General features: G+C 38.2%; 3 protein-coding genes and 2 non-coding genes across 5 annotated transcripts; 2 read left to right on the top strand and 3 right to left on the bottom strand.

Annotated features, from left to right (window-relative positions):
• The first annotated feature begins 12,304 nt into the window (after positions 1-12,304).
• On the top strand, positions 12,305-12,411 carry LOC141603364 (small nucleolar RNA R71). Its single transcript, XR_012525245.1, has one exon. It is a non-coding gene; the product is annotated as a small nucleolar RNA R71 (small nucleolar RNA).
• Positions 12,412-25,929: 13,518 nt separating this feature from the next.
• On the bottom strand, positions 25,930-27,153 carry LOC141600555 (aspartic proteinase nepenthesin-1-like). The gene has a single exon (XM_074420799.1). The coding sequence runs from the start codon at positions 27,151-27,153 to the stop codon at positions 25,930-25,932; it is 1,224 nt and encodes a 407-aa protein (XP_074276900.1).
• A 1,252-nt stretch (positions 27,154-28,405) lies between these two features.
• Positions 28,406-29,800, bottom strand: LOC141600554 (aspartic proteinase nepenthesin-1-like). Its single transcript, XM_074420798.1, has one exon. It carries the CDS (start codon positions 29,798-29,800, stop codon positions 28,406-28,408), a length of 1,395 nt encoding a protein of 464 aa, XP_074276899.1.
• A 2,635-nt stretch (positions 29,801-32,435) lies between these two features.
• LOC141602399 (aspartic proteinase nepenthesin-1-like) lies at positions 32,436-55,135 on the bottom strand. The gene is made up of 2 exons (XM_074422696.1): positions 53,335-55,135; positions 32,436-34,036 (listed from the first exon to the last, which is right to left on the bottom strand). The coding sequence occupies exon 1, from the start codon at positions 54,957-54,959 to the stop codon at positions 53,568-53,570; it is 1,392 nt and encodes a 463-aa protein (XP_074278797.1). The 5' UTR covers positions 54,960-55,135; the 3' UTR covers positions 32,436-34,036; positions 53,335-53,567.
• Positions 46,715-46,821, top strand: LOC141603193 (small nucleolar RNA R71). Its single transcript, XR_012525085.1, has one exon. It is a non-coding gene; the product is annotated as a small nucleolar RNA R71 (small nucleolar RNA).
• Positions 55,136-64,378: the final 9,243 nt, after the last annotated feature.

The raw sequence follows: 64,378 nt of genomic DNA, 5'->3' as shown, positions 1-64,378 counted from the left end.
TGGCCGTGGTACTCACAGTACTGGCTCGTGTCACCGTCACTCCTCGGCCTGGGAGGCCTTTCCCACTTCTGACCCTCGTTCTTGCTCAGGGCGAAGACCTCGGCGGCAGATACGACCAGGGGGGTGTGATCATTGTACCGCTTTTGGTAGTACGGTCCCGAACTCCCCCCGGCGCCCGCCGAGTTCTGTTTCCTGGCGGACCTGTCAGACCGTGACCTATTATTGTCACGGCGTCTTTCATCCGGGTTGTCTTCCCGGCGGTTCTTAGTCTCTGAGTGCCCGGCCTCGCTGGGGCCTACCCAGGTTTTGTGGTAGTCCTCTACCTTTATGGCTTGGTCGGCCATCTTCCTGGCGGAGTCTAAGTTCAGGCCTCCGCACTTGATGAGCTCATTTTTTAAGTCTCCTCTTGGGAGGCCTTTCATCGCGCGAAGGCGCAAACCCATTGCTCTCCACGAATCATGCGAACCTTGGTGTCGAACCTATTCACATAACTTCGGAGAGACTCGCCTCCCTCCCGCTGATAGTCGAGATCCGATGTCTCGACGGCCCTCCTCTTATCGCAAGAATAATACCGGGCCAAAAATATGTCCCTTAGGTCGCCGTAGCAGTATATCGACCCATTGGGTAGTCCCTTGTACCAGCTTTGTGCCATCCCATGCAGGGTCGTTGGGAAGACTCGGCACCAAACCTCATCAGGCTGTTCCCACACCGACATGTAAGACTCGAAAGCCTCGGCATGGTCGGTTGGGTCGCTTTCTCCTTTGTATGAGATGGGCGGCAACTTTAGCTTAGTCGGCACCGGGACCTCTAGGACGTAGGGGTTGAGGGGTTGTATGACCACGTGTCGAATGACACGCGGCGATCGGCTCCTCGCGTCCCTAGTCCGGCTCCTCTCCCCGTGGTGGGAAGGGCTTCTTCTCCGACTCTGGTGAGTCGGGCTTCTTATCCGACTCTGGTGAGTCGGACATCTTTCACTCCTCTGGGGCATGCCTCGTCGGTGCTGCGGCGACGCCGTCCTCCCGCGAGTGCGGGAAGGACTCAGGTCTACCACTAGCACTCTGGGCTCCCCCGGCGTCTTGACAGGGTCGGCCTCCTCCAGTGCTCCGTTCAAGTTTCTCAGAGTCACATTTTGGGCCCTCGTCTCCTGGACGGGTGCCGCCGCTCTTGTCGGTGTGACAGTGTGAGTCGGCGTGCTACCAATTAGGTCCAGGAGTAGCTTCAGTTTAGCTGCATCAACCACATGTCCCATGATGGTGACTTGGTCGGCGGGCAGCGGCGTATCTGGTATTATTGGCATCCCGTACTCCGGTTGAATCACTCGGCGGTGGGGGTTGCACAACCTGCACTGTGGACGGTATCATCTTGGCGACTCTGTTTCGTCGACCACAAATACTTCTTGTTGTTTCGACATCTTCTTAGCTTTTTGGGTGGGTTTTTGTGTGTTTTTTTTTTTTTTTTTTTTGGGAATGAATGTGACTAGCTTCTAGTATCGTCCCCACAGACGGCGCCAATTGTTCCGGGTGTAATTCTAGAGCAGTTATATGTTACCACCTGTGCTTGTAGAATGATGTCTTTGATTGAATCCTCCTTTCGGTCTCCTGAAACGATGAACAAACTGAGGGCTCGGCTTTGTACCGAGCGAACTCACTGATAGGTAGGAATTTGTCGTCACTTCCCAATCAAAAACAATTTATAAGAACCCAAATTAAGTAGTATAATTAGGGTGTCGAACACGAAGATGGCGGGGGTGTATACTTGGTTTGTTTAAGTCCTATTTTAGCCTAATAATGAAAGAGGTTTGATTTATGATAAACTAAGATGCAAATAAGGAATAAAATTAAACTAAATGCAATTGTAATTGATCAATATGAGAAAGACTAGAGCTTTCGGGTTCACTCGGGTCATTGGGCATGAAACAAGACAAATAAGGGGAATAGGTGATTCAATTAGTCAAGAAATTATGCCTAATGTCTTAGGGCACCTAGAATTCGTTAACCCACTTTCATGCGATTAACTAAAACCCGTCACACACATACACAAAGATCATCCAATAGTCTACACACCAAGATTGTTCATCCATTAGTATAGACACCAAGACAACTAAACATGTGAGAAAATACTCAAACTTTCATAGAAAGAATTCTACAAACACTTCATGCAAAGAAAGTGACAACCAATAAAACACCCTATTCCTTATAATTCTAACCCAAATTGCACCCATTATAGACCCGAGATCCCCCTAAGCCCTAGAGGAGAACTACTCACACATGTTTAAGGATGAAAAACTAACAATAAAATGGAACAAAATACAAACAAGTATGGTAAACATAATAAAGATAGAAACTTTGAATGAAAACATTAAGTAAAGAACATAAATGTAAACAAATGAAAATAAATGCAAACAAAAGGTGAGAATTGTACCAACAAAGAGAAAGAATAATCTTGGGCAATAATGGAAGAATGAATTTCTTCTAATCTTCAAATACAACCCAAAATACTAATAAGATACTAATGAGAAAGGAAGAACTTGATAAACAAAGGAAGATTTAAACTAATAACTAAAGAAAAGATTACAACTTTTTATTGAGTGAAAATGAGGGAAAATATTAGGGTTCTGAATATTTGAGAGGAGAGAATTAACTAGCCTAATTTTCTATTCTCCTTGGTAAGGTGTTCTAATGTAAGGTGTAGTCTCCTTTTTATACTAGTCTAATAATAATAATAATAATAATAATAATAATAATAATAATAATCTAATAGTAATACTAATCTCCCCCCAAATCCCCAAATGTGTCACACGACATACACAGCTAAAACCCCCCAAAAGACAATCCCAGCCTTCCAATTCCTTGTCTTCTTCCGCCAAAAGCCTCTTCCAAGATTGTACCCGACCGGGTAAAATTACACCCGACCGGGCATCACTTTCACCCGGCCGGGCATAATTAACTCCTTCGGCTGCACGATTCACCCGGTAGAGTCAATTAAATCCCCAACTTGATTTCTTCTTCCTTCTTCCTTAAAAGCATCGACTGCAATTCAACTCGGGTTTCGATGAAGCAATCGAGTCATGGCGACTCGATCTGGGATTATTTCTGGGCTGCTCGTGGTGATTCAATCGTGAAGAGGGTGGAGCTTAGTGAAGATGGTGGTAGAATCGAATCGAATCGGATTTTGATTGATGGTTGTGGCTGCGACATTGAAAGAGCAGCGGAGTCGGGTCAGTGCGGTGACGGCTCGATTGGCGAATGTGAGGCTGTTGTAATGGTTCAGGGCAGCCTTTGATTGATGGGACTTGATGACTCGAGCCATGGATGTAGTTGTGCAATTTGAGCAGCTCCGAAGCCGGGTTTTCGGGCTGTCGAGACGAGAGCAGGTGGTGAATGGTATTTGAGCAATTGATGATTGTAGTTATGGAGTATGATGGTGAATGTATGGTGTAGATGTATGGTGGGCAACGGTGGAAGTACTGCGGCTGTTGTTGTTAGCTGTGGACGGAGATGGAGAATTGAATTGGGTTGCTGTTTTGGTCGGGTAATGGTATTGGTGGACGATGGTAATGTATTGAATTGAATTGAGATGGTGGTGGTGATTGATTAATGGTGGTGAATTGGATGAATGGTAGGGATGATGATGGATGGTGCGAAATGGAGGTGAAGGAGCAGCTCCTCGTGGCTTCGATTGGTGGAAGTGTTGAACTGGACTCGGGTTTTGATACCGAGTTCAATGTGGAAGATGGGGATGATGGATGTATAAAGGATGGTTGTTGATTAATGGTGGATTTTGGGAGTTTGCCATTGTTAAAATGAATTATTGGACTTGTACCAAAATGAAGGGAAGCAGGTGTGGTGTGTCATGTTCACGTGTGAGTTCAACCAAAAATAGTCAACATGAATTTCTTCGTGTGACCGGGCTTATTTCTTTTTCTTTCATATGGCTCCGTCTCATTATTCCGTCTCACCTACAAATCATAATTAATAAAATAATTAATATAATAATAAGATAATAATACTAATAATATTAATATTATATAAAACCCGACTAAATATTAAATATAACTACGAGAACTAATTATTATAAATTAGTTAATAAATGAGCTTTAGTTCCATAAAAGCACACAAAATCGAGTCGAATAAAAGGTTAAAGTATGAGTAAAATGTCGCTAAAATATGAGTTATCAAATCTCCCCACACTTAAACCTTACTCGTCCTCGAGTAAGCTCATTAAAACTAAATCGAGACCCAAAATATAGAGGACTAGCTAATCTAATAATATCCGATGAGAGGCAATTAACGGGCCTTCTCCGTCCCTTCAACTCACACCAAAACACAATGAGGTATGCATTCCGGTGTAAGGCAAGTAGGGGCTTGCGGAAAAATGCGACACATCCAACATTAAGCACACAAATAAGCAATGGATGCATCTACAAAAAGTCAAACCGCTTTCCTCATCTAAGCGGCCGTTTTTCTTTCAAGAATCGAACAAAGAGAGTCATTAGTGGAGGATGCCGTCTCCGGGTCTTACCAAGGTATCGACTCCCTAATTCTAGCTCAAGTAGCCAACATTGACAACACGGGGTGCCTAAGAAACAAATTCTAGGCGGGAAAGAGGAAGTACTTCGCTATACTCCCAAGAATGACACGACACACGCAAGATTCGACTCCATATCAAACCCTTGACCAAAAGGAGACCAAAGACCGACTCTCACGGGTTTCACTAGTCACTCATTGAAGAACCGGGTGATTTTTGTGACAAAAAGTAACCAAAATCACTCTCCTAACTCGACTTGCGAAGCATGCCCGCAATATAATATGGTACTATATCCAATATCCGCAAGAGAAATGCCAAATGATGCACATACAAGTGACAATCGGGTTGTAATGGGGCTTGGGTTAGGTGAAAAGGGATCGGTGCAAACACCGTTTTATGACATGTGAGGCTATCGGATTGAGTAGTCGCCACATCTAACCAATTCACTAAACTCAACCAATGCAAATGAATTCCTTCACAAAATATGACAAGATTGTCATTTTCAAAAATTATTCAACTCTTCAAAACAAACTCAATTTGCAAATTACCAATCCTTTATTTGGCACAAAAATATACATTCTTTTCTTTTTGTTTTTCATTTCATTTTTCTCTTTTTCTATTTGTTTTTTCTTCTTCATTTTTTTTTCTTTTCTTTTCTCTTTGATTTTCTTTCTTGCATTTTTCACGACTTGTTCACCTCTTATTAAACAAAAGTAGCCAAAGTTGTATTTCACTCATGTGGCATTAAGATCATACACCTCAAGGAGAGTCAAAATTTCAACCCAAATATACTCCACAAAAGAACCACAATGACGAACTACTCAACCAAGGTGAGTTGTTTATGGGATGTAGTTAATTTGTTGGCAATAGAAATGATAAGGCTTAGGCTCAAAATGGGTTAAAAAAAGGAAACAATTGACTCAAGGGTAGAACAAAAGCTTATATGGCTATTGTGAGGTTACTTTATTTGAACAAAATTGTCTCAATATGCACACCGACACTTCTACGGTAAGGAATGAGCACCATACTTGTGCGTTTTGACATAACATACCACGTAAGGAGAACTACTCTCATGACCTAAACGGGACCGGTTTGATGGACCGGCCATATGGAGGCTCTATCCTCACATTTTAGTAGCTATATCGGACCTAGGTCAAGTCTCGGGCCTAATACGGTCTCACAAGGTGGTCGTTACTTGGTTGTTAAGCTAGACTTCCGGGTTTTTGCAAGCAAAAACCCTAACATGTGTCATCAAAAGGCACGAGCTATCAAGAGGGAAATGACACGGGCAAAACAATTATCATCATTGACGACATATACCCTCCACATTTAGACCATCCATGCAACTATTTACATACGAGATGCAACGTGTATGAAATGCAACTAAACATATGAACAAACTACGTGAATGCAAGAGTGAACACATATATACATGTCTAATCTAAATGCATACAAGTTCTAGTCCTAACAACACACCAACAACACACGCATATCCAAAGCGGTTCCCAAAGGGAACACCCACATCACATATCCCGTCCTCCTCCATGCTTATATATACAAAAAGAAAAGGAAGGATAAAGGAGAAAGAATTGGAAGAATTTTACCAAGCGTCTTCTCCGATGATTCATGTGTTGCCTATCAAAATGGTTAGGACAAATGCAATATATATAATATAAACAATGCAATTTTTTTGAAATTTTTCAATTTTTTCAATTTTTAGGCATTTTCTTAATTTTTCTTAAATTTACAAGAATATAATGATATGAACAAATATAGACAATATTCACAAAGTGGATATTTCCCTCCCCACACTTAAAATTTACATTGTCCTCAATGGAACAAAGTATAGGGAGAGAATAGGAAAAATAAACAACATATTTTTGGTGGTTTTTGAATTTTTCGAAATTAAAGAACATGTTTTTGGTTTTTTTTTTTAGGCCCTCCCCACACTTATTCATTTACATGGGAGGGCAAGTTGGAGAAATTAAAGAACTTGTTTTTGGGTTTTTGAATATTTTAAAAGAAATAACATGTTTTTGTTGTTTTTGATTTTTCAAATTTTTAGGGATTTTCAAATAAGTATGCAATGCATGATCTAGCCTATATGCAATATTGAAATACAATGCAAGCTATACTAGATGAATGCAATAACTAAATGTAACAATATATTACAAATTTGAAATCTAATGCAATCCTATATGAATGCAACTAAGTGAATTTCTAACTAAATGCATACAAAATTGAAATATGAATGAGGAAATTTGGATTTAGGGGGAAATCATACTTGTCATTTTGGATTGAAAGGGAGGGAGTGGAGCCCTCATTACTAGGCTCTACTCATACTCTTCATCGCCATCACCGTCTCCATCTCCATCATCCGTCCAAAATTCCTCATTTCCTACCTAGAATGCATGCTATATACAAATGGTGGTTCTTGAGGAACTCCACCAAACCGAGTTTCTTTCAAGAGTTTCAATTTGTCCTCTCCTCGGGGAGGGGTTCCCCGAGATAGAGCACTTCAATAGGACCTTTGTTATCACCGTCATAGTATCGCTTGACTCTTTGACCATTGACCCTAAAAGTTCCCCCTTCTTCACTCCAAAGTTCGAAAGCACCATAAGGAAATACTTTCATCACTTTAAAGGGTCCGGACCATCGTGATTTGAGCTTGCCTTAAAACACCTTGATTTTGGAGTTAAAAAGGAGAACAAGGTCTCCAACACTTACCTCTTTCTTCATGATCTTGGCATCATGCCATTTCTTCGTTTGATCCTTGTAGATTTTGGAGCTCTCATAAGCCTCCAATCTCAATTCCTCAAGCTCATTCATTTGGAGAAAGCGCACTTCTCCGGCGGCATCAAAGTCAAAATTCATCTCTTTAAGGGCCCACCAAGCTTTGTGCTCCAACTCCACCGGCAAATGGCAAGCTTTCCCGTACACAAGCTTATACGGGGTGGTGCCAAGGGGTGTCTTGAAGGCGGTTCTCAATGCCCATAAGACATCCGGGAGCTTTTGGGACCAATCTTTCCGGCTTTTGTTGGTGACTTTTTCCAAAATGGCTTTAATTTGGCGGTTAGAAACCTCCACTTGCCCACTAGTTTGAGGGTGGTAGGCAAGTGCGGTTTTGTGCCGCACTCCATGTGATTCAAGTAGAGCCTTGAAGGTGCTCTTGCGGAAATGAGATCCGCCATCACTTATGACTACTCTTGGTGTTCCGAACCTTGGGAAAATCGTGCCTTTGAAAAGCTTCATCACAACCTTGCTATCATTGGTGGGGGAGGCAACCGCTTCAATCCATTTGGATACATAGTCCACCGCAACCAAGATGTATTCATTTCCACAAGAGTTGGGAAAGGGTCCCATGAAGTCTATGCCCCAACAATCAAAAAGCTCAATCTCCAATATGTTAGTCAAGGGCATCTCACTTCTCTTCCCAATGTTCCCAACCCTTTGGCAAGCATCACAAGATTTAACCAAGTAGTGAATGTCTTTGAACATGGAGGGCCAATAAAACCCACCTTGGAGGATCTTGGCAATTGTTCTAGAAGTGGCCAAGTGTCCCCCATAGGCGGAATTGTGAACCCGGTCAACAATCTCTAAGCCCTCCTCTCTCGAAACACATCTCCGGAACATTCCATCCCCACACTTGCGAAACAAATGTGGGTCATTCCAAAAGTATCTCCTAGCATCATTTCTCAACTTCCGCCTTTCTCTTGGTTCCATTTCATCCGGTAAGAAACCACTCACAATGTAGTTTGCAAGATCCGCAAACCAAGGGGTCTTGGCGGTAACTTCCATGAGTCCATCATCCCGCAACCACTCATTGATGGGTCCACTCTTGTCTTGTATCCCATGGTCTTCAACGGTCAATCTAGATAAGTGGTCGAACAACATTTTCCGAACCTACCTTATCCTTAATCTCTAAATCAAATTCTTGAAGGAGAAGGACCCATCTCAAGAGCCGGGGCTTTGCATCTTTCTTCACCATCAATTGTCTCAAGGCGGTGTGATCGGAGTAAACCACCACCTTAGACCCAACAAGGTATTGCCGAAATTTCTCCACGGCATGAACAATTGCCAACATTTCCTTTTCGGTAGTAGCATATCCACATTGAGTTTGATCAAGAGTCTTGCTTGTGTAATATATCACATGATGCTTCTTATCCACAACTTGCCCAAGTACCGCACCAACCGCGAAGTCCGAAGCATCACACATTATCTCAAAGGGAAGATTCCAATCCGGAGACCGGATTATCGGTGCCGTGACCAATGCTCTCTTCAACCTATTAAAAGCTTCAAGACAAGAATCATCAAACACAAAGGGGGTATCCTTAAGGAGTAATGAGGTTAAGGGCTTTGCTATTTTTGAAAAATCTTTGATAAAACGCCGATAAAACCCGGCATGGCCTAGAAAACTTCTCACTCCCTTAACATTGGAAGGGGGTGACAAGTTCTCTATAACGGCAACCTTAGCACCATCAACCTCAATACCCCTACTAGAGACAATGTGACCGAGTACAACCCATTCCTCTACCATAAAATGGCATTTTTCCCAATTGAGGACGAGGTTGTGCTCCTCACATCTCTTCAACACACTAGTCAAGTTCTCTAGACCATGATCAAATGAGTCTCCATGGACACTAAAGTCGTCCATGAAGACTTCCATGCTTTTCTCTAGAAAGTCCGAAAAGATTGCCATCATGCACCTTTGAAAGGTACCGGGCGCATTACAAAGCCCGAATGGCATCCTACGGTAGGCATAAACTCCTATTGGACAAGTGAAGGTCGTCTTCTCTTGGTCATCCGGGTGGATGGGAATTTGGAAAAACCCGGAATAACCGTCTAAGAAGCAATAGTAAGCATGGCCGGCGAGCCTCTCTAGCATTTGGTCAATGAAGGGAATTGGGAAGTGGTCTTTTAGGGTGGCGGCATTGAGCTTGCGGTAGTCAATACACATGCGCCACCCGGTCACGGGTCTAGTAGGTAGGGTGGTGCCATCCTCTTGTTCAACCATTTGTACCCCCCTTTCTTTGGTACCACGTGGACCGGACTAACCCATTTGCTATCGGTAATTTGGTATATAATACCGGCCTCTAGGAGTTTCAACACTTCATTTTTCACCACCTCGGCCATCTTTGGGTTAATCCGCCTAAGACCGTCAACCTTGGGTTGACTCCCCTCTTCCAAAACTATTCTATGCATGCACAAACTCGGACTTAAGCCCTTGATGTCATCAATGCTATACCCAAGTGCTCCCCTATGAGTTTTCAAGATTTCCAAAAGCTTCTTTTCTTGGGACTCACTTAGGTTAGCATTAACGATCACCGGGTAGGCCTCTCCCTCACCAAGGAAAGCATACTTGAGTGAGGGAGGCAAGGGTTTGAGTTGTACCTTTGGAGGGAGAAAGCCCTCCACTTTCTTCAATAGTTCCTCATCAACTTCATGGTCCTCCTTCATTGCCTCATCATGCAAGGAGATTTGAAAAACCTCTTCCATCTCCGCTTCTTCACGGGCTACTTCATGTACCACCTCATCTACCAACTCAATGGTGCTCAACCTTTCCATCCTTGGTCCTTTCATCATATTTGGCAAGTTAAATTCGATTTTGTTGCCTTCAATTTGGAAGGTTAGCCGCCCATTCTTCACATCAATGAGTACTCCTCCGGTAGCCAAGAATGGCCTACCTAGGATGATGGGAGTATGGCTATCCTCCGGAATATCAAGGACAAAAAAATCGGTGGGAATTAAAAACTTTCCAACCTTGACGGGTACGTCCTCAAGCACCCCCATAGGGCGTTTGACGGACCTATCCGCCAATTGGAGAGTCATGGTAGTGGGAGCCAAGTTTTGAATGCCAATCCTTTTTGCAACTTTTAAAGGAATAACACTAACACTTGCTCCCAAGTCACAAAGAGCTCTTGATATAGGAACACCGCCAACTACACAAGGAATGGAAAAGCTCCCCGGGTCACCAAGTTTAGTGGGCAATTTGTTAAGGATATGAGCACTACATGCTTCTTCCATAGCCACTATTTCTTGGTCACCCAAGACTCTTTTCTTTGTCAAAATGTCTTTCAAAAATTTTGAGTAGGTTGGCATGTTCATTATCACCTCCGTAAAGGGTAGGGTAACCTCAAGTTTCTCAAGCATATCACAAAATTTGGCATACTTGAGGTTTTCCCTACTCTTTATGGCTCTTGAAGGGTAAGGAATTTTAGGAACAAGTTGGGAATTGGAAGATACCTTTGGGGGAGCCGAACTCTTTGTTACCTTTTTAGAATGTGGCAAAGGTGCTTCTTCAATAACTTCTTCCTCATAAGGGAGATCTTCCACAAATCCATCAACATCCTTGTCCACTTGAATTCCTCTTCTAGACAAATCTTCACAAGCTTTCTTTCCTTTCTTGTCTTCATTAGCTTTACCCGAAGCCTCAATGGGTGAGATTTCCTCTTCATCATCCATTTCTACCTCATTCCCCTTGGGATCTTCATCAACTTCCAACTCAAGGTCTTTGTAAGGGTCCTCAAGCTCTAAACCACTCCTTAGCACTACCGCATGAGCATGGTGGCTATTTGAGGCATCTTTGGAGCTTTGTCCTTGAGCCAACAAACCACCGGGCGGCCTTTGAGGGTTAGCCATAGCATGAGAAGCCATCCTAGATTCCATTTCCCTCATGTCCTTAAGAAATGTGGCTCTCAAGTTTGCTTGTTCTTGTTGAGTAGCTTTTGCAAAATTAGCTATCTCTTGGCTATGTTGAAGTTGCATGTTCTTAATCATCTTCAAAAGCTCCACTTGAGAGAGCTCACCTTGGGGTTCTTGATGAGGTTGGTTGGCTATGGGTAAAGGGAACCCATAGTCATATCTAGCATTGGGACCTTGGTTGTTGTTTTGCCCCACTTGGAAGTTACCTCTCGGACCATAGTTGTTGAAGTTTGATCCTTGACCTTGTTCTTGAGACCCTTGAACATACCCTTGCCCAAATCCTTGATTTGCTTGGTTTACTTGATTCCCTTGGTAAAACCCTTGGTTGCTTTGGTTTCCACCAAACTCTTGGTACCCTTGTTGTTGGTTGCCATAGTTTTGGGGTTGATTGTTGCTTGACCATTGGTTTTGATTTCCAAAATTATTTCTCGGGTTTGGGAGAATTCCCCTTGGTTGAGCAAAACCGGGTGGATTGGTTTGGGTTTGTGGTTGGAGATGTTGGGGGTTTTGAACATTGGTGCTTTTGTAACTAAAGTTGGGGTGGTTCCTTAACCCGGGGTGGTAGAAATTGGTATTTGGATTGTAGGTGTTTGGGTTGTTGTAAGGAGGCCTTGGTGGCCTAGGATTGTTGTTGTAGCTTTGAAAAGCGTTCACCTCTTGAGCATTCTCTTCATAGGCATCATTGTAATTGTTGCCACACAAGTCATATGTATGACCACTTCCTCCACAAAGTTCACAACTTGAGACTTGAGCCACTTCTTCCATGGGTGCCCCATATGAGGTTGCGGCTTGATTCACTTGATTTCTTGAAAACTTCTCAAATTGTTTTGTGAGTAAGTCAAGCTTGGCATTTGTCTCGGAGTTGGAGGCATTTTCCTTAGGAAACTTCCCATTCCTTCTTAGCATGTTCCCTCTAGAACCATAGTTTGCCTCCGAATCTACCATTTTCTTGATCAATGCCGTGCCCTCTTCATCACTCAAGTGGTCAAAACCTCCCCCCGCGGAGGCATTTACCATCTCCTTAGTTCTTGGTAATAAAGTTTGGAAGAATGTTTGAGTAATGTACCATTCCGGTATTCCATGGTGGGGGCAACTTGCTATCAAGTCTTGATAACGGTCCCAAGCTTCACCCAAGGACTCCCCATCCTCTTGTTGAAACGTATGGATCTCATTGCGGAGCATCGCGGTCTTGGAGGAAGGGTAGTACTTGGCCATAAATGCTTTGGCTAAGTCATCCCAAGTAGTGAAAGTATCCGGTGGGTGGATGTTCAACCACCGGTCCGCTTTGCCCGTTAATGAAAACGGAAACAACATCATTCTAAAGGTGTCTTCGGACACCCCATTCTTCTTCATCATTGAAACTTTTCTTTTAAACTTCCGGAGATGAGCATGGGCATCCTCTTCAATATGCCCCCCGAACAAATCCTTCTCAATTAACCCGACTTGGGCGGGATGCATTTCAAAGTTGTTTGGGGCTAAGGTGCCAAAATTGATAGGGTTACATGAATCATTATGGTTAGGCCGGTTGTGATCTCTAAGAGCCATTTGTGGTGGTGGATTTGGTTCTTGATGTGGCGGTGTTTGAGGTGGGCTATTATAATTAGGGAAGTTGTGAAAAGGGTTTTCTATTAAAGTCTCAATTGTGTTGTTTGGTTGAAGTATGGTTGTGGTATCAAAATTTTGTGGGATGTGTGAACTTGGTTGCTCAAAGTTTGCTTGAGAGGAATTATTCCTTACTCTCTCAAGAGTCCTTGTCCTCAAGGTCCTAAAAAGCCTCTCGGGGTCGGAGTTGAAGAGAAGAGCTTGGTGATGGTTCCTTCTAGGCATACACTTGACAAATTGTAAGTCTCCTAGTGTTTTTACACACTAGGGAAAAGCAATAAACCACACACTCTACAAAGGACACACACAACTACTAACACAAAGTAACAATTGAGATAAGACTAAAGCAAAGACTCTAAGCAAAAACTAAGCATAACCTAACGCCATCCCCGGCAACGGCGCCATTTGATAGGTAGGAATTTGTCGTCACTTCCCAATCAAAAACAATTTATAAGAACCCAAATTAAGTAGTATAATTAGGGTGTCGAACACGAAGATGGCGGGGGTGTATACTTGGTTTGTTTAAGTCCTATTTTAGCCTAATAATGAAAGAGGTTTGATTTATGATAAACTAAGATGCAAATAAGGAATAAAATTAAACTAAATGCAATTGTAATTGATCAATATGAGAAAGACTAGAGCTTTCGGGTTCACTCGGGTCATTGGGCATGAAACAAGACAAACAAGGGGAATAGGTGATTCAATTAGTCAAGAAATTATGCCTAATGTCTTAGGGCACCTAGAATTCGTTAACCCACTTTCATGTGATTAACTAAAACCCGTCACACACATACACAAAGATCATCCAATAGTCTACACACCAAGATTGTTCATCCATTAGTATAGACACCAAGACAACTAAACATGTGAGAAAATACTCAAACTTTCATAGGAGCAATTTTACAAACACTTCATGTGCAAGAAAGTGACAACCAATAAAACACCCTATTCCTTATAATTCTAACCCAAATTCGTACCCATTATAGACCCGAGATCCCCCTAAGCCCTAGAGGAGAACTACTCACACATGTTTAAGGATGAAAAACTAACAATAAAATGGAACAAAATACAAACAAGTATGGTAAACATAATAAAGATAGAAACTTTGAATGAAAACATTAAGTAAAGAACATAAATGTAAACAAATGAAAATAAATGCAAACAAAAGGTGAGAATTGTACCAACAAAGAGGAAAGTAACAATCTTGGGCAATAATGGAAGAATGAATTTCTTCCAATCTTCAAATACAACCCAAAATACTAATAGTATACTAATGAGAAAGGAAGAACTGTCATAAACAAAGGAAGATTTAAACTAATAACTAAAGAAAGATTACAACTTTTTATTGAGTGAAAATGAGGGAGGAAATATTAGGGTTCTACAATATTTGAGAGGAGAGAATTAACTAGCCTAATTTTCTATTCTCCTTGGTAAGGTGTTCTAATGTAAGGTGTAGTCTCCTTTTTATACTAGTCTAATAATAATAATAATAATAATAATAATAATAATAATAATAATAATAATAATCTAATAGTAATACTAATCTCCCCCCAAATCCCCAAATGTGTCACACGACATACACAGCTAAAACCCCCCAAAAGACAATCCCAGCCTTCCAATTCCTTGTCTTCTTCCGCCAAAAGCCTCTTCCAAGATTGTACCCGACCGGGTAAAATTACACCCGACCGGGCATCACTTTCACCCGGCCGGGCATAATTAACTCCTTCGGCTGCACGATTCACCCGGTAGAGTCAATTAAATCCCCAACTTGATTTCTTCTTCCTTCTTCCTTAAAAGCATCGACTGCAATTCAACTCGGGTTTCGATGAAGCAATCGAGTCATGGCGACTCGATCTGGGATTATTTCTGGGCTGCTCGTGGTGATTCAATCGTGAAGAGGGTGGAGCTTAGTGAAGATGGTGGTAGAATCGAATCGAATCGGATTTTGATTGATGGTTGTGGCTGCGACATTGAAAGAGCAGCGGAGTCGGGTCAGTGCGGTGACGGCTCGATTGGCGAATGTGAGGCTGTTGTAATGGTTCAGGGCAGCCTTTGATTGATGGGACTTGATGACTCGAGCCATGGATGTAGTTGTGCAATTTGAGCAGCTCCGAAGCCGGGTTTTCGGGCTGTCGAGACGAGAGCAGGTGGTGAATGGTATTTGAGCAATTGATGATTGTAGTTATGGAGTATGATGGTGAATGTATGGTGTAGATGTATGGTGGGCAACGGTGGAAGTACTGCGGCTGTTGTTGTTAGCTGTGGACGGAGATGGAGAATTGAATTGGGTTGCTGTTTTGGTCGGGTAATGGTATTGGTGGACGATGGTAATGTATTGAATTGAATTGAGATGGTGGTGGTGATTGATTAATGGTGGTGAATTGGATGAATGGTAGGGATGATGATGGATGGTGCGAAATGGAGGTGAAGGAGCAGCTCCTCGTGGCTTCGATTGGTGGAAGTGTTGAACTGGACTCGGGTTTTGATACCGAGTTCAATGTGGAAGATGGGGATGATGGATGTATAAAGGATGGTTGTTGATTAATGGTGGATTTTGGGAGTTTGCCATTGTTAAAATGAATTATTGGACTTGTACCAAAATGAAGGGAAGCAGGTGTGGTGTGTCATGTTCACGTGTGAGTTCAACCAAAAATAGTCAACATGAATTTCTTCGTGTGACCGGGCTTATTTCTTTTTCTTTCATATGGCTCCGTCTCATTATTCCGTCTCACCTACAAATCATAATTAATAAAATAATTAATATAATAATAAGATAATAATACTAATAATATTAATATTATATAAAACCCGACTAAATATTAAATATAACTACGAGAACTAATTATTATAAATTAGTTAATAAATGAGCTTTAGTTCCATAAAAGCACACAAAATCGAGTCGAATAAAAGGTTAAAGTATGAGTAAAATGTCGCTAAAATATGAGTTATCACTCACTCTGACGCTCAAGTCAGTAAACTTAAAAGGATTAAGTCGTATGTTACTTGGCGAAGTATATATTGTAGAGAGATAAGGAAGATATTACCAGATTATGAGGTGTTTAGGTTAAATTGTGGATCCTTTCCTCAATGAGGGTTGAGGAGTATTTATAGACTTTCACCTTTTGTCACGTAGTGGCCAAGTGGCCAAGTGGCTAGCAGGTGGAAAGACCGATCTACCCTCGGCCGAGGGACCCATGGCGAGGCGGCGGGCCCGTTGACTCGCCGCCGAGGGTCTTGGATATGAGTTCGCGGATATGTGCCCCTGGTAGCTAGTTGTCCCAGTAGAGACCCAAGAGACAGTAAAATGCCGACGGCCGCGTCGGTTAAGGTTATCTAAGTCGTTGACTTCTTTGTGGATATCTTTGACCTTTCGGTATGTTGACTCATTCGGTCACGGTGCAATATGCCCCATCAATTAGTATTAGATAAATAGTTTATTTGTAGAAATAAACCGTCTCACAGGGTGATCCGTCTTACTCTATAATTCGTGTCAATCTAAATAAGCTGAATAACAAATTGTTGGCTCAAAATCTAAATATGATTAAAATAGGCTTAAACAACCTCAAACTAACCCATTAAAATAACATATCGCCAAAGCCCCCACCTTCACGTAATAGTAGTAAATCAGTAATGCTAACCTAACATACTTCACACGCCTCTTTCTCCCTCGCTCTCTCTCATCAAACACACCGTCACCAGTCACCGTCATTATATCACTCCCTCAAACTCATTCTCTCACTTCTGTCTCAACTTTATCTCTCGTAAATCTCATGGATTCATAGTCCCTATAATTTCTTTCTATAATCCTCCTTCTTTAAACAATATATCATCTCCTTGCTCGATAATGTTTACCTAATTGTCAATCTCTCTCACTATCAGCTGTGTTGGTTTCATTTTTTGTTCATGTTTCTGTGATTTTTTTCTATTCAATTTCTCATAGATCTGATGGTTATTTTTCTAAAAGTTGATTTTTTATTTTTTTATAAATTATAAAATTATTAGTGAATATCATAGATCTAATGAGTATTGTTTTTTTAAATAAAATTACTCAATATAAGTAAGTATGTGTTTTTAAATAATATTCTTTTTACTTTATTTCGTTGCTATATTATGTTTAAATTATTTTTTTCATTTATTTAAAACTTATTTTCGTTAATTTTAAAAAATCCCATATTTTGAATGTAATCTTCCCCTTTTTTGAAGTTTCTTTATTTTATTTTTTTGACAAAACAATAGAGTATTTCTAAGAACGGAAATCAAATCTATTAAATTTAAATGACTTGGATATTTTTTGAAGAATATTTATCAATTAAATTCCTAAATCTAATTTTTTATATAAGTTTTTTATGGTTTAATGACATATTTTTCCTATACTGAATTACGGGATTTTTAAAGAGAATTTTTTGAAATAAATTGTTAAATTTAGTTTTCGGATTTTTTTTGAAGATTTTAAAACAATTTTTTCAAAAAACATACGTAATTTTAGATGTTAAATATTTGTAATCACTTTCTTGAGATCATTTAAAAGAATTAGATTATATTAATTCAAATTAGATTAGCTTAGATTATACGGAGTATTAACATTGATTTTATTATAAAAAAACGTGCAAAATAAACTCAAAATCGTTTTCTTCGGAGTAATTTTTCAGATTTGAATTGGGTGGAGGAGAAGAGAGGGGAGAGGGTAATTAAATGGTGTATAGAACATGGTGGGTCCTATATTGGCCAAATTTCTAAAAAATTTCAGCCAATGGGAGGCTTTCAAAGAACCTAGCTTTTATACTAGGTAGATTATATTAATTCAAATTAGATTAGCTTAGATTATACGGAGTATTAACATTGATTTTATTATAAAAAAAACGTGCAAAATAAACTCAAAATCGTTTTCTTCGGAGTAATTTTTCAGATTTGAATTGGGTGGAGGAGAAGAGAGGGGAGAGGGTAATTAAATGGTGTATAGAACATGGTGGGTCCTATATTGGCCAAATTTCTAAAAAATTTCAGCCAATGGGAAGCCTTCAAAGAACCTAGCTTTTATACTAGGTAGATGTGAGACATGATTTACAGTAGCTTAAATGTGATAAGATTCACAAAATATTTTTATTAATAATGATAAAAATTAGTTATATCAGAATTTCTCGTGAATATTGTAGCAGAGATTGTTATCTTTTATTCTCTTAACCATAAGGTTAATTGTCAACAATTAACACCTAATTTAAAAACTAATAAAATCAAACTTAACAATGTTAATGATCTCACATGAAGGCATGAAATCAAAATGAGCTCATTTAGTACGCCGTTTGAACTCAATTGGTGGAAGTGCCCGTTTATTGATGGAACACTACTGTTTGTCTGTTTTGGGTGTTTACTGTGCATGTTGAATGCTATCAGAGTTGTGTGTTTGCAGGGTTAATTTTAGCTCTATCTCTAGGCCAATCTAATACGGGACATGGATAAACAAGTAAGGAATAATAACGTAAATAAAGAATAACGAGACTTTTACGTTAAAAAACCCTTGAATGGGAAAAAATTACGAGCACTAAATCAGAAGAGGATTTCAGTATGTATTTTAAGATAATTCCCTATAAACTAAATGAATAGGTGAAACTCTCATTTTTCTCGTCTAAACCATATTTCCTAAGATGAAGCTTAGTATTTTCAGCATATATTATAAGTATGGTAGGTGATTAATGACACAGTCTTTTAAATTTAATATTTAAAACATTTCATATTTAACATTCTGCATAAATTTATCTCCATTCTTATATGATAAAAAAATTGTCTACCTTTTTTTAGAAAAAAAAAATTGTACCATGAAAGTTCATTTACTTTTTCTAGATAAGAAGTTTTAAAAAAAAATTGTTAATAGTAAAAAAAAAATCTAAAAATAACACCATTAATTTCTCGGTAAAAGAAAACTTTTATAAAAATCCTTATTTTATGACTTTTTACAATTTTAATTTTTATGCTCAAATCAAAATAAGTGATGAGAAACATAAAAAATAAGTGACTTATCAATTTAAAAGCCATAAACAATTCGGAGTACACTAAAAAATACTCCCTCCTATTTCTTTATATCTTCCCCTTTCTTTTGGGCACACAAATTAAGAAAGGGGAAGAAAGAAGGAATAAAGTGAATAAAGTATTGTAAGTTGTGAAATTTATAGGTGAGAGAAAATAATAAAGAATGAATGATGAATAAAGAATAGATAAAGTAATGAGAGTTGTTCATTTTTTAGGAGAGAAAAATTAATAAAAAATGAATGAAACTTACCAAAAAAGGAAAGAGGAAAGATAATCAAACTTGTGTGAAAAAGGAAAGAGGGAAGATAATAGGAAATTGGAGGGAGTAAAATTTTATAAATACCGTGCATATATTGCACGGGATTTAAACTAGTTATAGAACAATTGTATAAAAGACTACAATGAATCTCAATGTATAGTATTGCTCGACTGCTCGTATTGTGTATGATAATGTGTCTCGCTAATGCTGCTTGCTCATCCTTATATATATAGTCTTCATCAACGGTAATGGGAAATATTCTCTATTAATGAGACCATTGATTACCTCCTTGAATGTAGTTAAATGCCCGTTTAATAATCCTTACTATATCAATATCTCTCGCATTATTAGAGCAACTTCAATGGACAAGTACAATACGATGTAGCTTGAGTTGCCACATCGATTTTTCAAGCTACATACACCGCTTTTCAGCTACGTACCACTCTAACGGTGAATTACAACATCTTGTAGCTTGCATGGGTTCACATTCTTACTTAAATAATTTAGCTTTTTTTTTAAAAGTCAAGCCATATAGCTTACATTTGACCTGGTCAAATGTTAACCTTACATTTGACTGTTAGTGTCCTACTGTCCTCTCCTGTCCAATGTCAATCCTAGGCTGCTCTTCTGATTCTAACCTGGTCGTAACTCGTAACTTCTGAGTCGAACTCTAACCCATTAGTAGTGCGAAATATGAGGTCTAACAAACACCACCGAGTTGTGGTCAATCTAGCTTGTGAACTCTAATCGAATTATCTGTACCAATGTTCTTGATACAATGAAATCTTCTTGATAAAGTAAAAACATTTGAGTATTCGAATGTACAATGTACGTAGGATGCCCACCATTTGATGGACATCATGATCAATAATTCAATATGCTCCATATTTTGATCTTCTTAAATGTTTTATAAACTACGGACGTACATATTAATCTCAAACTCAAAACATGAATAGATAAAATAAAAGCAAATTAAGATATGAGTCTGAAATAGATCTGACAAGCTCATAAATCGAGTTAGGTTTTTGAGTCGGGTCAATTTCGAATTTGCAAGATTTCGGGTCGGGTCACTTCGGATACGAGTCAATTTAGGTCAATCATCATAAAGCCACAATAATGTTACTCCCTCCGATTTCCTATTATCTTCCCTCTTTCCTTTTTCACACAAGTTTGATTATCTTCCCTCTTTCTTTTTTTTGGTAAGTTTCATTCATTTTTTATTAATTTCTCTCTCCTAAAAAATCAACAATTCTCATTACTTTATCTATTCTTTATTCATCATTCATTCTTTATTATTTTCTCTCACCTATAAATTTCACAACTTACAATACTTTATTCTACTTTATTCCTTCTTTCTCCCCCTTTCTTAATTTTTGTGCCCAAAAGAAAGGAGAAGATATAAGGAAATAGGAGGAAGTATTAACGATCCTGACTCATAGCCTAAAAGTTAAAACTAAGGTGTTATAGATCTCTTTACCATCCCTATTCCCAATGGTAGTATAGTTACTAGTCTAGTGGTGTGATGCGAAATGACAGCGGAAATAATAAAGAGTAACCGGATATTTATCAAACTAGACCTATAACTTGATAATGGGTGATTGTATTCAAGACCTATTGAATACGAATCGGGTTAAAGTTTGAAAACGCGTCAAACAATAACGATTTTTGGATCGAACGCATCAATCCAACTCAGTAATTGCACACAGCAAAATACCAAACAAAGCAAGCTTTTCTTTTTATATATTTCGTCCCCAAAATTATGGTCTACGTCCTCTTATTTAAACTACATTACAATAATCAATATGAAAAGCCTAATTCCTAAATACAATGCACAAGAAAATGATACATTGAACTAGTTATAATAATTATTGAGACTAAATGAACTAATCATGCACTTGGACAATAATATTTGAACCGTCCAGTTCAGTCTTGGGGGACGACCTCAATAAAGGCTCCGTATTCAATAAAAGCTCGAGATGCATTTAATCATTCCCGAGATTCATTTCACTGCCCCAAATAATACTCGGAAATGTATTAAACTGATCACCGTCTTGTATTGAATTACTCGGAGATCCAACTCGTATCATGGTGGCAATCAGGTCCATCAAATCAGATTTGGGTTGAGTCAAGGCGGGTCGAGTCATATCGGGTTAGCATACTTTTTGGGCCGAGTTCGGGTTTGGGTCGAGCCACTATCGGGTTGGTTCACTCGGGATCAAATTTTTATACCGGGCCGGGTTTGGGTCGGTCAATATCGAGTCTAGTTACTTTATCGCATTATTTCAATACCATTATTTGCTTTAATTACTTAATTATTATAAGTCAAACTAACACTATATCGCTTTCATTTTGATTAATATTAAGCTTAATAATTGCGGTTTACAATTTAATCGGGTCAATGTCGAGTCAGGTTCATATCGGGTCGAGACGGTTCGCGTACATGTCACTGATCATCGGGTCGAGTCAAGTCGATTTCAAGTCACAATATGCTCGGGTTTTGTCAGGTCAAATTTGCTCGAATTTTAATCAGGTCATCACTCGGATCGAGTTACACAGCTCTAGTTACTACAAACAACCCCAATCCTTGTCCAAATACTCTTTAGACAAAAGAAAAATAAGTACCTCTGCAATAATAAATACTCCCTCCCAGTCGTTATATTGTTCCCATTTGATATGGGCACAATACTTAAGGAAAAGTATTAAAATAGGAGTAAAAGAGTTGTGTGGGGTTGATGATAGGAGAGAGGGATGAATTATTAGTTGTTAAAAGAGTTGTGTGGGTTTTGTGTTAGGAGAGAGGAATGAATAAAATAAGAGTAAAAGTTACCAAAAAAGGAAATAAGAACATTAGTTGAATAATCTGTTTTGAGAAAGTGGGAACATTATACTGATTGGGAGGGAGTAGATAAAATAAGAGCAAATTATGCTATGAGGAGAAAATACACAACTTTTGATAGCTAAGACGAGTCTTAAATAGACCTGACAAACTGATCAGTCGAATTAATTCGTGTCGAATTTTGGGTTGTTTGCGAAATTTCATGTCGAGTTATTTGATACTCCCTCCTATTCTAAATAACTGTCTCATTTGCCATTTCCGTCTATTCAAATAACTGTCCCATTTGCCATATTTGGACATGGTTTTTTACTTTCCTACCCTTAGTTCTTTTCTTTATTTACCAGCTCAACCACCCATAACCCATCATATTCAATACTTTTCATTATTTAACTCATATATTCTTATCCCTATACAATAATTTTCATTATTTTAACTATATTCCTTAATTTTCGTGCCATTGTCTAAATGTGACACTTATTCGGAATAGGAGGAAGTATTTGATATTCAAATGATTTTCAAGTCAACCACCATAACAAACCTAATCATAGTCTAATTGTTAAAACCAAAGTATTGTAGATCTTCTTACCATCCCAATTCCCAAAGGTAGTTTACAAACCTCCTCTGAAATTTGATACCCAGATAATAACTACCAATAATATTACACAAATTCTACACACTTTTCGTCACAAGCTGTAATACTCCCGGGTTATATCGTATTCGAGTAGTGTAGCATATTACTCCTTCTTTATTGATAATTGGTTTACCATTATTTTTGACACAAAGACCAAGAAAAGAAAGAAATTATTAAGAAGATTATAGTTTTTAAATGATAAGTGGATAATAATAGAGCTGTAAGATAATCATGTGAGATCTTGTTGAACTTGTCTTACCGAGTAGATTATAAATATCAATTTTTTATAATTTTAGTAATATGTAACTAAAGATATGAACAAAAGAAAATAAACATTGATATACGTGTATAAAGCAAATGTATATAATTCATTGAAATGAAGTAAATATATATTCAAAGCGTCTTGCTTGTGACGGGCTAATCCCGTTATAAGCTGAAAACCTCTCACAAAAAGGGAGAGGGGACAAGGTGGGGCATCCCTCATGTGCTTCCCCACTCACCTTTCATGGATATTTTGTGAGAGGAAATGGTATCCGTCACAAGCTTGTGATGGATATCGTCGTCTTCAATGAGATATTGTGATATACATTATACTTAATATAAATATAAATGGTAAACAAATAAATCACACCCAAAAATATATATTATACCTAATATAAATATAAATATAAATGGTAACAAATAAATGACACACTCAAAAATATACTCCGTAATAGGGAAAAAATGACCAGAATGGAGGGAGTAAAATTTAGTGTATCCCGCATGAATGTTATCAGACTGCCATTTTTGGTTTGATACTTCATAAAAATTAGAGTAAATTAGATTTTACTCCCTTTTGAAACACGTTTTACTAAGGCCTCGTTTGGTTGCCCGCGGGAATACAACTCCATAGGAATATCGAATTCATGGGAATTAAGCTCCAGCATGAAATTCACGTGAATTTAGCAAATCCGTTTGGTTGCCTACGTAGGAGTTCAATTAGCACAGGAGTTTAGAACTACCTAGGGGGGACTAGGTAATTCAACTCTTCCATTATGGGGGAGTTGGAAAATCATGTGATTTTCAAACTCCTACATTTTGCCAAAAAGAGGAGTAACCAAACAACCTTCAATTTTGCAATTCATGAGATTTCTATTTTCCTACATTTTCTATGGGGTAACCAAACGAGGCCTAAAATTACTCCCTTTTAAAACAATTTGCTAAAATTACTGCCTTAACTTCACCTCCGCCAAGAAATTGCTCCAACCCCAAAACCTAACTTAGGTGAAAAAAAACAAGTTATTGGACAACATTGCCCTTCATTTAACATATACCCAAATCAAAGGCCTTTCATATTCTCATCATTCCATGGTTCTCTCAATCAAACAAACACACTAAACCTAAATTTCATTTTCCTAAATTAGAACCCCAAATCCCTTAATTTCCCCCCTCAATTCTTACCTAAATCTATCAAAAAAAATTGCGACAATTTCAATTAATCGTACAAAACAAAACAACGAAGAGATTTAAGATATGAAATCTGCAAATAAAGGGAGAGAGAAAGATATTCGCCTTCAAATAAAGTTGCCTCCCAAATTATAGAAATAATTTAGTGAAATTTTTTTAGGATTTAGATGAATTTGGAGGGATATGAGGAAGAGAAAAGAATATAACATAAGGGTGAAGGGATTTGGGGGCAAATTGGTCATGAAAATAGAGAAAGGCGGAAAAATTTAAAAAAAGACATAATATTAGGTATGAATTGGGTTTTGGGAGCAATTTCTTGCCTGAAATGAAGTTAAGGTAGTAATTTTAGCAAATTGTTTTAAAAGGGAGTGCTTTTAACAAAACGCATTTCAAAAGGGGTTAATTAATGAGAATACTCTGAACTATGAGGGTGCTTCTCATAATACTCCAAACTTCATTTTAACTACCAATAAAACCAACAATGGTACTCTTCACTTATATTAGAACTGGTTTACCTGCTACCTGCTTATCAGGTTAACAATTCTTTTACACCATTTTTATGTTTTAGCCCCTCTTTTACTAATCGTTCACCACATAAACTCCAGGATTTCTATGAACTTCACCTCTACTATCACTTCATCCTCACGAATCACGATGCCCAGATACAACAACATCCAATTCAAATCATCCTCCATCAAAATCCCCAATTCCCCAATCCCAAACCCTAATAAATCCCCCTTTTGCTCCCATTCCTTATCTTCCCTTACCTCTTTGTGTTTCTGGGTATTGGTCTTCTAGTATCATCCATTAATCTACCTTTCCTCCGAAACAATTCATCACACTTCACTCAATTTCATCAATCCTCGCAACAACCAATCCTTTTTTACAACTTAATTCCAGTTTCAATTTCAATTTATATGGATTCAATTGCATCCTTTTCCCCTGCTTCAAAAACTCTAATTTATTTAATTCATCATACTCTCCTTAATTTCTTTAATCCTCTCGAATAAAATTAACCCTTTATGTAAAACCCTAATTAAAATTGATGGGAATTTCTGGGTTTTATGGAGAACCCTCATTGCCTTCCTCGTCGGAAATCATCTCCTCAATTGTTAGAATCGACACCGTAGACGGAAGCCATGAACTACTAATCTAAATTAAATAGATATGCTAAGCTCTGTGGTGGTCAACTTCCTCATTAAATTCCAAAGGTTGGCATTTATACTTCCAACCAAAGTCTGCAGCTTTGCGTTACACAACCATAGCCTTAGTTTGGTCATAATTTTCAATGTGAGACGGAAGCTTTGTATAACTTGTAATGCTAGTTGAAGACGATATTCATATAAGCTAATGTCCAATAATCTAACTCAGACAGACCAGCTGCCTGCGTATTGTGCAGCTAGGAGAGAATCTTGGATTCCCTTGTGGGGGAACTCATGTTCAGGATATGGCACAATAAGAAGTGTTAGGGTAATTGTTTGAATTTAATTGAATTGAATATGAGTTTTTTAGTTATGCAATGGCTCATTAAATGACTTGAAAAAAAAATATAGTGGAAGGAAGAATGGGGCAAAGGAGGAAGATGAAGACTGATAAAAAGGGTTTTTGGGTGGGCCCGCATTCATATTTACCTGCTAGAACAAGTTACAAAAACACTAATTCTATTCATAGTTAAATAGTGTAATTGTTTGTTTTATTGATAGTTAAATTAGAGTTTGGAGTATTTTGAGAAGCACCTCCATAGTTTATAGTATTCTCATTAAATAACCCTTTCAAAAGGGAGTAAAATTTAATTTGCTCTAAAAATTATTCCATAATCGTTCGCTTATAAGAAACTTTTATTAACAGGGAAATCAATGGCACTTTTAACTTTTAGAAACTAAACGAGAGCTTAAGATAAACCTATAATATGTTTTCCAAGCAATTTTGAGGAACGAAAGACAAACGACTATTGTAAACATCGTATAAGAATCCAAAATTAACTTGTTGAAACGAACCAAGTACGGAGTGATTAGGGTCATCAACAACTGTTATCGTCATACAAAACCCTTGTTTTTGACCATGATCATCTTCCACTTCAGTAAACAATTGTTCCTTACCCAATACCATATCAATCTCTCCAACTTGATCATTACTCGAAAAATGAAGAACTACATTTGGAAATAGTTTTTGATTATAACCAGGATATATTGCATAACAAAGATCAAAAGCTAGCGCTTGTCGGGAAGATCTAGGAAGCCAACCATAGGCATCAAGAAAGAATTCTTCTATGGCTTGTCGCAAAGGATTATATGCACTTCTTTGTAACGCGCTAAAAGCTGATCCAGAGTCAATGAGTAAACCCTTTTTACCGTCTCCTACATATTCAAAGATAGATGGATCGATTGGTAGTCGTTTATTATTAACACTAATTCCACTTAATGGCAAATAGTAATGGAAACCACTTTTCATTGGAATGGTTTGAACTTGTCTAGTAGCATCACCAGTAATTTGGGCATCATCACCGAAATAAATAGTTGATTCTATTAAGGTTGCGCGTATTATTGGTGGTATACAGTAAAAAAATCTACCATGGGTTTGAGCATCAAGTTGGGTTAAGAGCGATTTTGGTTTTGAAGTTAGCCCAAATACACCGGCTACAACGTTTCCGTGCATGTTTGGCCTTGGCCCAAACTGAATGTTTTTACTCTTAAGTGTACATCCAAAAGCCAAACCTTGATAAGCATCCATATTGTTTGTCCTAGAGTTCTTAAAATAAAAGGTTTCTCTACCAAGAAGGCCCGTGGCTTCTGGTAACGGTCCTATGTCTCCGTAAAGAAGAGAAAATCCACACGATCCACCATAAGATTTTCGTGGAGCACACAACTCATCATTAACGCTAACTCGTCTAAAGGAAGTGGACTTTTTATATGCAAATTTTTGGTCTAACTCAAAGCAAGGATTGCAACTTTCACATTGAACCCATGTCAATTCAGCACCGGTGTCTAGAATTACATAAGGAGAGTAAGCGGTATCACCTTCACCCAAATGAAGTTGAGTTACGTACACAGAGCTCTGAACCAAAGACAAAGGTGACTTGATTCCATCGGGGAATAAATTCTTTCGACGATTGTATATACGTGACATTGTTATGTTTTTAAAAAAATGAAGTCGTTCATAAATAGTGAATTTTTCTGGTACAATTTGTAAATGGCGTGAGTCAATTGGAATCATTCTCATCGTTAATCCATTGATGCTAAAGATGAACGATATAGCTTCGATAATTATAATGTACCGAAAAATAATAAGTGTGTGTATATTAGACATTATATGTTTCCTTTTGTTTAGAGAGGTTTCTTTTAGACAATTTATCCGAAACATGTCAATTTATAGAGCATGATGTAGAAGTATTGATTATTAACTGTTTTGAAAATAATAATCTTAATTGTTATTTTAGACGTATTAGGTAATTAAACTATTGTTGCAAATCATATTGTTGAAGAAAAGGTATGAAATTATTGAGATCTTCCAAGAAAAAAAAGGTTCTTAATTACTTCGAGTGCAGGATTGTTAGTTTCTTTAAACGGAGTATTTTTTACAAGGAAAAGATCAAATTGATGACAAATAAAAGCCGAATGCATAAATCCATAATCTAAGTAACACGCAATCAATTATTTTTTTTGTGTCAAATGAGTAAGGGCAGTACATTATCAAGGTGGGGACTGGGGAGTTTCAAACCTAGAACTTATTTTTCGCTATACCTTTTGGGCTCCATTTGACAAGACAGTTCAGGTACCTGATTTGGTCAAAGTAGCTTATTTGACCAAAATTTCAGGTACCTTATTTTTTTTGTAAGCGTTTGACAAGTAGCTTATTTAACCAAATAAGCTACCTGAAATAAAATGCTACCTAGAGTAGCATTTGAGATTTCAGGTACCTGATTGGATTTGTTATTCCGTTTTTACCCCTCAAATTTATACTATTAAATAATTATCATATCCTTTTACGTCATTTCATCAAAATCAGTTACCTTTTCAGTTAGTTTGCCAAACACTTTTTTATATAATCAGCTACCTTATTAGTTCCTAGTTTTCACTACCTTATCGATTCATTTTCGTTTTCATTAGCTTTTTCGGTTTTCAAACCTTTTCAGGTTTTAAATCCTTTTGAGTTAATTTTACCAAACAGAGCCTTGGATAAGTATTAATTCAATACGTAGACTGGGTTGTTTATTGAGGAAACACATAGTTTTTAAATATTAAAAACTACTCCGTAAATAAGAGTTTAAGATAATGTCTCAAGGCAATTCTAAGGAACGAAAGACAAACGACTATTGTGAAAATCGTATAAAAATCCGAAATTAACTTTTAAAAACTAAATGAGAGCTCAAGATATCAACCTATGATATGTTTTCCAGGCAATTTTGAGGAACGAAAGACAAACGGCTATTGTAAACATCGTATAAGAATCCAAAATTAACTTGTTGAAACGAACCAAGTATGGAGTGATTAGGGTCATCAACAGTTATGATAGTCAGACAAAACCCTTGTTTTACTCCATGACCGTCTTCCACTTCAGTAAACAAGTTTTCCTTACCCAATACCATATTAATCTCTCCAACTTGATCATTACTCAAGAAATGAAGAATTACATTTGGAAATAGTTTTTGATAATAACCGGGGTATATTGAATAACAAAGATCGAAAGCTTGTTTGGGAGATCTAGGAAGCCAACCATAGGCATCACGAAAGAATTTTTCTATTGCTTGTCGCAAAGGATTATATGCACTTCTTGGTAACGAAGTAAAAGCTGCTCCAGAGTCGATGAGGAAGCCCTTTGTCAAGTCTCCTTCTACATATTCAAAGATAGATGGATTGATTGGTAGTCGTTTTTTATTAACACTAATTCCACTTAATGGCAAATAGTAATGAATATCACTTTTCATTGGAATGGTTTGAACTTGTCTAGTAGCATCACCAGTGATTTGGGCATCATCTCCGAAGTAAATAGTTGATTCTATTAAGGTTACGTGTATTGCTGGTGGTATACAGTAAAAAAATTTACCGTGGGTTTGAGCATCAAGTTGGGTTAACAACGATTTTGGTTTTGAACTAAGCCCAAATACACCGGCTACAACGTTTCCATGCATGTCTGTCCCAAACTGAATGTTTTTGCTCTTGAGTGTACATCCAAATGCCAAACCTTGGTAAGCATCCATATTGTTTGTCCTAGAGTTCTTAAAATGAAATGTTTCTCTACCAAGAAGGCCCTTGGCTTCTGTTAACGGTGCTATGTCTCCGTAAAGAAGAGAAAATCCACACGATCCTTTATAAGATTCCGGTGGAGAACACAACTCATCATTAACGCTGACTCGTCTAAAGGAAGTGGACTTTTTATATGCAAAATTTTTGTCTAACTCAAAGCAAGGATTGCAACCTTTACATTGAACCCATGTCAATTCAGAACCGGTGTCTAGAATTACATAAGGAGAGTAAGCGGTATTCCCTTCACCCAAATGAAGCTGAGTTACATACACTGAGGCCTGAACCAAAGACAATGGTGACTTGATTCCATCAGGGAATAAATGCTTTCGACGATTGTATATACGTGACATTGTTATGTTGTTAAAAAATTGAAGTCGTTCATAAGTAGTGAATTTTTCTGGTACAATTTGTAAATGGTGTGAGTCTATTGGAATCATTCTCATCGATAATCCATTGCTGCTAGAGATTAATGATATAATGCTTATAGCAATAGGATATAAAAAGAGGATGAGTTTGTGTACATTAGACATTATATGTGTTTTCTTTTGCTCAATTTTTTATGTGAAATGTACGAATATATAGAGTAATTAAGTTGTATATTGATTATCTCTGAAATATGTTTAGCTTAATGTCGTCGAAATTGATATTGTTCAAGCAAGGTATGAAATCATGGAGATATTTGTAAAAAAAAAAAAGACTAACATGTTGATTTCTTTCTACAAAAGGTCTTGCTTAAAGTGCAATGTATCTAAAAAAAGTGCAGGATTGTTGGTTTCTATCACTAGAGTGGATAAACTCAACTACACTGATAGGTACGACCTGACAACCAGGGGACTATGTAGTGTAGAGCCTGAAATGATTTTATAAGATAAAATCAGATGATGAATTTTAATTATGATGAGAAGCGACCTGACAACCAGGGGGCTCATGCATGTTTTAAAATTCTTATATATCATTATGAGGAAGTCCATATCATGATGATGTATGATTATGTTCTTTTTTGGATTGTTTCGGACTAAGATTTTTCAAAGAACGCTAGCGGGAGTACAATTATTTTCTTAGTGCTATATGTGGCTTACATATTGCCGATAGGAAAAGATGTGCTAACCATGGAAGAGATAAAGATTTCGCTATCTGAACAGTTCTCCATAAAGGATATGGGAGAAGCGGCTTATATTCTTGGAATAAGAATCTATGAAGATAGATTCAGGAAGCTGGTAGGGCTCTCCCAATCTTTGTACACTGATCTACAAGTCCTGATGTGTCTTACCCGCTAGGAGTAGCGAGTAGAACATCAATGAAATTCGGGTGAGGAACATTGGAAGTGGTGATATCCATCCTTAAGTACTTGAGAAGGACTAAGGACCAATTTCTCATTTTTGGAGACTGTGAGCTAAAAGGTGTTTAGCATTGGATAAGGATGATAGCAAGTCTACCTCTAGATATGTTTTCACCCTAAAAGGTGGAGCAGTGAGTTGGAAGAGTTCCATAAAAGCTAAAGTAGCTGACTCAGTAACCGAAGTAAAGTACTTAGCCGTATGTGATACTGCTAAGGAAGCCGTTTAGATAAGAAAGTTCTTAATTGAACTTGGTGTTGTTCCTTCAAGGGAGGAAGGTGTTCCTCTATTGTGTGTCAATAAGGAGTTATTGCACAGGCTAAAGAGCCAAGGGCCTACCAACGATCTAAACATGTTCTTCGGAAATTTCACCTGATCAGAGAAATATTCGAACATGGAGATGTTCAAATTCATCAGGTGTAAGGGAAAGAAACGATGCAGATCCTTTCACTAAGGCGCTTAGATCAAAGGAGTTTGACAAGCACGAGTGGAATATAGGATCAAGGTTCATGACCGATTGCCTCTAGGTCAAGTGGGAGATTGTTGGAACTATGCCCCAGAGCAATCGTTATGAAACGTTTTGAACAAATTTCATACAGTGTAATTATTAATGGGGATTAATAATTAGATGACATTTTTCTTATTATCTTATTATGGTATTAATACGATGATAAGTCCTTGATTAAACTGGTATACTTGACATCATAATGGAGATTATGATAATGAGAGTCGAGTACTATAGAGTTTAGTCTAAAAGTGTTCTTGGTCGTGTGATTATCAGAATGGGACTATGATAATCCGGATAGACCAATATATTGATAACGGTACTCATGAGATGAGTATTAATGGATCTCATTCATTAAGTTATAATATAGATAATACATATGGAGAAATGATTATTGAACTGACCAACAGTGAGATTTCCCAAATGGTTATTATTACCTATGCACTGTCAATGTGGAAATTCTCTTAAGGAATAGTTGTATATTTTATCCTTTGACCCGAGATCATCATTGTAGTTAATAGACTACTTATTGTACTTAGATACCGGACACCTAGTGTGTAAAAATGCTAGTTGAATGGTCATTGGGTATAATTAAGTACCTATACAATTAGTGGTGAGTCAAAATGGAATCCGTCAGCTCAAGGTAATGAGTTTGAACTCTATGTTGTCATTAATATTATTGGTCGTATAAAAACCTTGGCCAGGGTAGACGAATGATTTAAGAAAAGAGTTTCTTAAAGTCATTCCCGACCAATAATTTTCGACATGTAACATAGTGGTCGTCTAGTGGGGTTTGACAGTCAAACTATACCCTAGGACGATCCGGAGTTGGAACGATGGAGGGAAATAAATATTGTATCCTTTACCAGGTTCGAGTACAGTGAATATTGGTATTCACGCTATCCGGCCGTCGGGGAGTGTTGTTAGACGCCAACCTCGATTAATAGTTAATGAGATTAATTATTACCGGTTTAGCAATGAACCTATGTGGTCACACACTTACGGTGTGATATTTAACGTTTACGGTTATTTAATTTATTATGAGATAATTAATTAAATAATCTCGACGACATATTTTTATATTTTCCGCTAACAAGGAAATATAGTTAATATCGGAAAGACGATTGTATGAGAGATCGGACTGAAAAGGATAAGGATGGCCATTATAGGCTACGTGCCTTATGGGTGTAATATGGTATAAAAGCATGCCATGTTTATCCAAGTATGCCACGTGCCTTTCATCCTTAGTTTGCTTAGCCAAGTTTATTTCTTGGAGACTAAAAAATTGTTTCCTATAAATAGTACTTGGCCGTGCATTTTTGTAAGACATGCGAACAAGTTCGTATATCGTGTTCCTCTCGTATAAATACAAAAGTGAGAAAGTATTTCTCTATATTCCGAAGTCGTCTCAAGGGTTGAGAACGTTAGTTTATCTACCGGTGTGGATACACTAGAGACTCCGTATTTTCGGGGTTAGACCAATTTATTGTCTACGCATAAAGTATGTGTCCCTTTACTCAGTTTTACAAGTTTTTAAATGCAATAGGTCTCAGGAGGACCGCGTTTCTGTCTTCCGCTGCTACATGTGATGTATCGCGGTCCCTTCACCGGCACCCTCCATGAATCGATTTCTGCCATCATTCTCGATGCAACCACATCTCGAGAAGCGTGGCAAACCCTTGTCCGTACCTATGCCAATCCGTATCGGGGTCACATCCTCCAAATTAAGGATCGACTCCGTCACATTAGCCTTGGTGAGAGCACAATTACTGACTACATGCTCGCAATCAAAGCTTGCACCGTTCAACTCGCCCATCTCGGTAAGCCCATGGATGATGAGGACATTACGGCTCAAATCATTCAAGGACTTCCCTAAACCCTATACAAACCCTCTCCCTCCATGCCCCATACGGCGGTCCAGACGATCTCATCATTGGAGACGGGTCGGCATTACCAATCACACACCACGGTTCTTTTTCTATCCCTTATCCCTCTTGATCTCTTGCATTTACCAATGTCCTTGTTGTCCCTTCAATTTCTCGAAAACTATTATCTGTTTCTATGAGACGGTTGATTTTTATCTGAAAAACAAAACAAAATGAACTACAAAACAAGAATTTGATTTGTGATATGCGGAAGAGTGATGGAGAAATAGAGTCAGGTCAAAAGCCTGCTCTGATACCATGTTAAAACATGGATCCTCTCACATGAAACCGCCATTAATGAAGCTTTAAGCTTTTGGAGAAGATGAAAGAATTCGATTAAGAATTTGTTGTAACTGATTTGCAACAGAGTAAATTAAAATTGTGAATGTATTTCATTAACTTACAAATAAAAAAATACAACCTATTTATATACAAATGAATTCTAGAAACATATAAAGAAATATCTGTTAACAACTTTCTAACAGATTTCCTGAAAATACGGAAACTCTAACAACGTACTAACAACCTATCAACTAACTCCCTTCTTTAATATCACTGTTAACCTGCAGCATCAGTCATGCTCTGTTTTCGTTGACCTTTGGCTTTATGTCTAGCCTTATTCTTTGGTTCTGAGTCATCTTGTGCAGGTGAATTAGGAACCTGAGAATCAACCGTCTCATAGTTTCACAATTTCGCATGGGGGTGGGGAGGACCGCGAGAAAAGGCTTTGAGTGGGAAGGTGTTGCCGGCGACGTGGGATTGTCGCCGGCGCCAATGAAGTCTCTTGGTCGACCATGGCTGGTAGTTTTGGTGAGTGTCACTAAAATGGATTATCAGATGATTGTGAGGGAATTCTTTTCTTATTGTTACCAAACAATGCAAGAAGTTAAAATAGGGCTAAATATCATTCATTTCCCTTTTTTATCCTTTCTTGTTTTCATTCTCTTTTCCTCTGTTGAATCAAACGCCCCCTTAGTGTATAAGGGATTAACAGACTCCCTGATGGTATCAAGCTATACCTCACAAGTGCACGATTTTATCGTTGTACACTATTAAGGGTCGATCCCACAAGGAGCTAGGAAGACTACTAATCGTTTTAACTCTATGGTTTAGCTAAGTCGACAATAAAGGGAGGAGGTTATGCTAGAACTATCGACAATAAGGTAAAACAAACTAAAAGAGAAATAGGAGAAGAAGCAAGATAGAATGAAAGGATGTAAATCAAATGGATTAAAAACCTAAGACTCGGTTCTTCCCAAACAATTCGTAATTCCACATAATCAAATCTCTAGGCTAATCACAAGGGTAGTTAGGTGAAGAGGTGACGACTCTAATTCGCCTAAGACCCCCCTCTCGGGTTCGAAATAGGACACTAGTACTACCCACCAACCCCCCTCTCGGGTTTGAAGTTCGGAATCCCTAACTCAATACCCGACTACCCCAAAAACATGCATTTTCCCAAGGTAGTCCAGTTATTTGCTAAGGTCATTAACCCCCATCCATTCCCGGGTCATCCCACTCCCTCTCTCGAGGGTCGATTTCAAACGCTAGATTAGAGGTGTCCTACCCCGGTTCTCCCTTTCGGTCTCAACCAAGGTCAACAATAGGGTCAAATCTCGGGTATCCAAATCACAACCTAACCAACTCTCGTTGGTGGTCAAGGGTCGTAAGTCGACACTACCCAAAAGTCACCCCATAAACCAAGTCATTCCTCTAAACTACCCTCACCAATTTCCCCAAATAATTAGCCTTTATGAAATTCAATTAGCGAAATTACTCATGTTGGGTCAAACCGAGCCCTAGTGGAAGACTACTCACTAATCATGGTCTTAATTGCAAAATAAACAATAAAAATGGAAACTTTGGTCACAAACATGGTGGGAAGATGAATCTTACTACTAATCATGCAACAAATTCAACAATAATTAAGAGAGAAAGAGATTTTATCTAATAACAAGGTTAACTAATCCAAAAGGCTCAATCTTTAACCAAATCAACTCAAAGATTAAGTCTTTGAGGACAACTATCCAAGGATGAACAAATGAAAGAGAAACAAAGGAAAGAGAAACAATGAAAACATGAACAATGATGAAATCAACAACAACAAACAAACAACAACAACAATTTTAACATAAACAATCAAACAAACATAAAAGAAGAACAAAGTGTAAACAAATGAAAATAGGGAGAGAATTAATACCAACACAATAACAAAGGAGGAATTTGGATAGAAATAATAAAGAAGGAAATCCTTCAATCTTCTTACAAACCCAAATTCAAACACTATTTAATTGAAGAACCTCTCTTAATTAAGGAAAGATTAACAAAGAGATTAACAAAGTTTCAAACTTGAAAGGGGAAATATTCTGGATCTAGGGTTGTGTGTACAAAAGGGGTTTAAGAGGGGGTATATATAGGTTCCACAAGGATTAGGACAGAAATTGAAATGGGCTTTGAAACACGCATACGCACTCCCGGCCGGTCAACCGGCCGCCGGTGCTTTGGCCGGCTGGGAGATCTCTAGAATTTTGAACAAGTTTGGAAGTCATCAGGTGTGCACGGCCGGTCGACCGGTTGCCGGTCCCTGACCGACTGGGACGCCTTTGACCTCGAATCTTGACTTTTACCCTTTGGGGGTACTCCCAGCCAGCTAGCCGGCTGCCGGTCATTTGACCGGCTGGGAGATCCCTGTAACTTTCTTGCAACTTCTTTGTTTCCTAGCTCATTGTGTCTTCCCAGCCGGCTAGCCGGCCGCCGGGCCACCGGCTGGGGACACTTCTTCCTTGCCTCCTCATTCATTTCGTGTATATATGTGCTCCCAGCCGGCTAGCCGGCTGTCGGCCTACCGGCTGAGAGTACTTCTCAGCATCACTTCCTTCATCTTTCATGCGTGGCTTAGTCTTCCCGTCTTTCTAGCTTCATTTCGCCCGTTCCCGCCTCAATTTCTGCAAGGGGGCCACAGTGTCATAGTAAAAGGGAATCGGGACAAGAAACGAGAGGAAAGGGGGTACAAAACCGCCTCAAATGGGGTCGAATATGCATGAAAATAGAGGAAAAAAGAGTGCAAAATGGTCCTATATCAAACCTCCCCACACTTGAACCTTACTCGTCCCCGAGTAAGTCCTCAACCAAATGTACAAAGCATTATTATGATAGATATGGAGAGTGGATGCACAATATAAGTATCACTCAACTAGACTACTACTTAAGCCGATCGAGTATTAGCGCACTCAACGCCCCTTCAACTCACAATTTGACACCCATGAGGGGAGAGTGCCCTATTGTAAGGCAAGTTGGGTCTTGCTACAAAACTCTTGACACATTCATCATGAAAGCACGTAATCAACAAATAGAATGCATCTAACAAAATGATCCACTTTCCTCATCTAAGTGGTCGGATTTTTTCAAACAACAAAACATGGTCTCGGTCGGGAGTACCGTCTCAGAAGTTCCAACGGAGGTGCCAACCCCCTAAGCATGACTCAAGCAACCCTTGTGTGACCAATGCTCAAGAAACAAATTCAAGAGCGGGGAAAGGGAAGAAAGGGCAAGTCCGCCGAGAATTACAAAACCGACACAAGATTCAACCAAAGGACCCATGACCAAGGAAACCAAGGCAACGACATCCTCACGGTTTTCACTCGTCACTCAATGAAAGAACAAGGTGATTTTTGTGACAAAAAGTAACCAAAATCACTCAACTAACTCAACTAGCGAAAACGTGCCCGCAATCTAATGTGTAAAACCGTCCTTTGTCTAATGAAATGCAAATCATGGCAAAATGCACACAAAAATGAAGCAAGGGTTACAACGGGGCTAAGGAGTAGGTCGAAACGGGATTGGTGCAAGCACCGTTTGGACATGTGGGGCTCAAATCAAGAATCGTCGACACATCACATCCCATCTCTTATTGCAACACATGAGACACGTCTATGCCCTAACATAGCATTGATGACCAAAACTATGCAAAAATTGCATAAACCCAACTCCAGTAGGAAAAATTTGATAAGACTCCTTTTATTTCAACAAATGGTAACGTCTACACCGTAACAACGACTCGGTTTCCCAAGCCATGCAAAAAAATGTGTAAACCCGACTCATCTTTGGAAAAACATCAATTTGCCCCTTTTTATTTAGCAACGGCTTTTTCTACCCCGTTTATTGATGAGGAGGGGTGTTACTTTGCCTTTTTCTTTTCTTTAAAACATATATACAACATGACTTACTATTTTTGATTTTTCACGACATTTTCACTTTTCTATTTTGCTTTTTCATTACAATTTACAACCTCTTATTATTTTTTTATACAAAACCAATTTCACATCGAAATCCGACCCAAGTGGACGTGCAAGCCATCCACCATCACGACCCAAATCACCTCCTACAACACAACTACAAAAACCGACCAATTCTTGATTAAGGAAGGGTGGTTATGGGAACGTAGCTATTTTAAGTGGGTTTGCCAAATGAAAAGGCTAAGTTCAAAGGGGGTGAATCAAAAAGAGAAACGATGTAGGGGAGAAAACATGGCTATTTGGCTATTGTGAGGTTCATAAAAACTGATTTATGCTTCATATCATGTGCACAAAAATGTAATGCAATTTCATGATCTAAGGACGACGCGACACACTTATGCGTAATGATGTGACACGCCTCGCGAGGAGACCTACTCTCGAACCTAGATGAGGGCGGGGTATGAATGTACCCACCCTAAGAGGCTCTACCCTTACCTTTGAGTAGCTAAGTCGAACCAAAGGTCTAGTCTACGGCCCTAGGTCTCACAAGGTCGGTCCAAACTCGTTGGTCAAGCCCTCCTTCCTCGGCTAACTAAGAGGCCACGGGTGCGAGTCACGAGGAGGGGAAAGGCACAATTGGGTACATTAGTTCATCATAGGGGTACTTGGTTCCCTTCCCTTGACCATGTTCTTCCTTAAAAACTTATTTACAAACTCAATGCAAAAAGAAAGAAGTGCAACAAGTATTTACATGTGAACAAATGCATGCGGAAATTTAAACAAACATGAAATGAAACGTGCAACAAATTGGCTAAACCTAGCAGCACATCAACACCAAAATTCCAAACGGTCTCCCGAGGAGACACCCAAAGCAACAAAATTCCCATTCTCCTTCAAAATATCCGAGATACCAAAAAGAAAGAATAGTAAAAGGAGCAAGAGGTAGGAAGGATTATACCAAGCGGTCTTCAAGTTCCTTTTGCCTCAAGTGGTCAATGTGCCATGCCAAAGGTTAGACAAAACATATATATACAATGCAAAATTTTTTTTTGAATTTTCCAGAAATTTTTCAATTTTTAGGCATTTTCTTGATTTTTCTTAAATTTACAAGCATTTACAAATATATACCAATATTCACAAGAGTGGATATTTCCCTCCCCACACTTGAGATGTACATTGTCCTCAATGGACAAAAGCATAGGGAGTGAATAAGAAAAAGAAAGGAACATATTTTTTTGATTTTTGATTTTTCAAAGGGAAAATAACATATTTTTGTGATTTTTTGTTTTTGAAAAATTAAAAAGACATATTTTTGTTGATTTTTTTTTTTTATAAGAACTCCCTCCCCACACTTATTTATTTACACTACTTCCAAATGGAAATAAATGTGTGGAGGGAATTTCAAATTAAAAGCATGTTTTTTTGTTTTTTTAGGCCCTCCCCACACTTATTTATAGACATGGGAGGGCAATTTAGTGAAATAAAGTAACATGTTTTTGGTGGTTTTTGGTCATTTCTCAATTTTTAGTTGGTTTTTATTTTGAAAATGCAATGCATGCTCTATTCTATATGCAAAATTTAAATGACAATGCAAGTTATGCTAAGTGAATGTAATTACTAAATGTGACAATATATTACAAAATTGAAATCTAATGCAATCCTATATGATGCAACTAAATGAATTATCGACTAAATGCATGCGAAAAATTAAACGTGAAGGAGAGAATTTGGATAAAAGGGAGAGATCGTACTTGTCATTTGGATTGAATGAGGGGAGCATACCGACGGCTTTGGATTGAAAAGGGAAGAAGAAGTGGAGCCCTCATTACTAGGCTCTACTCAAAGTTGTCATCACCATCACCATCTCCATCATCATCATTACCATCACCATCACCTTGAATTGCCCCGAACTCGGACTCACGGATAAAATCGTCCGTGTTCAATAGGGCATCCGAACCAAACACATCCATCCTCGAGCTCATGCCGACGAACGCCTCCGAGTTCCCTCCGGCTCCACTAGACCCGCCCTCTTGGAAGATTGAAGGGGCACCCCCAAACCACCTCGAGTCATGTCCCTCCCCTTGGGTGGTAGGCGGGGTGGGAAAGACCGGGGCGCTAAAGTAGTCGGGCCGCAAGTTAATATCTCCGTAGCGGAAGGTCCCATCTTCCGGATGTCCGCCATCCGGGAATAAATAGTAAGAGGGGTGAAGGTTGGAGGGGTGTTTGTATTGGTTCCTCATACAATCATCATAGACCGGGAATTGACCAAGAGAATGGTCATAGTAAATCCGGTCAAGTCGTTGTTGAAGCCCATGCCGCTCACTTGCGGCGTTGGCCATATTAAGTTTCATCTCCTCCATGAAGGAAATGAGGTCGGCGTGGAGAGGGGGCGATTTTTGTTGACTGGAGGACCCCTCTCCTTGTTGGAAGGGCCTGGGGACAAAAGGAGTAGATGGTGTGGCATACCGCAAGGTAGACCTTGCGGGAATGATGGGTCGGCCACGAGTATACCGAAGATTTGGGTTAATTTGTTGGGGGATAGAGGGGTCTTCAAGATTTTCAATCTCAAGCAAATAATACTCCGAGTTAGGCACTACCTTCATCTTGTCGGGGTTGGGAAGAGGGATAGAATTTCGATCAACTCCATCCACCCGAATTTGCCAATAGTCTAGGCCATCATTCGGGTTGGTCTTCAACCAACCGAGGTTGTGGTGGATATAGCTCTTGATAAACATCGTATCACCAATCATATAACGCATTCCACTCAAGTTGACTCTCCGGTTAAGCCGCTTAATCAAGTGGGTGATGAGTCCTCCCACAACAACGGCCGTAGAAGAGGCCGGAGAATTGCTAAGCCTTTGTAATGTGAGGGCCAAGTGGTGGGCAATGTCAATTTTGAAAGTAGTGGGGTTGGAACGAAGATAAGAGCCGAGAATTTCCAACTCTTCCGTTCGGAAATTGTGATTTTCCTCACGGCCAAAAACAGTCCACCCCATGAACCTATGCCAAACCCGTATAGCCGCATTATGGACAGTGTTGGCGACTCTCTTGACCCCCGGAATATCATCTAAACCCGTAATAGCCTTCCATAAGGCACCATGGTCAAAGGTATCGGGTGCCTTGTGAGGGGGGCTTGTGTCAAGCCCGAAATGGGAAGCAAAGGTCGGAAGGGTCAAGGAGTAGTCCTTGTTCATCAATCGGAAATGCAAAAAGGCTACCTTTTGGGTTTGGCGATGCTTGTCAATACGGAGGGAGCTCAAAAACTCCCAAGTGAGACGGGCATAGGTTTTCTCATGCATCCCGTACATCAATTTCATTCCCACCCCCTCAAACAAATCAAGGGTAACTTGGTCTAGCCCTAACTCCCGCATGGATTGTCTATCAATAAATCGGGTGGTGGCAATGGGGCGTTTTTTAAATAAAACGAATTTACCTTTCATTGTGATGGAAACGAATTGGACATCCGGGAAGTCGGGATCGGTGCTCATGTCGGTCGTCGCCGCCGCTACCGCCTCCGCCTGTTGAAGTGCCAAGTCCCCCCTTCTCACTCTTTTCTTTGGGGCCATTTTTTGTGATTTGATGGAGGGCTAAGGGAGGGAAGGAGGTTTGTGTGGGTTTGATGGTGGTAGGGTGGTGGTAGGGTGGTTGTTGGTGGTTGAGGTGAGGTGGGTGTAGGGGAGGTAGGGTTAAGAGTGAGAGATGAGAGAAGGAATGAGTCGAAAAAATGAGTTAATTTTGGGTGATTTTTGTGTTAAAACACGATCAGAGTACTCCCAGCCGGTCAGGAGACCGGCCGCCGGTCGCCCGGCTGGGAGTTCGGGTGATTTTCAAAACTTTCAAAAAAATATCAGAAGACTCCCAGCCGGTCAAAAGACCGGCCGCCGGTCACCCGGCTGGGAGGTCACCCAATCCCCATTTTCTTCATATAGGCATTCCCAGCCGGTGGGCCGGCTGCCGGCCTGCCGGCTGGGACTTCTCTCAAGGGTGAAATTTAGCAAAAACCCAAATACACGTACTCCCAGCCGGTGGACCGGCTGCCGGCCAGCCGGCTGGGAATACCTTCCTTGTTAATTCAACTAAACTTCTTTGATTTTACAGAAACTCCCCAGCCGGTCAGAAGACCGGCCGCCGGTCACCCGGCTGGGAATACACTTCATCATGGTTTCTCCAATATACCCTTATTCCAATTCCCATCATCTATTTGCCTCGATTCTCGTGTTTTCAACTTTCAAACCCGACTCGGGACGTCGGATAAAGGCCAATAAATGGTCAATCGCTTGTTCATCATACAAAAACCCCAAATCTCCAACAATCGTGACCGACAACAATCGAATTGACAAGTAGTATCCATCCAAAATTCCTCAAATTCTACCTAAATGCATGATATATACAAAATTGCATGGGTTGCCTCCCATGTAGCGCCCTTGTTTAATGTCGTAGGCTCGACGGAGTTATGAATAACAATCAATAATTTGGAAGAAAGGTGGCGATAGAGCTCACATTCTTGATGATAGGGGTTCCGGCAACGTAGTGCTTGAGCCTTTGCCCGTTCACCTTGAAGGATTGATTCCCATCGGATATTTCAATAGCACCATGTGGAAAGACTCGGACCACGGTGAAGGGTCCCGACCACTTAGACTTGAGCTTTCCCGCAAACAACTTGAACCTTGAGTTAAAGAGGAGAACCAACTCTCCCTCCTTGAACTCTCTCCGAATGATGGCCTTGTCATGGAATCTTTTGGTCCTCTCCTTATACAATCTAGAGCTCTCATAAGCCTCTAGCCTAAATTCTTCAAGCTCATTGAGGTCAAGTAGCCGCTTCTCTCCGGCACTCTTCAAATCAAAGTTAAGGAGTCGGATGGCCCAATGCGCTTTGTGCTCCAACTCAACCGGTAAATGACAAGGCTTCTCGTACACCAACCGGAACGGTGAAGTTCCTATCGGTGTTTTGAAAGCGGTCCGGTAAGCCCACAATGCATCATTGAGCTTGGTAGACCAATCTTTCCTTGACCGGCTCACGGTCTTTTCAAGGATCATCTTGATTTCGCGGTTAGAGATTTCGGCTTGGCCGTTAGCTTGTGGGTGATAGGCAAGACTCCGCCTATGTTGCACCCCATGTTTCTTGAGTAGAGCATCAAGAGTCCTTTCCCGGAAATGAGTTCCACGGTCACTAATCACAATTCGTGGAACTCCAAACCGTGGGAATATGATTGTCTCCATGAGTTTGGTCACCGATTTCGCGTCACAAGTCTTTGTTGGGATTGCTTCCACCCATTTGCTCACGTAGTCCACCGCAACAAGGATATACTCATTCCCATTTGATGAGGGAAAAGGGCCTTGATAGTCAATGCCCCATACATCGAATACCTCCACTTCAAGTATGTAGTTCATTGGCATTTCATGCCTCTTTGAAATGTTACCACTTCTTTGACACTTGTCACACTTCTTGACATAGGTGGCCACATCATGGAATAGGGAAGGCCAAAAGAATCCACATTGGAGCACCCTTGCGGCGGTTTTTCGTGAACTACCATGCCCTCCACTTGGCATGTCATGGCAATTAGAGATTATGGGTTGGACTTCTTCATTCGGAATGCATCTTCTAATTATCCCGTCGGCACAAGCCTTGTAGAGGCACGGTTCCTCCCAAAAATATTGCTTAAGATCGTGAAAGAATTTCTTCTTCTTATGGGAGTCATAACCATGTGGGATGACCCCGGATACCAAGTAATTTACATAGTCCGCGTACCAAGGGACATCCATCAAAGCAAGTGCGAATAGTTGATCATCCGGCAAGGAGTCATCAATTGGCAATCCATCCTTACCCTTCACATGTAATAACCGAGAAAGATGATCGGCTACCCCATTTTCCACACCTTTCTTGTCTCGAATTTCAATATCAAACTCTTGTAGCAAAAGAATCCACCGAATCAAGCGTGGTTTTGACTCCTTCTTGATTAGCAAGTGCCTCAACGCCGTGTGATCGGTGTGCACAATTACCTTAGAGCCCACCAAATAAGAACGAAACTTGTTCATGGCATATATGACCGCCAAAAGCTCCTTTTCGGTGGTGGTGTAGTGTGATTGAGCTACATCCAAGGTCTTGCTTGCATAATATATGGCATGGAGTTTACCATTCTTCTTTTGTCCAAGCACCGCTCCCACCGCTACATCACTAGCATCGCACATCAACTCAAAAGGTTCTCCCCAAGTGGGAGGTTGCATAATTGGAGCGGTGATGAGAGCTTCCTTCAACCTATTGAAAGCATCCAAACAATCATTAGTAAATTCGAAAGGCACATCTTTTCCAAGCAACAATGTTAAAGGTCGGGCAATCAAAGAAAAATCATTGATAAATCTCCGGTAAAAACCGGCATGCCCAAGAAAACTTCTTACTCCCTTGACATTAGTGGGAGGGGGTAAAGTTTTGATCACTTCTATCTTGGCTTGATCAACTTCCAAGCCTTTACTTGACACTACATGACCCAAAACGACCCCGGATGTCACCATGAAGTGACATTTCTCCCAATTCAAGACTAGACCACTCTCTTGACATCTTTTCAAGACCTTACCCAAATTAGCTAGACATCCATCAAATGAGGTGCCTACGACGGAGAAATCGTCCATAAACACCTCCATGATATTCTCAACATATTCAGAAAATATCGCTAGCATGCATCTTTGAAACGTAGCCGGCGCATTGCAAAGCCCAAAGGGCATGCGCCTATAGGCAAAGGTGCCAAACGGGCACGTGAAGGTGGTCTTTTCTTGGTCATTAGGGTGAATCGGGATTTGGAAAAATCCCGAAAACCCATCAAGGTAGCAAAAATGAGAGTGTTGGGCAAGTCTTTCCAACATTTGGTCAAGGAAAGGGAGGGGGAAATGGTCTTTCCTAGTTGCCTTTTTAAGGCGCCTATAGTCTATACACATTCTCCACCCGGTTGTGACTCTTGTTGGAATGAGTTCGTTCTTATCATTGGTGACTACCGTGACCCCGCCCTTCTTTGGCACAACATGCACCGGGCTCACCCACGCACTATCGGAGATAGGGTATATTATGCTTGCATCATAGAGCTTCAACACCTCCTTCCTAACCACTTCTTTCATAGCGGGGTAAAGGCGGCGTTGAGGCTCAATGGAAGATGCACTCTCATCCTCCAAATGAATGCGATGGGTGCAAAAAGAAGGGCTAATCCCCTTGATATCATCAATTGAGTACCCAATGACATCCTTGTATTTTCTCACAACATCAAGTAGCTTTTGAAGTTCGGTGTCATTGAGTGCACTATTGACAATAATAGGGTAAGTGTCATTAGGGCCAAGGAAAGCATGTTTAAGAGTAGAGGGAAGAGGTTTCAACTCCACTTGAGGAGGCGTGGATCTCTCCTCCTTTTTACCATCTGCTCTCAAGCTTTCAAATTCTTTATCCGGGTCTTCTTCAATTGTCGCTTCCATAGCTAAAGCATACTCCCGGTGCTCCTTGCAATCTTTCACCTTGCCCTCAAGGAACCCTTGCAAACCCTTGTCTTCATCAAATTTCTTCATATCAACCCATTCTTTGACCACATCAATCATATAACAAGACTTTTCTTCCGAAGGTTCTTTCATAGCCTTGTTCAAGGAGAATTCGACCTTTTCCCCGCCCACTTGTAGAGAAAGCTTCCCATTCTTCACATCAATCATGGCACCCCCCGTAGCAAGGCAAGGGCGCCCCAATATGATGGGAATATTTGAGTCCTCGGGGATGTCCATAACATAGAAATCACATGGGAATGCAAGTTTCCCCACCTTGAGTGGGACATCCTCCACAAGACCAATTGGGTATCTTACCGACCTATCCGCAAGTTGGAGAGAAACCCTTGTTGGTGCAAGCTCATAACCTTTCAATTTCTTGAAAATTTTGAGGGGCATAAGACTAATGCTTGCCCCCAAATCACACAAGGCTCTCTCAATATGCACGGTCCCAATCTTACAAGGTATGGAAAAACTCCCCGGGTCTTCAAGCTTTTGAGGAGCCTCATTCATGAGAATTGCACTACACTCCTTGGATAAGTTCACCGTGGTTGTCGGGCTTAAGGAGTTTTTGTTTGAGATGAGCTCCTTCAAGAACTTTCCATAGCTTGGAATCTCCTTTACGGCATCAATGAAAGGCATGGTAATGTTGATACCCTTCATCATGTCCATGAACTTCCCATACTTTTGTTCAATTTTGGCTCTTGCCAACCTTTGTGGAAAAGGGATTGGTGGCACATAAGTTCTTACAACTTGTTGTTGAGGCTCTTCAACCACCTTTGTTGGTTCATCAATCACTCTTGGAGTTTCCACAACAACTTCCACGAGTTCCTCTTCTCCCTCCTTTTCTTCAATTACCTTAGGAGGTTCAACCACAACTTGAGGTTCAATGACATTACCCGGTCTACTACTCTTTCTTTTCTTGACAAATTCCCGGTCTTCCAAATCTCTACCACTCCTCAAGTGGATAGCATTCATGGTTTTCGGATTTTCCTCGGTTTTACCCGGGAATTTCCCTTGGGAAGCTTGTAGTTGGCTCATTTGGGTAGCCAATTGGGAGATTTGGTTGTCCGTCATCCTTTGAGAAGCTTGCATTTGGGTCCTAAGTTGGTTGATGGATGAGGTTGTCTCGTCATGTTTTTGAGTGGAATGGTTGATGAATTGTGTTTGAGTATTGACAAGTTGGTTTTGTGAAGTCATCAATTGTTCCATCATGAGTTCCAAGCTTGACTTCGGTTGGGTGGTTTGTTGGAAAGGTTGGGTGGTTTGTTGGAAAGGCGGGTTGGTTGGTGGGTTGAGTGGTTGAAATTGTTGTTGTCTGGGTTGGAAGGTTCTTCCTTGGAAACCCGGTGGACCTTGATTGAATGTTGTGTTTTGTTTTTGAGCTTGAAAGTTTGGTTGTTGTGACTTTTGTTGGAAGGTTGGGTTTTGGGTATTTTGAGAGCCATAGGAGAAGTTCGGGTGGGCTCTCATTCCGGGGTGATATTGGTTGTTGTTAAATGCTTGCTTGGCCGGACTAGACTCCCATATCCCGTTCACTTGCTCCATACAATTGCCATCTCCAACCACCAAAGGACACTCATTGGGTGGGTGTCCTTGGTCTCCACAAAGCTCGCAACTATAGACTTGGTTTCTCATAGAAGAATTGCTAGATGTTTTGCTTGAGCTCATCAAAGCAACTTGTTGCTTAAGCTCTTCTATCATCTCTTTCACTTCCACATTGTTTGCCGATTCAACCGTTGACTTCCCTTTCCTCTTGTGCCTATCATTGTTCCAATGAAAGGTACGAGAAGCCATTTCTTCAATAAGTTCTTTTGCCGTCTTGTGATCTATCTTATCCAAAGCTCCCTTCCTCGAGCCGGAATCAAGGTTCATCTTCATCTCATTGTTTAACCCTTCATAGAAATTGTTGATGAGCTCATCATCCCCAATACCGTGGTGAGGACATAGCCTTTGGAGGCCCTTGTACCTCTCCCATGCTTCATAGAGGGTCTCATCTTCTTGTTGGGTGAACCCTTGGAGCTCACTCTTGATTCTTGCGGTTCGTTGGGGTGGGAAACACTTGTTGAGAAAAGCCTTAGAGACATCGTCCCAAGTCCGAAGAGAGTCGGGTTCACAACTTTTAAGCCATTCCTTGGCACTTCCCCTCAAAGAGTAAGGGAAAAGCCTAAGGCGTACGACATCCTCCGTCACTCCATTGGCCTTGAACATGTCACAACTATCCAAGAACTCGTTGAGATGCTCGTTGGGGTTTTCGGTGGCTCCCCCTCCGAATTGGTTCCCTTGGACAAGTTGTAGCAAGGTGGCTTTCACATCGAAATTGTTGGCTTGAATGAGTGGTTTGACGATACTCGGATTCACCACCTTTTTAGGAGCCAAGTTGTCTCTCATAGGAACCGCGGCCATTGTTACTTCAGTTTCCGGTGTTGCAAAAGGATTTTCGAAAGCTTCAAAGACCCGTGGTTCTTCTTGAAGGTCCTCAATTACTGGATTTTCTTGAGGAATCGGTGTTTCTATAAGCCCTCTTCTACGGAGTGAATTTAGTCTTCTCGCGGTTGCTTCGATCTCGTGGTCAATCGGACGAATTGGTTGACCTCTTCGAGCTCTCCTAACCATGCAAAAAGTCCTACACACTTAAGAGAGGGGTTAGTAACAAAAGACTTAGTCTAAACAAGAACGAAAACAATTAATATCTAGCCGAACTCCCCGGCAGAATTCATGCCAAAAACTTGATGGTATCAAGCTATACCTCGCAAGTGCACGATTTTATCGTTGTACACTATTAAGGGTCGATCCCACAAGGAGCTAGGAAGACTACTAATCGTTTTAACTCTATGGTTTAGCTAAGTCGACAATAAAGAGAGGAGGTTATGCTAGAACTATCGACAATAAGGTAAAACAAACTAAAAGAGAAATAGGAGAAGGAGCAAGATAGAATGAAAGGATGTAAATCAAATGGATTAAAAACCTAAGACTCGGTTCTTCCCAAACAATTCGTAATTCCACATAATCAAATCTCTAGGCTAATCACAAGGGTAGTTAGGTGAAGAGGTGACGACTCTAATTCGCCTAAGACCCCCCTCTCGGGTTCGAAATAGGACACTAGTACTACCCACCAACCCCCCTCTCGGGTTTGAAGTTCGGAATCCCTAACTCAATACCCGACTACCCCAAAAACATGCATTTTCCCAAGGTAGTCCGGTTATTTGCTAAGGTCATTAACCCTCATCCATTCCCGGGTCATCCCACTCCCTCTCTCGAGGGTTGATTTCAAACGCTAGATTAGAGGTGTCCTACCCCGGTTCTCCCTTTCGGTCTCAACCAAGGTCAACAATAGGGTCAAATCTCGGGTATCCAAATCACAACCTAACCAACTCTCGTTGGTGGTCAAGGGTCGTAAGTCGACACTACCCAAAAGTCAACCCATAAACCAAGTCATTCCTCTAAACTACCCTCACCAATTTCCCCAAATAATTAGCCTTTATGAAATTCAATTAGCGAAATTACTCATGTTGGGTCAAACCGAGCCCTAGTGGAAGACTACTCACTAATCATGGTCTTAATTGCAAAATAAACAATAAAAAATGGAAACTTTGGTCACAAACATGGTGGGAAGATGAATCTTACTACTAATCATGCAACAAATTCAACAATAATTAAGAGAGAAAGAGATTTTATCTAATAACAAGGTTAACTAATCCAAAAGGCTCAATCTTTAACCAAATCAACTCAAAGATTAAGTCTTTGAGGACAACTATCCAAGAATGAACAAATGAAAGAGAAACAAAGGAAAGAGAAACAATGAAAACATGAACAATGATGAAATCAACAACAACAAACAAACAACAACAACAATTTTAACATAAACAATCAAACAAACATAAAAGAAGAACAAAGTGTAAACAAATGAAAATAGGGAGAGAATTAATACCAACACAATAGCAAAGGAGGAATTTGGATAGAAATAATAAAGAAGGAAATCCTTCAATCTTCTTACAAACCCAAATTCAAACACTATTTAATTGAAGAACCTCTCTTAATTAAGGAAAGATTAACAAAGAGATTAACAAAGTTTCAAACTTGAAAGGGGAAATATTCTGGATCTAGGGTTGTGTGTACAAAAGGGGTTTAAGAGGGGGTATATATAGGTTCCACAAGAATTAGGACAGAAATTGAAATGGGCTTTGAAACACGCATACGCACTCCCGGCCGGTCAACCTGCCGCCGGTGCTTTGGCCGGCTGGGAGATCTCTGGAATTTTGAACAAGTTTGGAAGTCATCAGGTGTGCACGGCCGGTCGACCGGCTGCCGGTCCCTGACCGGCTGGGACGCCTTTGACCTCGAATCTTGACTTTTACCCTTTGGGGGTACTCCCAGCCGGCTAGCCGGCTGCCGGTCATTTGACCGGCTGGGAGATCCCTGTAACTTTCTTCCAACTTCTTTGTTTCCTAGCTCATTGTGTCTTCCCAGCCGGCTAGCCGGCCGCCGGGCCACCGGCTAGGGACACTTCTTCCTTGCCTCCTCATTCATTTCGTGTATATATGTACTCCCAACCGGATAGCCGGCTGCCGGCCTACCGGCTGAGAGTACTTCTCAGCATCACTTCCTTCATCTTTCATGCGTGGCTTAGTCTTCCCGTCTTTCTAGCTTTATTTCGCCCGTTCCCGCCTCAATTTCTGCAAGGGGGCCACAGTGTTATAGTAAAAGGGAATCGGGACAAGAAACGAGAGGAAAGGGGGTACAAAACCGCCTCAAATGGGGTCGAATCAATATATATATATAAAAGAGGCTTTTTTCAGGCAATTCTAGAGACTCCAAGTTTTTTAAAACACTCCAATTAAAATAATAATATTAGTCGTAGAAAAAAAACAGAATTTGTAAATATTAATCTTAATCTAAAAAGATAAGTATATAATCTAAAAAGATAAGTATATAAACAAAGTAATAAAAAATAATCCTCCGTAAATAATTGAGATCAAACCAAACACTACAATATAGTGTTATATATAAACTCCATCTACCCAACATCTTTAATAAAGGGAAAATTTTTTTCTTATGTGCATCGTTAGGGTTATTCTGACACTCGCCACACAATTCATCACTTCCACCACCTTCATCAAACCCTAATCGAAGAGGAAACCCTAATTCCTCTCTCGCTCTTCAATTACTCGACCAAACCTCTCGCCGAATCGATAATCGAAGAAGCGTCGGCGAAAGTGAAGGCGACGCCAATACGATTAATGATGTCGAAGAAGATGAAGATGTTGACGGGGTTGAGTTTCGGATATTAGGACACCCTATGTGCTTGAAACGACGTCGTGATAGGGAGGATTCTGTATCGTCATCGTCAACAGCTATATCGAAGCGGGTGATGGTTGAATCGAGTGTCGAATCGAGTGTCGAATCGCGTAATTGTGTGGTTAAGGCATGGGGGAATCAGTCTTCACAGGTGGCTGACCCGCAAATCTTCGACATTATCGAAAAGGAGACGCAAAGGCAGTATAAAGGGAGTGAATTAATCGCTTCGGAGAATTTCGTGTGTAGAGCGGTAATGGAAGACTTAGGGAGTCATTTAACGAATAAATATTCGGAGGGAATGCCGGGACAAAGGTATTATGGAGGTAATCAATATATAGACGAGATCGAATCGCTTTGTTGTCAACGAGCATTCCGATAATTGGGGTGTGAATGTTCAGCCATATTCGTGTACCTCTGCGAATTTCGCGGTTTATACAGGGCTTTTGTTTCCTGGGGATCGGATTATGGGGTTGAATACGCTTTCAGGAGAGATACAAGATAATATTGAAGAGTATTTTCTTACTTGATTCCATCTCTTAGTTATTTGAGAAATATGAATATAATTGTAAAATGAAATTCCGATACGAAAGTGTGTGATTAGCAGAAAGAATTAGGGATTTTTCCAGTAGATGAAAATTAGGGTTTCTGTTGTTTTGTGAGGGAGATGAGAGAGATTGAAGGAGATTGCAGTTTGATTTGATGGAGTTACAAAGCGTATGGAGAATCACCTTCTTTGCGATGATGGATTTCCCACCATTTTTTGACTAAAGAGGTGAGGAGACGGTGATATTTTTTTGGGTTTTGGCATTTAATGGTGGTGATGGAAACATTTTTTATTGGTTTTGGTTTTAAACTGTCTAACCGAGCTCCTTCTCAATTCCCCTTCCCTACGAATAACTCTATCACTTGGCCCCGCCAGATTCCGACTCTCCCTCAAAAACTCACCTTCTTTACCTGGGGCTCGAACATCATCAGCTCGACTAACTGTCGTTGGCTCATCCATATCTACTTCATCCATACTGACTATAGTTGAATCCTCAATGCAAAGGAAACATCTACAAAATGGGACATTTTGAGTTTTAAGCATCTAACATACCAAAAAAACACAATGGTGCAAATTCAATCAAACTAACGACTAAAGCCGGTACCACATCCTAAGAACTCGAAATCAGGTGTATCAAAGCACGCCCCACATTCATCAAATTCCTCAAACTCCCCAAACATGCACAAAATATTGTATTAAAAACAAAACCCAATTTGCAGAAAATTGGGTTTAATTACACATTCATTACTTAAACCTAAATCATTACCAATCTTTCCTTCAAATCAACAACTTCTCCTATCATTTAACAATCATAACATATGTACTCTTCAAAATCTTATCTTAACTATATTTAAATCTTCAAAAATTTATCTTAACTATAATTAAATTCCAATCAAATTATGTCAAGTGATCGAGTTAATTATTTGAAAATAAAAATAGTGTTTCGAAAAACTTGGAGACTACCATTGTCTCCAATCTACAATAATTTATGAATGAGATGAATGGCCAGTAAAAGCCCTACTCCTACTATGAACATAAGGCTAAATAACTGAGACGGTCTCACAATAATAAACATATATATATTATATACAAAAGGAAGAAAATTACAGTTCTGGAGTCGCCTGGGCTTCTAATCCGGCAGACGGGTATGGTGGTTGATGATAGTGGGTGGGGTGGTGTTTCACAAATTTTGTTGATAATAATATAGTTGGTATCTTTACCTTAAATTAAAGTATGATTCATTTTTTATGGCATGTTAATAATTATAATTAGACAAAAATATACACTAATAACACTATTGTCCAATTGATAAATCAAGACAATATAGGAAACCCGTATTGTATGGCAATCAGTGAAGGGTAGCACTATCGCTTGTCCCGTGAAGGGTTTGCATACGACATAGGTCGTTTCATGAGGGTACGAAATAGTCGTGAAAAGAGTAGGAAGCCATTTGAAGAAGCTAGAATTCGATACTCATCATCAAAGTTTCTAGGTAGGAATTCAAAGCTTTTAAAGTCAAGTTCAGTGAAAGTTAAATGACGTCAAATATGAGATTATTTTCAGTTAAACATTAGGATAGATTAATATGAGAATAAGAGACATAAAGATAATTATTCCCATGAAATAAACATTTAATAAATACATGTTTATTTTCTAGAAAGGGGGGAAAGATAAGATGAATAAGTCACACCCTTAAACTACACAAAATCTCATTTGTGACGGCACGTATCCGTCACTTTGGAGTGACGGATACCATTTTCCTTCACAAATGACCCAAATAGAGGAGAGAGGGAAGCACAACTAAGCCCAGTTTGATAAATAATATATTGGTAAAAAATTAGCATATTTCGGGTTAAATAGTAGATTGACCATTGAATATGCTCTTTCAATGAGTTTGGTAAACCGTAGATTATAACGGCATATTGGACGCAATCTACTATCTTCCAATATGCTACTAAGAGTAGCATGTTGTAATAGTAGATTTACTTATGCCTTCATTTAACTAAAATAATAAAAAAAAATTGTCATGTGCTAACCCATTTTCCTTTGTTAATTAACTCGAACATGTTTTTTAAATATGCAAATGTTATCTATTATTTAAAATCTGCTTTCGCTAATTGCCAATCAGAGACTCATATTCCATTAGAGACCAAGTAAACTAATCATTATAAGAGAGAATATAAGTTTCTCATATCTTTGGTTCTTTTGACAATACCAAACGTGATGAATTAGATGGGATAATGGAAGGCAGGGGCGTCTTAAAGTAAATAGAGGCTCGGTCCACCATAAAAAAATGAGGCCCTAAATATGAATGTATAAATGTATTACACATCGAGGTTTATATTGAATTTTATCAGTAAAGCTTATAAATTCAGTGGCCAAAACTAGAGGCCCGGTTCCGCCGCCCGTGGTCGCCTGGGGTATTAGGCGCCCCTGATGGAAGGAGTAAACTTCGGCAACTTTCAGTTACTACATTATACAAGAAAGAAACTTTATTGAAAGGTGTTCAAATTAATAAGATAGGAAGATTTATACGGAGTACCTTATTTGAGTAATTGAAATACAACTTTTACGTATCATTCAAAATGATATTAAAAGATCTAAACAATTAGAGGAAGGACAAATTTGAAACCCGTGCAATGCACGGGCACAAAATCTAGTATGCATGAAAATAGAGGAAAAAAGAGTGCAAAATGGTCCTATATCACTCCCATCTTTGGAATACTTCACATACAAAATCAATCCATTATTATTGTTCACTTACAGTATATTTCTCCGTATAAGAAAACCCATTTTAAGTTTTTTTTTAGTCATGTGCCCATTGTGCATAAGTTAAAGGTGTCAATTAATAAAGAATCATTTGCAACAATTTATCATGAGAAAGTGAAATATGAACTCATTATTAATTACCATACTCCGTAAATTAGAGCTTAAGATAAACCTATGACATGTTTTTGCAATCCTGAGGAACAAAAGACAAACGACTATTGTAAACATCATATAAAAACCCAAAATTTACTTGTTGAAACGAACCTAGTACGGTCTGACCAGGGTCATCAATAGGTAAAATCATCATACAAAATCTTTCTTCACCATGATTGTTCTCCACCACAGTAAACAAGTGTTCCCTAGTCAATACCAAATCAATCTCTCCAACTTGATCATTACTCAAGAAATGAAGAATTACATTTGGAAATATTTTTTGATCATAATAAGGGTATATTGCATAACAAAGATCAAAAGCTAGTCCGGAACGCCTAGGAATCCAATCATAGGCATCACGAAAGAATTTGACTATCGCCTTTCTTAAAGGAATATATGCACTTCTTGGTAACACGCTATACGTTGATCCAGAGTCAATGATAAATCCTTTTGTGTAATCTCCTTCTACATATTCAAAGATAGATGGATCGATTGGTAGTCGTTTTTTATTAACACTAATTCCACTTAATGGCAAATAGTAATGGATACTACTTTGCATTGAAATGGTTTGAACTTGTCTAGTAGCATCACCAGTGATTTGGGCATCATCACCAAAGTAAATAGTTGATTCTGTTAAAGTTTCGTGTATTGCTGGTGGTATACAGTAGAAAAATCTACCATGGGTTTGAGCATCAAGTTGGGTTAAGAGCGATCTTGGATTTCCAGTAAGCCCAAAGATACCAGCTACAACGTTTCCACGCATGTCTTTTGATCCAAAATAAACGTTTTTGCTCTTAAGTGTACATCCAAATGCTAAACCTGGGTAAGCATCCATATTGCTTGTCCTAGAGTTCTCAAAATGAAATGTTTCTCTACCAATAAGACCACTTGCTTCTATGTACGGTTCCATGTCTCCGTAAAGAATAGAAAATCCACAAGATCCGTCATAAGATTCATGTGGAGAACACAGCTCATCATTAACACTGACTCGTGTAAAGGAAATAGACTTTTTGTATGCGAAATTTTTGTCTAATTCAAAGCAAGGATCGCAACCCTCACACTGAACCCATGTCAATTGAGAACCGGTGTCCAAAAGTACATAAGGAGAGTAAGCGGTATCACCTTCACCCAAGTGAAGTTGAGTTACGTACACAGAAGCCCGAACCAAAGACAATGGTGACTTGATTCTATCGGGGAATAAATGCTTTCGACGATTGTATATACGTGACATTGTTATGTTGTTAAAAAATTGAAGTCGTTCATAAGTAGTTAATTTTTCTGGTACAATTTGTAAATGGTGTGAGTCTATAGGAATCATTCTCATCGATAATCCATTGTTGCTAGAGATTAATGATAGAATGCCTATGTCAATAAGGTACAAAAAGAGGATTAGTTTGTGTACATTAGACATTATATGAGTTTTCTTTTGCTCAATTTTTTATGTGAAATGTATGAATATAGAGGAAGTTGTATATTGATTATTTCTGAAAATAAAATCTTAAATATGTTCGATGTATAAGCTTAATATTATTGAAGTTGATATATTCAAGCAAAGTATGAAATTATGGAGATATTTAGCAAAAAAAAGACAAGCATGTATGTTTTTTTCTACCGTAGATCTTGCTTAAGACCGTTTTAAGTTAAGACCACTCGCAATGTAATGTAGATAATTGGCAAAAAAAAAAGATAAACATGTAGATTTCTTTCTATAATAGGTCTTGCTTAAGACCGTTTTAAATTATGACCATTCACAATCCTTCTTTTATTTTTAATATGAAATGTGAATATATAGAACAAAATTGTATATTGATTATCTTTGAAGGTAAAATCTTAAATATATTTGATGTATTAGCTTAATATTATTGAAATTGATATTGTTCAAGCAAGGTATGAAATTGTGGAGATATTTGTCCAAAAAAAAATAAGCAAGTTGATTTCTTTCTACAGTAGGTCTTGCTTAATGTACCAAAAAAAGTGCAGGATTGTTGGTTTCTATAAACGAGTATTTTGTACAAGGAAAGATCAAATTTATAGATAAAAGCCGAATGCATAATGTACAAGTAACGCGCAATTCATATTTTATTTTGCCAAATGAGCTGCTAGGGCAGTACATTATCCAATGCGAGGAAATTCGAACTTAGGCTCCGTTTGGCACTACATTTCATGTAGCTTATTTGACCAAAATTTCAGCTACCTGATTTTTTTGCAAGTGTTTGACAAGTAGCTTATTTGGTCAAATAAGGTACCTGGAATAAAATATTACCTCGGGTAGCATTTGAGAAATCAGGTACCTGAAATGACTTATTTTCCATTTTGTACCCCTTTATTCTATATAATATTAAATAATTTTCATATCCTTTTAAGTCATTTTACCAAAATCAGCTACATTTTCAGCTAGTTTGCCAAACATATTTTTATATAATCAGTTACCTTATCAGTTCCTAATTTTCTGTTAACTTATCAGTTACCTTTTCAGTTTTCAACTACATTTTCAGGTTTCAGTTACTTTTTCAGGTAATTTTGCCAAACAGAGCATTAAAGTTTATTTTCCGCTATATCTCCATTGTAACTACTTTAGGCAAATACCTCTTCGATAAGCAAGCATTAATTCACTTTAACATGCGTGAAAGTGGCAATTAAAACCCTTAAGTTTAATCAATGGTGCAATCAAGCCCCCTAACTTTTATATGTAGCAATTAGCCCCCTTAAGTCTAACTAAAGGTGAAATTCAACCCCCTCCCTTTTTCTCCTCAAAATCTCATGAGAAAATGAACTACTGCTCTATACACTCTTGGTTTTATACGTATAATTTCTATATATAATTAAATTATACAAGACCATTTATCACACCTTAGTCCTTACTCTCAGTCATATACATGACAACTTTCATCAACCCCAATAAAATAAGTCGTCTTTTCTCTCATAACGAAGGTAAAAAACACGATTTTTCCTGCAAGTACGTACTACATCTTTATCTTCATCCTTTTTCTCTCTAAAGGCACCAAATATTTTCATGAGCTTGGTTATTTAGCTACAATCTCAATAAAAGTATAGGATAAAAAATGCAAATTTATAAAAGAGTAAGAAAGTAACTGCAAATTAATTACCTTGAGGAAAAACAATAAACAAATTGATTACATTGAAGGAGATGAAGGAAGACGTTTAGATTTTTTTTGATGTAATTTAGGTATTTGAATAGTTACTGTATAATATAATTGTGCACTTAAATTATACGTATAAAAATCAAGAGTGTATAGAGTATAGTTGATTTTCTCGTGAGATTTTGAGGAGAAATTGGTAGGGGGTTAAAATGCTACATATGAAAATTAGGGGGCTTGACTGCACCATTGATTAAACTTAAGGATTTTAATTGTCACTTTCGCGCTTTAACATGTGAACTCTAAACTGAGCAAAGATGTTGCATTATTCTTATTAGGAAAAATGGCAAAATACTACCTATTAAAGTTCGAAATTTTTATTTTACTACATATTATGCTTAAATCTGCAAACTACTACCTACAATACCGCAAATATACTCAGTTTACTACCTACTCGACGGAAAACACAACTAATTGTACCAATCTCAGGTAAGATTGGCTTTGTTCCAATTTTTTTTTTTTTCAATTACTTTATACCCATATTGCTCCTTCTTAATTCAACATAAGTATTCAAAACCATAACCTCCCTCCATTATCATCTTCTTCTTCAACCCAACTTTTCCCTCCTCCATTAAAGGTAAGTTTTCTCTCTCTTAAACTTTACTCTTGTCTCCATTAATTAGTCTCTCTCTTCTCTACCATTATTCTGCTCCGTTCTCAACAATTAACCGGTTACGTTTTTTATTTTTATTTTTCTGGTTTTTGTTGTAGTAGAACTGAAATTTGATGTCTTCAAGAAACTCTCACTCACATGGCTCAAGTCCATTGACATGATTGTGGTTTACAGTACTATGAGAGGAGTTATGATTAGATTAGAGAGGTTGAGTGGCAAATGTGAGAGGGTGAGGTGGGTAATTGGGAGGAGTGTGTTAAGTAAGGGTAGAGTTGTCATTTTACATGCTCCGGCAACTTATTAGTACCAAATTCGCACTTTTCGTCAAAAAAGTAGTATAATATATTTAGGCCCTGTTCTTTTGGACTTAATTTCAGTTCTAATCGATTCGATTCGATTGATTGATTGATTCACTCAATTGATTCGATTCGGTTCAAGTTTATTTCAACATTACTATTATTATTCTTATTGATATTCTTATTATTATTTTTATGTTAATTTTATTATTATTGTTATTATTATTATTATTATTATTATTATTATTATTATTATTATTATTATTATTTTTATATTTATTATCTTACTATTATATTTATTAATAATTAATTCGTATTGTTTATATTATTATATTTATATTTAATACATTTATTATTATTATTATTATTATTATCATTATTATCATTATTATTATATTATATTTATTATTTTATTAATATATTTATTATTATTAATATTATTCATAACATATTTATTATTATTATTATATTTAATATTATTATATTAATAAGTTATTATTTAATATTTATTATTTTATTAATATACTCATTATTAATATTATTAATCACATATTTATTATTATTATTATTATTATATTTAATATTATTATGTTAATAAGTTGTTATATTAGACCTATTATTATTATTATTATATTATTTATTTTTTAGTTATTATTATTATTAATATATTATATTATTATTAATAATGATATCATTTATATTACTAATATATTATTATTATTATTACTTTATTTATTATTATATTATTATTATATTTTTTATATATCTTATTAGATTATTATTATTAGATTATATTAATATATTATTATTATTAATGAATAATATTATAATAATATTTATTATTATTATTGGTATTATTTTTATTATAATATTTAATAATAATAATAATAATAATAATATAATCTTTTTATTATTATTTCAGTTCAATTCAATTGATTGATTTGATTGAGATCGATTCGATTCGATTCGATTCGATTCACTCCATTAAGTTCGATTCATTTCGATTCACTCCATTTAGTTCAGTTCATTCGATTCGATTCGATTCGGACAATTTCAGTCCAAAAGAACAGGGCCTTAGTTGTAGTGTTTTGGGTGGTATTTTGCAGAAATAGACTTATTAGGTAGTATTTTGAAAATTTCAGACTTTAAGGCCCTGTTCTTTTGGACTGAAACTTATCTGATCTGAACTGAACTGAACTTATAGGATCTGAATTGAACTGAACTCAACTTATTGGATCTGAATCAACTTATTGGATCTGAATCAAATCGAACTTATAGGATCTCGAATCGAATCGAATCAACTTATAGGATCTGAAGTAAACTTAAATTAAGTGAAGTATATGATCTGAATCAACTTATAGGATCTCGAATCGAATCAATCGAACTTATAGGATCTCAACTCAACTTATAAGATCTCGAATCAATCAACTTATAGGATCTCGAACTAAATCGAACTTATAGAATCAATCGAACTTATAGGATCTCAATCGAATCAATTTATAGGATCTCAACTCGAATCGAATCGAATCAAACTAATAGGATCTGAAGTGAACTTATATTAAATGACTTTAAGTCCAAAAGAAGAGGGCCTAATAGATATTAGTATGCAAATTGGCCTTCTTATTATTATCATTAGAGAGTCAAACTACAAGTCTACAAATATACAATATGCTTAAAACAATGAAATATTGAAATCTTCTCGATTAAGTAAAAAGCATTTGGGCACTAAAATAAACGTAGGATGCCAATTTGATGGACAACCTGATTAATAATTGAACGAAAAATTTAAGTGGTACCTTTAAACAGTACCATTTTGTACATAAAACCTAATATTTATGTATAAGATGTTATTTGTGTTTGATTTTCACGCATAACATGTCTTTGTTGTCGTTATAAAAAATCTTAATTGAGCATAATTTTTAGACCAAAATTCTGAGTTGGCCAATTTTTTTTTTTGATAAAAATGCTTATCTCTTCATATCTACAATTAGAGAAAAACAAGATATTGACTGACATATTATAGATTTTATTAACGGAAATATTAAATCAACCATATATTCGATTTTAAATTTTCGAATGACCAATTTTCGTTTTATCAATTTATACATCTCGAAAAGGTAATCAATTCGTTGCGAAAAATTACCCAATTTCGATTTCTAGTCTATGATCTATGCTCAATTGAAAATTTTAAGAACGATAAAGAGGACACATTTTGTTTGAAATTCAAATCTCAAATATATCATATGTGCAAACTTAAAAAGTTGGTTACAACCACTAAGAGCATCTACAGTGGTAAGCCACAATCTCTTGTAGCTTAACTTGCCATGTCAAAATTTCTAGTCATATTGCTTCAAAACTACATACTTCTCCAATGGTAAGCTACAACCATCTTGTAGCTTGAAATTGAATGGTCCCACATTAACCTAATTATCCAATAGAAAACAAGCTATTTAATTTCAAGCATCTAGCTTGTTGGAGCAGGTGTTGCTCGTAAGCGGGTTATTTTTTCGTTGCTCCAATGGTAAGCATGTAGCTTGATAATTTACATAAATTGCAAGCAAGTCCCTCCACTATACCATTGGAGTTGCTCTAAGTAGACTATACATCTGATGTACTATATCAGATGGTGTAATTTCTGAGCATTAAGATAAAGTTTTTAAATTTTGTTTAAAATATGAGTTTTATTATAAAGTTTTTGAGTTTATTGATTTAAACATTAAGTTAAAAAATTATAATATAACTGAAAAACATTACATATAACCTCGGAAAAATTTGAGTTTTAAAGTCAAAAAACTAACATGTACGGAGTAAATTATAAACTTTATAAAACTAAAAAAAAAACCACAAAAACTCAATTATATGGAGTTTGATATAATAAATCCGATGTATAATTTTTTTTCTCGTCTACTACGTGTAAATGACAAAGTTTGAGGATACCACATGGATTTTCCGATAATTCAATGTGCTCTGTATTTTGATCTTATTAAATGTGTGTTTGGCCTAGCTTATAAAAGTATTTTTCGACTTAAAAACACTTTTTGGCCAAACACATCAATTTTTAAAAATTAAATTTTTTTTCTCAAAAGCTAAAAATCCATTTGTGATGGCACGTATCCGTCACTTTAGAGTGACGGATACCATTTTCCCTCACAAATGAACCAAATAGAGGAGAGAGGGAAGCATATGGGGGTGCCCCCACCTTGTCCCCCCTATCCGTTTTGTGAGTGGCATTATCCGTCACTTACTCCGACCCGTCTTCAGCAAGACTAGTTGATTTGCTATAGTGATGACTAATCACATGATGGCACAAACCGAAAAGGAGCTCTTGAATTCAATCACAAACTAGTTTAATACCCGTACAAAAAATATACGGGCGGTAATAGCAGGTGCTATCATTAGATACATGAATATATAATTGAGCGTAATTAAGTGTTCAATACCGTGACAATATAAATAGTCAAATTTGGAGATTCGAATATTTGATAAATATTAGATTTGAATATCAGATAATATACAACTGTATTTTATTAGAATTATATTTTAGGTATTTGACATGTTAGACCTGTTGAATGTATGTAAATTGCAACATTTTATGTGAATTGTGACATTTTAACTTATGTTTCAACATAAGTAGTGTTGGGTTCCATAAATTGATGATAACATGCCCATTTGATTTGTGTTATCTTAGTTTACCTTTTCAGGATTAATGATCAAATCAAGCTTGGATTAAGAAGTGTTGAGTTGTTGATCATCCCTTTGTATTGAGTCTTAAGTGTCATCTAATGTACAAGTGAGAAAGTTAAGTATCTTAGAGTAATAGAAACAGTTAAGACGACTGTTACTTTCACAAGTAACAGCTGCCTGGACTGTTGCCACAATTCGTAACACTTGAATTCTTTTTTATCTTTCAAAAGCCATTTACGTGTCTCACATTTTGAAAGATAACTTTCAGATTTTTACAAGGATTTGGCTCTTTAAGAAAAGTGGTTTGAATAATTATCATTTTCAAAATGTTTCCTCTTTGTGCAAATTTGATCCTTGTCTTTCATAAAATAAGAAATGCTTTTTGCCATATTTGTGTAAACTTGTCATCATGTGACTTGTCTTTTCTCTCTTTGTTTTCTGAATTTGCATGAGCTTTTATGGATAACTTTCAAACACTCTTTCTCTATTCTTGCCTTTGCAAAAGAATCTTCTTTGGTGTAAGTTTGGGAGTTTGTTGAGACTCATCACATGTGAGGTCTTTGACCCTTCAAAACCCTAGCAACTCCCTTATTCATCCCCTCTATAAAAGGAGTGCCATTTCCTCTAAAAATCCCAAGACTTTTCTGAGATTCATTTCAAGTTTACAAATTGTTTTTCAAAGATTTAAAAACCGAGTGTTTATTTGCAAAACTTTCAAAAGTCTTCAAGTTGTTACAATCATGGCTACTGTTACTTTAACATACTAAACTCTCTTGCTTATGAATTGTTGATCTTGTAAAAGTTGTCCATCTCTATTCTTTGTTAAGAATAAGTTAGTGGAAACTTGATCCTTATAACATTCTAAGTGTGTTAGTAGAGTTTAGGACGGAGTAGTCTTCAACTTTTTGGCAACCGGAGTAGGTTGCGAGTTGGCTTGTCATAAGAACGGAGTAGTTCTTGGACTTGTATCACAACCGGAGTAGGTTGTTGTGTTTTATTGTACGGGTCTTTTAGTAGTCGGAGTAGATCACTAAAAGAAATCAATAAAAACAGTAGATTGGACGTAGGCACTTGAGTATTTGCCGAACCAATTCAAAATCTCGTGTTTGATCTTTTATTTTATTCCGCTGCTCTTTTATTTTTGTTTGTTTTGCTTTGCTTAACCTTCGAAGTAACAGTTCATCATACTGTCACATTTGGTCTGCAGTCTGTACTCCATAAACTGAGACAAATAGCTACAGTCAGAACAATTGTTACTTTCATACTTCAGCAAACATTCATTTCAATACTCGTTTAATCTTGCAATATTATTCGAAGTATTCTCTCATCTCTTTTGTTCTTATAACTCACTTTAAATCAATAAAGTTGAAGTTAAATTTTTAAATAGTACCTAATTCACCCCCTCCCCCTCTTAGGTACTTGAATCCATAAACTCAACAAGTAATTAAAATAGGAATAAAAGATAAGAATACGAATTGGGTTGAGGAGATAAGGTAATTAAATAGAATAAGAAATATGGAGGGACCCACATGTTAAAACTCAACAACCAATGAGAACTCTTTAAAAAAACTCAGCTTTTATACTATGTAGATTATCAAAGACGGACATTTATTCATCTTAAGTTTAAGGTATATCAAATATATACCAAATCATAAGGTAAGCTGTCTAAAAAAACGCCAAAAAATTTGTCTTTATTGCCACCAACTCACCAAGTGGTAGTATTTAATCGGTCTTAAATAGCTAATATCCATCTTAAGCAAGACTTACTCAGATTCAATATGTAACACCCCGACCAAAATTGGGTCGGGAGCGGTTACTTATGATAGCTCACCGGGCTGTGTACATGATCCACAGATCAACACGGGTCTTTTATAGCGCATTTTGTCCTCACTCATGCGCATCCCGGAAATTTTCCCAGGAGGTCACCCATCCTAAGACTACTCTCAGCCAAGCACGCTTAACTTTGGAGTTCTTTCGCATGGATGACCATAAAAGAAAGTGCACTTTGTTGATATGAGTAGTACTTCCAATCCCTTTAAACACTAGTCATTTAAGCTTATCACTGGAACTTTTCAATTAACGTGGGGTGTTACACAATAGGTAGAGCTACTTGTTTATTGTTGCCAGGATTGCCAGCCATTTTGGAGAGAAATTGTGATTATTTGGTTACATCAACAGTTCGACACTTGAGTCTTGACAATGAAATGTTAGATGGAAATTGGCTTTTGTTTACCTAATTTAGCTTTAGAAACAGTAAGTCTTGTGAATATAAAATAATCGTGTAACTTATAATAAGAGGTAGCAATCGGGTCATTCAGGTTGATTATGTGTCGGGACAAAGCGGGTCGGGTTTTAGCGGGTTCGAGTTATGTCGGGTCAGTGATGAGTTCGGTTGGGGAGGTTCATGTCAGGTCATCTTCGAGTCGGTCATCAATGGGTAGCAAGTCGGGTCGGGTCATTAGCGAGTCAGTGTCGGGTCAGGTTATCAACATATATTTTATCTTATATATTTAGTTTTAGATGGTAACTTTATGTTTAAACAAAGTGTAGATGTATTAATTGTAGTTTTAAGTAAAAATAATTAAGATGAATGACATTTTGGTTTTATTTTAAATCATTATTAAACTAGTTCATTATCGGGTCATTTTATCAAGTCACGGGTCGGTTTGGTTCGATTCAGGTCGAGTTCGGGTTGGAAAAATAAGGCCGTTATCGGTTATTGGGTCGGTTTGAGTCAGTCGGATTGGATTTCCGTTCACCCAATTTTCGGATTGTATCGGGTCGGGTTTGAGGCGGATCTGATCGGGTTCTTCGAGTCGGGTCAACTTTTACCACCTCTACTAGTCTACTTATAATAGAGGGGTGACATGTCACCTACAAAAATATTGGATGGCTTATATTGTGAAATAAGGTCTGTTCCGGGTGTAATTCCAGAGCAAGTATCGTTACCACCCGTGGCTTGTAGAATGACGTCTTTGCTCGACTCCTCCTTGTGGTCTCCTGAAACGATGAACAAACTGAGGGCTCGGCTTTGGCCGAGCGTACTCACTCCGACGCCCAAGTCAGTAAACTTAGAGGG

Source organism: Silene latifolia, chromosome 9, assembly GCF_048544455.1.
Source record: "Silene latifolia isolate original U9 population chromosome 9, ASM4854445v1, whole genome shotgun sequence".
In the NCBI taxonomy this organism is placed as follows: Eukaryota; Viridiplantae; Streptophyta; class Magnoliopsida; order Caryophyllales; family Caryophyllaceae; genus Silene; species Silene latifolia.
This window is presented reverse-complemented; position numbering and strand designations above follow the sequence as displayed.

Coding starts and splice junctions, on each gene's coding strand:
- LOC141600555 (XM_074420799.1), bottom strand. CDS start 27,153: ATGTCACGTATATACAATCGTCGAAAGAATTTATTCCCCGATGGAATC.
- LOC141600554 (XM_074420798.1), bottom strand. CDS start 29,800: ATGTCTAATGTACACAAACTCATCCTCTTTTTATATCCTATTGCTATA.
- LOC141602399 (XM_074422696.1), bottom strand. CDS start 54,959: ATGTCTAATGTACACAAACTAATCCTCTTTTTGTACCTTATTGACATA.